Here is a 63,022-nt window from a genome sequence, read left to right as displayed (position 1 = left end):
TTTTTTAAAAATTTGATATCCAAAAAAAGTTTCGATAAAATGATGAAATACATAAAATAACATTTTAAGAATAACTATTCAAACCAAAATTTTATTTAAAACTTTTATGAAAAATTTCTTTGTAAAAATTTTTTACACTAAAATATGTAACACTATAAAAATCATTTTTAAAAAAAGCCAAAACAAACGGGCCATATATTCTCCCTGTCAGAGAATCGATTCTTTTTATTAGAAGAGCCAATCAATGTCTGATCTAATAAAATATAGATATAAATAAAATAATAAAAAAAAATATTAAATTTTAAAATATAATTATTAATAATTTTTTATTGAAATTAGGGTATTTAAAAAATATTTAAATAAGATGCATAGTAAGAATGTAGACTCATCCTCCTTCGGGTTCGGATTGAGTGAGATTGATGACGGATGAAGTTAATAAGAATGACTTAATAATTTGATGTTGTGGTCTTTTAAGAGGTTGTACTGGTGAGTGGTTTTGAGACTTTGCAAAATATTTGGTTTCTTATAGTGCATATATTAATGAATTTTGGAGTGTGTTAGAAGCATTAAGATTAACAAAAAAAAAAGATTGGATTTTGAGTTATTGAGCTTCGTATAAGTTACAAAGTGGTTGTTCAAAACATATTGGATTCTAGACTGATTAAAGTAATTGAAATGTGTTTGGTACAACAAACTTAATAGTTGCTCAAACTAGATAGGGATGTAAGGTTTTTTCAAATTTATTATGAGTTAGATATTTATGCAAATGCACTTGCTGACATATAGGTGTGATCTAGGTCCCAATTTGATATTTTATGAGTGTTTCTTTTGTTAATCAATTGTATTCGAGTCTCTAATATTAGATTCATTGCTATGTAATCTTTTTTATTTAAGCTCCAACCATCTTTCTTTTAAATAGGTGTGTGTGGTATGCCTACAAGGATATGGGCTACTTATAGGCCTTGGTAAATGAGGGTGGTTAGGGTTTGCTCGCGGTTGCGAGAAGTCCTGCTTGGTGATGCTTATAGTGATAAGAGAGGTCATCTCATGTGAGGTGATATGCTCTATATTATATGTATATTGGTTAAGTTATGATCTGTCTTATCACCTGCTAGGGGTGAGGTAGTTATAGAGACTCTCTTAGGCCTGAGTTGTAGAGTTAGTGGGCAGTTATGCCTTAACTCTATGACCAAGAAGGTAGTCAAGGGAAAACTTGTCCTTCCTAGAATCATGGAGGAATGAGATCCCCCTTTAACTGGCCCTTTGGATTATGTATCTTAACCTAAGTCCAATATGGGGAGCTTATCCCCTCATTGGGCTACCAGGTGCAAGCCATGGGGGCAACTCCCTCCCTTCGTTGGGTTTCCAAGTGCTAGTCTTAGGGGAGGCTCCCCCTTCTTTGGGTTACCTAATGCTAGCTCCAAAGGGAGGTTCCTGCCCCTTATTTGAGCTACGAGGTGCTAGCCCCAAGGAGGCTCTCATTTCTTCTTTGGGCTACCAGGTGTTATCCCCGGAGGGAGGCTCCCGCCTCTTATTTGGGTTACCAGGTTCTAGCTCTAAGGAGGAGGCTTTCTCCCCCTCTTTGGGATACCGGGTGCAAGCCTTGGGAGCGGTTCTTCTTCTTTGGGTGTTAGCTCAATTTTGGGTACTCTTTATTAGGGCCCAATAAAATATATCAATACACAGTTCCTTAAGTAGGAGGACTTGGTAAATAGCAAAGTAATTAATAAGAATGATCATTTCCTTAAGATTCCCTTGTACGGATCCATACCATGAGGCTTTTTCTTGATGAAGGCTTATAGTAAGTCCCTTAGGCGCGATTTAATAGTTTAGTTCCTCAAGCGAGACGTAATATCATTTCAATTAGGTGAGGCTATCGAGCCCCTCATGCGAGACTTTATGTCGAGCCCCTCTGGCAAGACTTTATGTCGAGTCGCTCAGGCGAGGCTTTATGTCGAGTCGCTCTGAAGAGACTTCATGTCGAGTTCCTCAGGTGAGACTTCATATCGAGTCCCTTAGGCAAGACTTTATATCGATATGCGAGACTTAATGTATAGTCCCTCTAGAATGACTTTATGTCAAGTCGCTCAAGCGAGACTTTATGTTGAGTCGCTCTGGCAAGACTTCATGTCGAGTCCCTCAGTTGAGACTTTATGTTGAGCCCCTCTGGAAAGACTTTATGTCGAGTTCCTCGGGCGAGACTTTATGTCGAGTTCCTCGGGCGAGACTTTATGTCGAGTCCCTCTAGCGAGTATTTAATGTCGTATCCCGCCTGAGAAAACTCTAAGTCCCCTAGGCAGGGAGTTTAGGTAAGCATTTTCGATGGGACTCTAAGTCACGTAGGAAAAGTTGTGTATCCAGCCCGACTGATAAGACTCTAAGTCCCTCAGGCGAGGCGTTTGACCTCTTGGGCAGAACTTCTATTAATCCCTCAGTCAAGACTTTAAATTTAGTCTCTTGGGTTAGACTTCAGTCGCGTTCCTTGGGCGATAATTTACGTTGGATCACACCCGAGGAAATTCCAAGTCCCTCGGGCAAGGAGTTTTGATAAGCATGTTCAATGGAGCGCTAAGTCTCTCAAGTGGAGTTATGTATCAAGACGGACTGATGAAACTCTAAGTCCCTCAAGCGAGGCGTTGGACCTATCGGGCGGGACTTCTATCAAACTCTCGGGCAAGACTTTAAGTTGATTATCTTGGGCTAGACTTCAGTCGCGTCCCTAGGGTGGGGCTTCATGTGAAGCTCTTTCTAGAGATATTCCCTTAAGCATTGCTTGGAGTGAGTTAAATGATATGTACCATGTATGTTATTCATAGCATGTGGCAATGAATGAGTAATTTATTAAGGCATCATTGATTCTTCTACGACGGTTTAGTGATGTATTCGCCTCGTAGGGCGACAAGGATCTTTCAGTAAAGGTCCAACATTTATATTCTCCTTGTAGGGTGGCAAGGATCTTCTGGTGGAAGTACAACATTTGTATTCGCCTCGTATGGCAGAAAGGATATTTTCAGTGGAAGTCCAACATTTTTATTCGTCTCGTAGGGCATAAAGGATATTCTAGTGGAAGTCTAGCATTTGTATTCGCCTCGTAGGACGACAATGATCTTATGGTGGAAGTCCAACATTTGTATTCCCCTTGTAAGGCGACAAGGATATTTCTGTGGAAGTCTAACTTTGTATTTATCTCGTACATCGACAAGGATCTTCCTATGAAAGTGCAACATTTGTATTCGCCTCGTATGACGACAAGGATCTTCTTGTAAAAGTTAAACACTTCGTATGGTGTAACACCCCATTTGAGTTATCTAATTCTATAGAATAATTTAATTATATTATATGTATTTTGAATAATTAAGGTAGTAGGGGAGCCTTGGGTAATGACGTAGTGTCCCTAGAATATTAGAATTTTACGTGAGGGGTGTGATAGTAATTAACGAGAAGTAGGGGGTGTTGAACACTATGAGATTGATAGTATTACTATTAGATTTAATTAAATTAATTTAATAGTAATAATAAATAAGTTAATATTTATTTAAAATAAAAATAATAATATAGAGATAGTATTGCTTTTATTATAATTTTATTGGACAATAATATATATATATTATTTTATATATATATATATATATATATATATATATATATATATATATATATATATATATATATATATATATATATATTTGATTTAATATTATCGTAATGATAATAAGATTTAAAAATAAATTAAAATAAGATATTTAGTTTGTCTACTTATAAGAAGGTGATGAGAGAATTGAGAATTGAGAACGTACGTGAAATAATTGGAAAATTGAGAGTTAGGGCAAGAGGCAATAGTATGAAGAAGAAGAAAACCATAATTATAGAAGAGCTTGGAGCTTAAAATTCTAAGGTGAATGAGAACTATTCCTATAAGGGTGTCTAATCATGAGAGAGTAGTGATGGATCCTTACCCTCTTAGATTGATCTTATGCCATGTTGATTATTGTTGATTTGTGACCATGATTGTGAGGAATGAATTGTAATTATTATGGCTATAACAATTGATATTTTTTGATAATGAATTTTGAATTGTTGCTGAATTTTATGTTTGTTGTATGTTAAGGGTTTGGGATGATGATTATTATGATGGTAGGGTATGAAATTGTGAATTTAGTGATGTGATTATATGAATATAAGTAGTTATTGATATTGATATGTTTATGATTGAGTTTAAAACCATGAAATATTTTTGGTGATGATTTCATGGACCTTTTGGGGTTGGAGAAGATGAAAATTATGTTGGAAATTTCAGAAAAACAACAAGTAGAATGTTGATATTGGTTACAGCCGCCATAGTTTCCCTTCTAACCGTTATACTGTATTGATTGCATATTTGGGAAGTTTCTTGATCCCTTAGATCATGATGATACGTCCATTCGGTAATACATACTTCATGCTCAAGTAGAACATTGACAAGGTGATCCGCTGTCGCACACGGGTCAAAACGAGTAATAATATATAGTAAACGGAAAGCGACACCTCGAGTATCGTATCACAAGGACTCTTAAATGTTATAACCAAACAAATGAAAATAAGGGGGGTTTTAAGGTTCAAAACTTAAATCGATGATTATTAAAGGTAAAATCAAAATTGATAAATAAGCTAATCTATTGTATCGATTTCCGACTTATCATCGATTCTTATAATTTCAATTCCCTAGCGGATTCAATCCCATTCGATTACAATACCCACTGACAAGCGCAAATTGGTATTATATGATGTATGTTCCTAATTTCCGAATTAAGCAAACGGATTTAAGCAGACGCGAATTAAGCAAACGCGACTTAATCAAACACGATAACGAAAAAGCTACGCTAACGTGATTATAGTTAAGGATCATACAAACAATCAAATTTAATCAACTCTATCCTATAAGAAACAATCGAATTAAGCAAACGAAAGTAATCGAATTAAGCAAAAGAGTTTATAGGAAGAATTGAAAAGAAATCGAAATTAAAGTGAAATTATTAAAAACCTCAAAGTGGAATTCGAATACAACAGATAAGCTCTTTGAGAATTAGCTCTTCATGAAATCTTCTAAGCAATAATGTCTCCTCCAAAAAAACCTCCCCTTTCTATAGTAGTAAAAGACCTAATATAATAAAAGGTAAATTCTGGCCCTTATAGGATCCAACCCGAAAATTACAAAAACTAGCCCAATACAACTAACCCAAACAAAATATAAAAATAACGCACCAGCTTCAACGAAATTTCTGGCCCTGCTACAGTCTGATTCAGCTCTCGACTTCTGAACAAAAGTTGTAGATCTTTTTCTTAGCTTTCCATCGACTGGTAGCACGTCTCAATCCGATACTCCTAACTCAAAATATAATTTTTCTCGCGAAAGCTGCTAATGCTGAAAATTAAATACGAAAATTAAATAAGTGCAAAAATAAAATAAATTATGAAAACACATTAAAACATAAAAATAATCAAAGCAAACAGAAAAAATGCTTAAGTACAAATATGGAAGAACGTGCATCAAAATGCACTGATCAAATTCCCCCACACTTGAACTTTTGCACTCCGAGAAAAATGAAAAACAAAACAAAACACAGACACATCAACGGTTACTCATTCTAGGCTACAAGTCATCTTCGGTTAAGTTTGCTTCGATAGGTACTAATCTTGCACACTAAGGACATTGTAAGAACACTAATCCACAGTTATGCAGTCATAAACCTCCTGAATACACAAATCAACTCGAATCATGTTATTATATTAAAGCCTAACTTACTCATCATTCTTTGGCTCTTTTTCATTCAGGCGCAATCACATTAAGCCCGTTATCTCCACACACTCATAGCAAGGCGACCGGTTAGTGACTCTGATCCTTTTCTGCACGGGGTTCTGGTACTTAAGTGGCATAACCCTTTGCTTACTCAATTGTAGTTGCGGGGGGTTCGGACCGTAATACGCCCTACCAAGTTCAGCACCAGAAACCGTTGAACCAACTGACAACGAGTCTTATTTTTAAATTTTTTTTGAAGGTTCTACATCCGTTGGGTTAAGTGACCGGGTGAGGGTTACCAAACTTAGAAGGTGCATTCCCTTTTCTTTCTCTTTTTCTTTTCTTTTTTGGAACACTCACTTATATTCATCGGCTTCCCTACGTAGAGTGTGTGTGAGATGGTGCTGACTACTGAAATAAAATACTCAAGAGCTGTCAGAGAATGAGAATTTAAGGCTAAAACATAATAAGAATTCAAATCAATTTCCATATGCAGGAGACTTACGGTATTAATACGATACCGATCTTGTGAATTTTTCCCAAGTCTCCGCAAACTCGACTCAAAGTAACCTATAGCCTAAAACTTTCAAGAAGATGCATTTTTTTAATGACTAAAAACAAACAAAAACAACGAAAACAAACGAAACAAACGAATAAATGGTTCCCTCCCCCACACTTAAAACATGCATTACCCTCAATGAAAGAGCATAAATATAAAATAAGAGTGAGAGAAAGGAAAGAACACACCCGAGAAGTCAAGGCGGATAAGTGATTGCATAAGCAGCCTTTCCCAAAGAGAGTTCTTCTACAGTCTCTTCTTCTAGAGTCGGGTTCTCATGTAGTAGCTTTGGGTAGTGTCCATTGACCTTGAAATTTTGATTAGTGCATTCGCCTTGTATTCCAGGATCAAAGAAGAATCTTTGATAGGTAAAAGTGTTGAATGGGCGCGTGAAAGTGATTTCCTTTTTCTCAACATCAAGAATCAAAGGATTACGGGGCTGCCTCACTATTTTTATTTCATCTTTAAGTAAGATCCTATGCATATATATGGATGGGCTAAGATCACGAGTGTCAGTCATGGTCCATCCAATTCCCTTCTTATGTTTCTGCTTAAGTTGAAGCTTTGATGAATAATATGAATCTTTGGGAAGTGGTTTAGGCTTTACAGAATGTGGTTGTTCAATGGATGGTATGTTTGGGGCAGCCGGGATGTCAAGAGCATCAACTGCAAAAACAGGTTTATTCGTAACAACTTCACCTGTAGCAAATGTATCAGCCTGCAAGGCAGCATCAATCTCAGCACACACAACACAAACGTTAGTGTCAGTACAATCAGAACATGAATAAATATCATCAAAACCAGAGAGAGATGGAAAATCAAGCGCAAATAGTTCAGAACTAGCGTCATTAACAACTTCAGAAACCAACTCTATTTGAAAAACAGAATGCTCTTCCTCGTCAATCTTCTTATTTTCCAATACTATTTGTGGGAAAAGGATTGGTGATACATACTTTTTTTCAACCTCAACAACAATAGAAGGTTCAGGTTTATTTTCAAGTGTTACACTAACAATGTTTTTATTTTTTTCTGGGGCTGGTTCTGCAACTTTTTCGGATCTCAAGGAAATTTCACTTACATTAGCATTAGAATCCTTTGGATTGACAACTGTTTGGGCTGGAAGCTGGTTCGACCCTTGGGCTTGCATGTTATTTATTTGAGTAGGAAGTTGTCTCATTTGTGTTTGTAAAGTCTGAATACTAGAATCTGTTCGCTGCTGAAATTGGAGACTGTTTACAACCATTTGCTTGACAAGTTCCTCTAGTTAAGGTTCAGGAGGTAAAAAGGTGGTTACCTGTGGAGGGTTATATGATGGTGGTGGTGGAATGGGTAGCATCAATTGTTTCACTAAAGAGGTGAGTTCATCAATTATGGTTTCTAGAGCTTTGTTGGAAGAAGAAACCTGAATCTCATTCACACCTTTTGCTTGGACCAAAAAATTATCTCTTGTTGTGAACTGTTGGAAGTTAAGTGACATATTCTCAATCAAGGATTTCGCAGCAGCAGGAGTCTTATCAATACACAAATCATTCTAATCAACATCAGGGGCAACAAGTTCTCTGAGAGTTCTTTGGTCATCCATGTTAAACTCAATGGAAAAAAAATCAACAAACAATGAGAAAACACAACTAATTCAGCAATGCAGCAACAAATAGGAAAATACCGACAATGTCCCTATTATGTAAAAACAATTGAAATACGAAAAAAAAAACGATTAAAATAAAATTAAAAAAATACAAAAATACGAAAATTAATCTAATAACGTCAATTAAGAATTTTGAGAATTTTTTCAGATTTTTCTGAAACTACCAAAACAAAAAATAAATCATAAAAAATAGAAAAATAGGGAATTTCAATTTTTTAGGGTGTCGTCCACTATTTATTAGTGGCTTTTGCTTACTGATTTTTTCCTAATGAATCGATAAAAAATCGGAATAATCTGAGACAATTTGTTTAAAAACATATATATATATATATATATATATATATATATATATATATATATATATATTTTTAATCCTAAACCGCAAAAAGTCCAAGACACAAGAAGTTTAGAGAAAAAAAATGCTAAAACACAATACCTAAAATTATAATAATGGTTAAGATCTACAAGAGTCCCCGACAACGGCGCCAATTTGATCCGCTGTCGCGCGCGGATCAAAACGAGTAATAATATATAGTAAACGGAAAGCGACACCTCGAGTATCGTATCACAAAGACTCTTAAATGTTATAACCAAACAAATGAAAATAAGGGGGGTTTTAAGGTTCAAAACTTAAATCGATGATTATTAAAGGTAAAATCAAAATGATTAATTATTCCTATTCGATTATAATATCAACTGACAAGCGCAAATTGGTATTATATGATGTATGTTCCTAATTTCCGAATTAAGCAAACGGATTTAAGCAGACGCGAATTAAGCAAACGCGACTTAATCAAACACGATAACGAAAAAGCTACGCTAACGTGATTATAGTTAAGGATCATACAAACAATCAAATTTAATCAACTCTATCCTATAAGAAACAATCGAATTAAGCAAACGAAAGTAATCGAATTAAGCAAACGAGTTTATAGGAAGAATTGAAAAGAAATCGAAATTAAAGTGAAGATATTAAAAACCTCAAAGTGGAATTCGAATACAACAGATAAGCTCTTTGAGAATTAGCTCTCCATGAAATCTTCTAAGCAATAATGTCTCCTCCAAAAAAACCTCCCCTTTCTATAGTAGTAAAAGACCTAATATAATAAAAGGTAAATTCGGGCCCTTATAGGATCCAACCCGAAAATTACAAAAACTAGCCCAATACAACTAACCCAAACAAAATATAAAAATAATGCACCAGCTTCAACGAAATTTCTGGCCCTGCTACAGTCTGGTTCAGCTCTCGACTTCTGAACAAAAGTTGTAGATCTTTTTCTTAGCTTTCCATCGACTGGTAGCACGTCTCAATCCGATACTCCTAACTCAAGATATAATTTTTTTCGCGAAAGCTGCTAATGCTGAAAATTAAATACGAAAATTAAATAAGTGCAAAAATAAAATAAATTATGAAAACACATTAAAACATAAAAATAATCAAAGCAAACCGAAGAAATGCTTAAGTACAAACATGGAAGAATGTGCATCAAAATGCACTGATCAAATTCCCCCACACTTGAACTTTTGCACTCCGAGAAAAATGAAAAACAAAACAAAACACAGACACATCAACGGTTACTCATTCTAGGCTACAAGTCATCTTCGGTTAAGTTTGCTTCGATAGGTACTAATCTTGCACACTAAGGACATTGTAAGAACACTAATCCACAGTTATGCAGACATAAACCTCCTGAATACACAAATCAACTCGAATCATGTTATTATATTAAAGCCTAACTTACTCATCATTCTTTGGCTCTTTTTCATTCAGGCGCAATCACATTAAGCCCGTTATCTCCACACACTCATAGCAAGGCGACCGGTTAGTGACTCTGATCCTTTTCTGCACGGGGTTCTGGTACTTAAGTGGCATAACCCTTTGCTTACTCAATTGTAGTTGCGGGGGGTTCGGACCGTAATACGCCCTACCAAGTTCAGCACCAGAAACCGCTGAACCAACTGACAACGAGTCTTATTTTTAAATTTTTTTTAAAGGTTCTACATCCGTTGGGTTAAGTGACCGGGTGAGGGTTACCAAACTTAGAAGGTGCATTCCCTTTTCTTTCTTTTTCTTTTTCTTTTTCGGAACACTCACTTATATTCATCGGCTTCCCTGCGTAGAGTGTGTGTGAGATGGTGCTGACTACTGAAATAAAATACTCAAGAGCTGTCAGAGAATGAGAATTTAAGGCTAAAACATAATAAGAATTCGAATCAATTTCCATATGCAGGAGACTTACGGTATTAATACGATACCGATCTTGTGAATTTTTCCCAAGTCTCCGCAAACTCGACTCAAAGTAACCTATAGCCTAAAACTTTCAAGAAGATGCATTTTTTTAATGACTAAAAACAAACAAAAACAACGAAAACAAACGAAACAAACGAATAAATGGTTCCCTCCCCCACACTTAAAACATGCATTGCCCTCAATGAAAGAGCATAAATATAAAATAAGAGTGAGAGAAAGGAAAGAACACACCCGAGAAGTCAAGGCGGATAAGTGATTGCATAAGCAGCCTTTCCCAAAGAGAGTTCTTCTACAGTCTCTTCTTCTAGAGTCGGGTTCTCATGTAGTAGCTTTGGGTAGTGTCCATTGACCTTGAAATTTTGATTAGTGCATTCGCCTTGTATTCCAGGATCAAAGAAGAATCTTTGATAGGTAAAAGTGTTGAATAGGCGCGTGAAAGTGATTTCCTTTTTCTCAACATCAAGAATCAAAGGATTACGGGGCTGCCTCACTACTTTTATTTCATCTTTAAGTAAGATCCTATGCATATATATGGATGGGCTAAGATCACGAGTGTCAGCCATGGTCCATCCAATTCCCTTCTTATGTTTCTGCTTAAGTTAAAGCTTTGATGAATAATATGAATCTTTGGGAAGTGGTTTAGGCTTTACAGAATGTGGTTGTTCAATGGATGGTATGTTTGGGGCAGCCGGGATGTCAAGAGCATCAACTGCAAAAACAGGTTTATTCGTAACAACTTCACCTGTAGCAAATGTATCAGCCTGCAAGGCAGCATCAATCTCAGCACAGACAACACAAACGTTAGTGTCAGTACAATCAGAACATGAATAAATATCATCAAAACCAGAGAGAGATGGAAAATCAAGCGCAAATAGTTCAGAACTAGCGTCATTAACAACTTCAGAAACCAACTCTATTTGAAAAACAGAATGCTCTTCCTCGTCAATCTTCTTATTTTCCAATACTCTTTGTGGGAAAAGGATTGGTGATACATACTTTTTTTCAACCTCAACAACAATAGAAGGTTCAGGTTTATTTTCAAGTGTTACACTAACAATGTTTTTATTTTTTTCTGGGGCTGGTTCTGCAACTTTTTCGGATCTCAAGGAAATTTCACTTACATTAGCATTAGAATCCTTTGGATTGACAACTGTTTGGGCTGGAAGCTGGTTCGACCCTTAGGCTTGCATGTTATTTATTTGAGTAGCAAGTTGTCCCATTTGCGTTTGTAAAGTCTGAATACTAGAATCTGTTCGCTGCTGAAATTGGAGACTGTTTACAACCATTTGCTTGACAAGTTCCTCTAGTGAAGGTTCAGAAGGTAAAAAGGTGGTTACCTGTGGAGGGTTATATGATGGTGGTGGTGGAATGGGTAGCATCAATTGTTTCACTAAAGAGGTGAGTTCATCAATTATGGTTTCTAGAGCTTTGTTGGAAGAAGAAACCTGAATCTCATTCACACCTTTTGCTTGGACCAAAAAATTATCTCTTGTTGTGAACTGTTGGAAGTTAAGTGACATATTCTCAATCAAGGATTTCGCAGCAGCTGGAGTCTTATCAATACACAAATCATTCTAATCAACATCAGGGGCAACAAGTTCTCTGAGAGTTCTTTGGTCATCCATGTTAAACTCAATGGAAAAAAAATCAACAAACAATGAGAAAACACAACTAATTCAGCAATGCAGCAACAAATAGGAAAATACCGACAATGTCCCTATTATGTAAAAACAATTGAAATACGAAAAAAACGATTAAAATAAAATTAAAAAAATACAAAAATACGAAAATTAATCTAATAACGTCAATTAAGAATTTTGAGAATTTTTTTCAGATTTTTCTGAAACTACCAAAACAAAAAATAAATCATAAAAAATAGAAAAATAGGGAATTTCGATTTTTTAGGGTGTCGTCCACTATTTATTAGTGGCTTTTGCTTACTGATTTTTTCCTAATGAATCGATAAAAAATCGGAATAATCTGAGACAATTTGTTTAAAAACATATATATATATATATATATATATATATATATATATATATATATTTAATCCTAAACCGCAAAAAGTCCAAGACACAAGAAGTTTAGAGAAAAAAAATGCTAAAACACAATACCTAAAATTATAACAACGGCGCCAATTTGATTCGCTGTCGCGCGCGGATCAAAACGAGTAATAATATATAGTAAACGGAAAGCGACACCTCGAGTATCGTATCACAAGGACTCTTAAATGTTATAACCAAACAAATGAAAATAAGGGGGGTTTTAAGGTTCAAAACTTAAATCGATGATTATTAAAGGTAAAATCAAAATGATTAATTATTCCTATTCGATTATAATATCAACTGACAAGCGCAAATTGGTATTATATGATGTATGTTCCTAATTTCCGAATTAAGCAAACGGATTTAAGCAGACGCGAATTAAGCAAACGCGACTTAATCAAACACGATAACGAAAAAGCTACGCTAACGTGATTATAGTTAAGGATCATACAAACAATCAAATTTAATCAACTCTATCCTATAAGAAACAATCGAATTAAGCAAACGAGTTTATAGGAAGAATTGAAAAGAAATCGAAATTAAAGTGAAATTATTAAAAACCTCAAAGTGGAATTCGAATACAACAGATAAGCTCTTTGAGAATTAGCTCTCCATGAAATCTTCTAAGTAATAATGTCTCCTCCAAAAAAATCTCCCCTTTCTATAGTAGTAAAAGACCTAATATAATAAAAGGTAAATTCGGGCCCTTATAGGATCCAACCCGAAAATTACAAAAACTAGCCCAATACAACTAACCCAAACAAAATATAAAAATAATGCACCAGCTTCAACGAAATTTCTGGCCCTGCTACAGTTTGATTCAACTCTCGACTTCTGAATAAAAGTTGTAGATCTTTTTCTTAGCTTTTCATCGACTGGTAGCACGTCTCAATCCGATACTCCTAACTCAAGATATAATTTTTCTCGCGAAAGCTGCTAATGCTGAAAATTAAATAAGTGCAAAAATAAAATAAATTATGAAAACACATTAAAACATAAAAATAATCAAAGCAAACCGAAGAAATGCTTAAGTACAAACATGGAAGAACATGCATCAAAATGCACTGATCACAAGGCACCCCCAAGAGGTTGAAGGCAGGTCACATAATGATTATATTGTACGATGATAGGCCATTTACAATGAGATATTTGACTTTAATCATTTTTGCATTCTCCAATAAGTTAGAACATCATCTTGAGAGTTATGTAGCATTTTACTTGGACATGTTCTTTAGAGAAGCCTACCAAAAAGTCTCTGAAAGGGTGAAGCTCCTTTGGGTCCAGTTTTAGTCTATCAAAGGTGTCCCAGTACAAGATATCATATGAACTTCTTGGATATATAATACTCGCTTTATCTTCCAATAATTGCATTTCACTTTTATGACCATGGAGTGTGGGGAGAGAACGAGGGAGGATTCCTACGACTCTTTTCGAGAGAAAAAGATTTTAGGATTTTGATTATATTTCGCGTTCTCCTTAGTCTTAGTGGGTGATTTTTCTACCGCTATAACTTGGCGGGAATATCTCCTACCAGAGTAGCTAGATTCTCCTTCCCTAGTGAATAATCTAACTATAATATTTGGGGTATGGAAGACCGTTATGTCCTCATCCGTTCTTTCGGGTTCCTTGCCTTTCTTAGACCCGGGGTTTTTGGGCTGGCATCGCCCCTTGAGTCATGGAACTGTCTCCAAACTTATGAGAACCTCCTTTGAGGTATTTCGTCAGATGGCTCTCTTGGATGAGTCACTCGATCTCCCTTTTAAGTTGGTAGTAGTCATTAGTGTGATAACCTTTTACCTTGTGGTACTTGCATCATTTGTCGAGTTCGGACCCCATCGTATCTAACTTAGGGGTTGGCTGGCTAAGGCAGAATATCATGAGTGTGCAACACTTCACGCGATACTTTCTCAATGTGGGTGTTGAGATTGGTGAATTTAAATGTGGGCCTTCCACTTTGCTTGAAAGTTGTCATGTCTCTAACAAGCGAGGTGTAGTGGCTTCTGCGCTGCTGTTGTGGCGAGCCATATACATAAGAGACACATTTCTAAGCTTCTTTGGAAACTTTCTCAACTTTTCTCTCTCCATCCTTGAATTAACATTCAACCCGTGACATGATTTCATTCATGGAGGCAATGACATTTTAGGCGAGAGATTCGTTGAAATGCTCGACTCTCAAATTATTCTGACGTTTCCTAGTTTTGATGAATTACCTTTATGGTTGCCTCGTTGAAGCGAAAAAGGTATTCTCTCGGCGATTCGCAATATCCTTGGTGAACATAAAAAATTAATGGTAGACATTTTTTGATGTTTACTCATCAAAAATTGGTGGATCTATTTCCTAGAAAGGTTCTTATAACTGGTTACCGAAAGGCATGATAGGTTCATGAATCACCTTAGGGCCGTCTCCTGAAAAGTGATGGACAAAAGCTTACAGTTTAATGAATATAATTCCTCTATGATCGCCATATGAATGTTTATGGCAAAAATGTAATCCTTGGGGTCACTCTTCCTATCAATTTTAACCACTGATGGTGGTTTGAAGTTCTCTAGAATTGGAGCACTCCAAATCTTTCTTTAGAGAGGTTGGGAGTCAAGCATCTCATTTTCTAACTCGACGTCTTCATGTTTCCGCTCTTGGAGGGTTAAGACATTCGCCTCCAAAGCCTAGTTGGAGCGCCGTAGCTCATTTATACTAGTATGCATATTTGCTAGGGTTTCCTAGTCCCTGTTGATAGTTGTGGTAACACCTTGTCTTGTCGCCATGTTGAAGAGGGTGGTTGATGCTGTTGAAAATTAGATGCGAGTGTGGTAACACCTTGTCTTGTCACCATGTTGAAGAGGGTGGTTGATGTAGTTGAAAAAAAAAAAGAAAAACAATTTTAATGGTGTAAGTAATGAAAAAGGGACTTTATCAAAAACATGTTGGGTAGATAAAAGATAAATTCAAAAGTATTTGATTTAATTGGAAAAATAAATTTTTTAGTTTCAGTTATTTAACAAAGTGATTAGAAAGAGACTATGTAATTTTATAATAATATATTTGTAATATTTTAAATATTATATACTTTTGAAGTTACCTGCAATTGACAACGTACTAAATAATTTTGTTCAAAACAAAACAGACATCGAATCAATCAGACCACGGAATATGAGATTATTGAAAGACTAAGCCGATGCCATATTCTATCATTGAGTTAACATTGTATCTTTCTCTGTATCAATGTGTAACTAACTATAATTGGAGTCTGAATGTTCAAATATCAGGAAGCTCTATTGTGTTTGTGAGGAGTTGCATAGACCTCATGCTCTGGAAAGTTGAATGAGAATCACCCTCTAACAGTTAAAAATAAACATAGATTTCTCTTGGTTTCATAAAAACCAGACATTAGCAAAATCAGAATAAATCTAAAGATAACATACATACAATGAGTGGTGCACTGTATTCCACTCAGAAATAAATGGTAAAATTAATAAACGTTTAAAAATAGAGAAATGTAAATGAAATTTTGATGGATTAAAAGGAACATGTATATTAGCTAAGAGTGTGCTGAGCATCAATAGAGCACCAGGGCATAGACCTTGGCACGTTAAAAAAAAGTATACCTATCCATCACTCAATCAAGATGATTCTCACATATTACTGTGTTTCATATGCCTCCATTGTACACATACAAAATCAGTTAGCAAATTTTCATAGCCCGACTAACCTCAATTTACCCTCGTCTGACTATGCAGAAAACACTCTGATCTTCTCTTTTTCTTCACAGAAAACACATACTCCTCAGCTTGATCACATGCTACTTTAAACAATTCCCACTTTTGCTTAAAGTTTTGAAGGGCTGTCTCTGTTGCTGCGTTTTTAAGGGCACCGGATGTTTCTTTGGCTTCAAGAAAAGTTGTTGCTGCAGCAACAAAATCTTCATAGGCACTACTTAGAGAATCAACCATACTGTCCATTGAGCTTGTTTATTTATGTTAAAGAGAGTTGAGATTCTTGTAAAGTAGATACCTGTGAAGCACAAACAAAGAAATTAAAATACATGACAATGACCCTGACTCTTTGACACCAGTAATAAATTGAAAAAATAAAAATAATTAGACGTAATTATATGTTCCAAACACGGAACAGAACACATTTTCAATTTCAATCTGTAGTATTTTTCCTACATAGATAAGTCCTGTGAAATTAAGGCTGAAGAACACTAAAAACCATCACCCTATAGTATGAACACCATAAATGATCAATTCCAAAACAAATTACAAAGAACAATATCTAGTCTTATATTTCAACGTAAAGGGAGCTCATACAGAATCAACACAGACAAAATATCAAAAAAACAAAAACTATCGAAATTTCTAATTGTTTCTGACGGTTGATGACCAACTCTGTTAAAGAACTTCTGGATCCATAAGTACCAGGCAGATTTTAAACCAGAAGTACTTTTGAAATCCTTTTTCAATTAACCATCTTCTAATCTAATTTCAAGAGAATCTCAAGACTTTTTTTGGGACAAAAGTGAATCCCAAGTTAATCTCGAAAGCTAAACCTTCAAATTTAAAAAAATAATTTCATCAAGTGTTTAGAATTAAAGACATAGCTTCAAATGAACAAATTCTAAACTTCCATTTCACAATCCACCCTCAAATTAAATTCCTGCAACATTAGAAACTTAAACATATTCATAATACACATCACATAGATTATTTCATCTTGGATGATATTCAAGTTCGAATTTCAATTTATCTAAACATTCTTTGTAACAAAATAAATGGCGACATTACACTTTTCTAAAGAAGAGCATTTTAGGTTTTCACATATAGATTAAATAGAAAGTTGAGTAAAGAATTTCATGAACACACCTTAATATCATAAACAATCCTCAATCATAGAATTCAATCTTTATTTTTCAATTGTTTTGCATGATAAAAAAAGAAAAGAAGAATCGAAAGAACAAGCAAAAAAAAAATCACACAAGCAGAAGCAGAATTAATCCACACAGAAAATCGTATAACAATGTGTGATATGAGAAATTAAGAATATAAAAATTAGGGTTGGGAAATTTGTTACTGTACAGAAATGTTAGTGCGCAGATCAGAGAGTGATGCACGGCGGCGATCGGAGAGATACGACGAGCAAGATTGAGAGATGTTTATGGAGCGAGAACGAGTGAATGAATGAGCGAAGGAACGAGTTTAGGGTTTCTGAGAGAAGAGGTTAGGGAGAGAACGAGTTTGAGCAGTCAAATAAACGAGTCTTGGTGATTTATGAGTATGGTTGAGGAAAGAGATGAATGGAAAAAGAGAAAATGGCCTATTTTGGGGAGTTTCTGTGGGAATAGAACGGAAAGAACTAGCACGTGAGTTCATTCAGTTATAGGAGGAAAGAACTAGCACGTGAGTTCGTTCAGATCTTTTTACTCTCAAATAATTTTTTTTGGATTTTAAATGCACTTTTAATTCTTTATTATTATTATTATTATTTTTACTTTTTGTTACTTATTTTAGAATTAATTTCTTATTTTCTTTAACTTTTTAAAGTTTTAAAATAGCAATTCTTTTTTTAAAATATACGTATTTAATATATTTGAAATTAAAATAATTTTTTTTTTAGAATATTATTTTTAGGAATTGTTTTTATTCAATAGAAAGTGAAACAATCACAGAAAGACGATTATTAAAAAAGCATTATAATTATTTTGTTGTTTAAGGTTTGAATAAGTTGAAATTACAATGTTATCACTTGATTTTGGATAATCGGCTGAAAATTATCATAGACTTGAATGAGTTTAAATTTTAACGTTTTGTTTGCAAGTGTTCATTACAGAAAACAAATGGGTAAACAAGAACATAAGCAAGGAGCTTGTGAAAAAAATTCTTTATCACCAAAGGTAAGGTTATGAGAAAAAGAATAAATTAGAGCATGATTTAATGGTGAAAAGTATCGAGCATTACACTTTTTTCAAAAATTTACTTTATACCCCTACATTTATCCATAGAGTCCTACATTTTATAAAAAGTACCAATTTTACTCTTATATATTTTTAACTAATTTATTATTTTATTTTTAAATATTTTTTAAATTTTATTTTACGTATTGGAAGAATTTGCAAAAGAGTTTCAATAGTATTTTTTAACTTTTTTTGTGTGTACCGAAAGACTTTGCAAAAGAGTTTCGGTAGTCATTTTTCAAACATTTTTTTAAATATTTTTTTTTTACCGGAAAACTTTACAAAAGAGGTCCGAAAGTCAATTTGTTTGTATCGGAAGACTTTGCAAAAGAGTTCCGGTAGTCATTTTTCAAACATTTTTTTAATATTTTTTTTGTGTACCGGAAGACTTTGGAAAAAAGTTCTGGTAGTCAATTTTTGTGTATCGGAAGACTTTGCAAAAGAGTTCAGGTACTCAGTTATCAAGTATTTTTTTTAATTTTTTTTTGTATACCGGTAGTCATTTTTCAAACATTTTTTTTTGTATACCGGAACTCTTTTGTAAATTCTTCCTGTAAAAAAAAATATTTTAAAAAATATTTGAAAAATGACTACCGGAACTCTTTTGCAAAGTCGTCCGGTACACAAAAATTGACTACGGGAACTCTTTTACAAAGTCTTCCGGTATACAAAAAAAAATATTAAAAAAATGTTTGAAAAATGACTACCGGAACTCTTTTGTAAAATCTTTCGATACACAATTTTTTTTTAAAAATAAAAATAAAATAATAAATTAGTTTAAAATATATAAGAATAAAATTGATATTTTTATGAAATGCAAGGGTATATAGATAAATGTAGGGGTATGAGGTAAAATTTTGTTGAATGATGTTTAACACATCCAATAGTATATATATTACACAAGTGAGGGACTTAACTTCTCCCTCACCTTAGATGCCATGGGAATGATGTGTCGATGACACTTGTTGTTCTAACTAAATAATATTTAATATGTTATTTAATTATAATTAAAAATAATATTAGATACATTTAATAATAAAAAAATATATTTATACAATTATATTAATTAAAAATAATTTTTATAATTTAAAAAAATAATTTTTATAGTCAATTTTTGAGTACGGGAAGGCTACTCAAACGAGTTTTTGTAGTCATTTTTTAAATACTTTTTAAATATTTTTTTTGTGTATCGGAACATTTTACAAAAGAGTTTCGGTAGTTAATTTTTGTGTATTTGAAGACTTTACAAAAAAGTTTCGGTAGTCAATTTTTATGTATTAGAAGACTTTGCAAAAGAGTTCCGATACTCATTTTTAAAATTTTTTTTAAACTTTTTTTTATATACCGGAAGACTTTACAAAAGAGTTTCGGTAATCATACTCTCTCCGTCTCATAAGAAGTGACTCATTTGGAATAAAATAGTGTTCTAAAATGAATGATTTATTTCAATTTTCAATACACTATTTCAATTTTACCCTCTAATTAATATCACTTCTATCATTTTCAATAGTTAACATGAACATTTTAGTAAAAATATCATTTTCTCTTCTATTTTTTTTATCTATGTGAAATAATCAAATAATTCATTCATTGTGAAACAGAGGAATATCTCAATGAAGATATAAATAAACTCAGTTATGAATTTCCTATAAATATCTATTTGAATGACTTCCGCCACATATAGATTTGATTTTATACAATTTTAATTCATGTAGGTTTATTCTCTTATAAATTATCTCTTTTAAAAAAATTCTCCAAAACTAAGTATTGATAAGTGTTCATCTTTATTGACTGAAAATAGTACAAAATTTGTTGTCTCCTCCTTTATTGAAAAACTTCAAATTCATATATATATATATATATATATATTATATATATATATATATATATATATATATATATATATATATATATATATTTCAAGATTAAGATTCATGCTCTTAATTCTCCTAGAATCAAGAAAGTCTTCTAACATCCTCTTAAAGCTTATTGAGTTTTTTTAATTCTCCCAGAATCAAGAAAGTCTTCAAGCATCCTCTTAAAACTTATTGAATTTAATGTAACATTGATGTATCTATCCTTTGTAGCCCGGGCCCTGCTTATAGAGATATAGAGATATTTTTGCTACTACTTTTGATATTTACTCCCAACTAGCCAATATAACTTTCAATTACATTGTTCATTAAAGTTTAAGAAACAAATGAAAGAATTTTAGTTGACTTCACATATATGCCTTTTATTATGTTTCACATGTATAAAAAATGAAACAATTATGCTGACATGTTACATAATCTTAAGTTATCTTTGACATTCACTAAAAAAAAGGATTTTGCCCTTCTTCCCAAAATTATACTTTTATTTTTATGTTTTAATAAATATTAGAAATGTATGACTAAGTGATAAATTTAGTGTCAACCTAATTTCGACGTGACAATTTATCTTATCACTTTTTATTGACACGAGTTATCTTATCAATTTTTTTGACACAACTTATCTTCCTTATCATATAGTGTAATACTCCAGTCTTATTTAAAAAGTAAAAAAAGACATTTATGTTAATAAGGTACATTTAATTTTCTTGATTTCACGTAAAAAAAAAATATATAACACAATTATTAATATATCCTTAATTAAATTTCCACCAATAAAGTAATTAATACATGGATAATTTTGAGATAAAAACATCAAATACAATTAAATTTATTAACATTTAATTATATTTAAGACCAACAGTTTTTTAAAACTTTTGCTTGCCGGAGGTAGGGAGTACTCCCTTTTCTTGACAAAAAGAAATGCGATAATATACGTTGTATAGACTTAAAAAGCTGCAGCAATACACTTAACAACAATATAATCATTTCTAGTGTCAACCTAATTTCGATGTGATAACTTAATTTCGATGTGATAACTTATCTTCCTTATCACTTTTTGTTTGACACAACTTATCTTCCTTATCATATACTCCCTTTTCTTGGCAAAAAGAAACGCGGTAATATATGCTATAGACTTAAAAAGCTGCAGCGACCACTTATCTTCCTTATCACTTTTTTTTACACAACTTATCTTCCTTATCATATACTCCCTTTTCTTGACAAAAAGAAATGTAGTAATATATGCGGTATAGACTTAAAAAGCTGCAGCAATACACTTAACAACAATATAATCATCTTAGTATATCACACATAATTAACCCCGGAAAATTTTTGGACACGGGAGGAGGTAAAAGCCCAAAATAACACAGCCAGTAGAATGCATAGATGTCCCTGGGATGTGTCAATTTGTTAGCAAACACTTAGCAACTTAAATATTTACTTACGCCCGCAAGAGCACCCCGGGAACTCAGCACGTATCATCAAATGAGGTGACAAACATCCTTTGCATTTTATTTCCTAACCTGCAACATATATATGAGACATCAGTATCTACAATTACAATTAAATGATGGAAGAACACATAATAATGACTCTGTGAACCTGAAGCACCACAGAAGGCCAGGACCCAATAACAAGTTAATTTAAAACCTCCAAAAGGAACTAAGCAAGTGCAGTTGAGTAGATTGCACACTTGTTACTGTTCTTATAGCATTTTTAGTTTTCGCCATTAAATTCCTTCTAATCCATCGTCTATAAATGCAGAATTCAGAAGGGCATAACTTTAGATGGTAAAGCACCTCCCCATTTACACACCACTGCCAGACTACTGGCACTGCACTATACTCATTTGCCATTTTTCATAGTGTTTTTAGTCGTGCTCTCCCTGACATTGGTTAGTTAAGAAAAGCGAGTGGAGGTCCCTACTGCAGCAGCATAGCTCCCAAGAGCTTCTTGAAACATCAGTTTCAACCAATAAAAGTAATGAATCATGATCAAACCTAGGACTCCTAAGACAGATAGTAAAGTTATAGCTTTGATGCTTGGAAAACGGGTTTGTTTGTTTAGACCATTAGAAGTTATCTCCTCCAGCATTGCAATAAGCGGTTTGGTAATTAGTTGCTGCCATCAAGAATACAAGCAAAGGAATTTCATAGCCCTTGTCTCTCCCAATTTGTACTTTTTAAAAACCCTGTTTCCTTCTTTGTCCTCTCATATACATTCACTATCTATTGCTTCAACTACCTACAGCTGATACCTCCTATTAAGTTGGCTATTAACTTCCCGGCCCCGTTTGCCGATTTATTCTCCACTCTTCCTAAAATATACCCTCTTCACAACAGAATGCTTATCGAAGTACAATAGACAGCACTTCAACTGAAAAATATCTACATCCCAGAGTAGTGATTTTAAACTTTTACCTTGGTATCAAAACAGAAAATAAAATTTAACAAATACAACATATGATAATCCATACCTTCAAACGTGGAGACTTGCGAACAGATGAAGCAGAATCAGGAGATAAAAGTGCTAAACTTTTCCTTCTGCGATTGTTTTTTTTCTTTAATTGTGCACTACCATCAGAGAGTTCCACTTGATGCTCATTTTCTGTGATTGTATAATCACTTCTAATGGATGTATCAGGAGCAGGAGCAGATGAAGAGATAAAGGCAGATTCTCCAGGTTCAACTGTTGTTAGAACTAAGCTCTCTGTTTAATAGCAATTAAAGAAACTTACATTCATTATAAGCATCGTATTTATCCATTTTCCAAAAGCAAACTAGGTTATCCATTCTAGAACCATGATTGAATAATTCATACCTTGCACCAAGGTTTCTTGAAATTTTTTCCGCATTGCTTTTACAAACTTAAACAGACCATTTGTCTTGTTTAATTCATCGACCAACTCTTCAATACCATCGAGGGGAGGTTCACAACTTAACACTGAAAGATAAAAGAAATCGTTAGATTTCAAGACGTGTATCCGCAAACTATGAAAATTGCATATAAAATGACATATGTTTGATGCTTACATGTGTAAGTATTTTTATCATGGGAGACGATAAAAGTGTACTCTTCGTTTGGATTCTTTACATTTATATACTTGAACATGAACTTTACCCCTGAAGAAAAGAACTAATAAGGATATCAATTATGAAAAAGAACAAAAAGAAACTTTAAGCAAAAAATTTATTTGTGAATTACCATGTCCCCCTTTGACATGAAAACCAAGCACTCTATTATACCAAGAGATGGCTTCCCGTGTTTCATTTGTATGCTCAATGTTCTCATTTAGCTTCCTCTCAGATGCTGCCAAAGCTTAATATGAATGAAAAGAGAAGAGATGGAAGGTGAGAGGATAAGTTATAATAGTACATAACATTTTTCCTAATGCAGCAACTTAAAGTTTAGTAAGTAGAACAAATCGAATAGAACATATAATAGGGAAAAGACAAAAAAAAAATAGTGCCAATTCATGTTCTGTAAAAAGCAATTAATGTTTTTACAGGTCAACTGTAAAAAGCAATTCATGTTCTGTAGAAACCCATTGTTAGAAAACATCCTTCAAAATTTATTTTATAACAGGTCAACTTAAAATCTTCAAACTTTATTTTATAACAGATAAACTTAAAATATTGACAAATGATTTAACAGTTTGCATGATAATGCCTATCTTAACGGTTCTTTGCTTCCAGGAAAAATAAAAAACACCAATTTATAGCTATTATAAATAATGTTAGCAATCTAGACATGAAAATTACAGATTATATGTAATCTCAATGCTTATGCAAGATGTCAGTATTTTATCATATATTGTGTGCACAATTTCTAATAGATCAAGCAGTCATCAAATATATGCTCTGTAAACAAATAAACATATAGACCTGAAAAAAACACAAGCCACAATCTTTTCCAATTGTAATGACGACAGCTAGGTAAAGATAACTAAGTCTTTCACCTTTCCACATACAACAACACCTATCCACATTCAGTAATTAAATAGTTCTACAAATGTATATAAGCACCAAGCATGTGTGTGAGTCCTGATTAACATAACATAATCAAATAGCTAGAAATATCCACCCACATTTGAAGAAAAAGAGGTGAATTACCAAGAGATTGTTCAGATAGAAACGCACTATACTCTTGTTTCCTAGCACGAACCTCTTGAATACTTGTGTTGAGGTTTCCAACTCTGGCCTTGGCAGATGCAATAGCATTCATCAAAGCCATTTTCTTCGCCACTTTGCGTGCCTTCTCTACACATCAAAAAACAAAAGCACACAAATTTTCCATCATTTGAAACACATGAAAGCTAAAACGAAAAAACCCTAATACAAAAACAGTAAAGTTGAAGTAACCTGCAAGTACTTCAACCAATTCATCCTCCACTTCCTTCAGTTTGCATTTAACATCGTGTAGTTGAACTGAGAGACAAAACGAGAGAGTAAACACCCTAAACAATGTGAGTGAATCGAATAGAAGTAGAGAATAAGAACCTTGATTTTGAGAAGTTTGTTGCGATTTGGACTTGAGGGATTGGAAGGATTCAGATAGAGAAGCAGTGCCAACATCGATTATCTGCATATTGTGAGTGATGTGAGCGTCGAAGTTTGAAGTTGAGGTATCCATCTTTCTTGGCGAGAATACGAGCCAAGAGTTTTGGGTATCCGAGAGCACAGATTTGGGAGAGAGCGGGTTAGCTGTAAGAAAACACAAGGAATAAAATGCTTTTGGTTTGGGAAAGAGCGCTTAACTTATTTTTATTTTCAAAAAATCAATTCAAATTGTTTTTATGCATACATATAGGTTATCTGAAAATATTTATAAACAAAAATTTACTAGTATAAAATAAAAAAAAATCTCAAATATTATTGCAAAATTTATATTTAAATAAGATCTTTACCATGTCATGGGGTCGGATATGTTTTGAGTGCCTATAAATAACTCCTTAAATTAAAATTAATTTTTAATTTTTTTTCACTATCTAGACCTATCCATTATTATCAATCCTTTTGGAACAAGCAACCACAAGATTGATGAAACAAAGATGGAGTAATTTGAGAGAGAGATTATGATTTCATTAACTTGGGTGAGAGGGCACCCTAAATACTTATATATGAGATGCAAAACAATTGAGACTTCAAATGACCAAGTACAATAGCAGAAAATACAAAAACTCATGCATGTAACCAGTTACAGCAAAACATGTAACCAGTTACACCTGATACTGAATAAAATATAAATTAGTTCAACTTCAGTGGTAATCGGTTACACCTTCGAAAATCAGAAATTTCTGCTACTGGAATGCATATCAGACGCTGCTGTAAAAGGTTACACGTTTGTGGTAACCGGTTACAGCACTTGAATTACTCTTCAAACTTCAACACACCATCTTAATTCAAGTGCTGCAAGTCTACCATATTCATGCTCATCTTCAACCTCTTGAATACATCATTTGTGACCCCCTTAGTCAACAAATCAGTAATTTGGTCCTCACTTCTGCAATATCCCAATTGTAACCTTCCTCCACTAACAAGTTCCCTCAAATAGTGAACTCAATGCCAAGAAAATAAGTCATGAGACCAAGGTCTGTCATCTCAAATTCTTCCATAAGTTCATTCTTGAACTTTGAAATGCACTCACTGTTGCTGCCCGTGATCAATAAATCATCCACATATAGACAAAGGAAGATTATCCCTTCACTCACATCCGTCTTCACATATACTCCATGCTCCGATACACATTTCTTGAAGACAGTATCCTTTAGGAAACCATCAATTCTTTTATTCTACGCTCTTGGAGATTGCTTCAAACCATATATCATTTTCCATAACTTGTAGAATTTCAGCTCTTGGTCTTTCACAAAAAAAAAACAGGGGGTTGTCCTACATATACCTCCTCTTCAAGTTGTCCATTCAAAAACACGGATTTGACATCCATTTGATAGATAGGTCAATTGTGGTTATTTGCAATACCAACAACAAGCCTAATAGTTTTGATCCTAGCAACCAGTGCAAATACTTCCTCAAATTTTATGTCTTCTCTTTGCAAATATCCTTTAGCCACCAATCGAGCCTTATGCTTGATTTTCTCACCCTTGGGATTTGCCTTCACTTTGAACACCTTTTTCACACCAATTGGCTTCTTCCCTTTTGGTAGATCAACTAACTCCCAAGTACTATTTTTCTCAATGGATTTCAGCTCCTCTTTTATAGCACAAACCCATTTTGGATCAATTAAGGCCTCTTATGTATTAATGGATTCATATTCATCCATAAGTGCAAAGTGGACGAAATCACCATCATCATTGACCTCATTGCATAGAACAACTCACAATCTTGGAATCTCTAAGGCAACCCCCTTTTCCTTGTTGACCTTCTGACATTTCCTTCATTTCGGGCTTCGACGACATGTTGTTCTATCCTTCCTCCTTCCTCATAATATGGAATTTCGAACCAGTAATCAGTTACAACATTCTGGTAACCGATTGCAGCCTGCATGTAACCGGTTATAGTCTACTGGTAACCAGTTACGCCCTGTTGCATCTGCTTCATTTCATTGATTACTACATCCTGACTAATTACGACACTATGACAAATAGCACTTTTTATGACAAAACTTTCACCTCGAACATGCCAAAAATCGAGCGTATAAGTCTTGGGAGCGACATGTTTGATTTTTTTTTATAAAAAAAAAACCTTTTCCCGAGGTAATATAACTATAAGTGAGCATCAAATTTTCTCCATAAAAAGATAATAAACTTATTACCTCAGTGTTTTTGAAAATCGAGGGAATATAGCTATATAGGAATACACTTCGAATCCATATAATTGCATTTTAGGTTTTTTCAATGATTTCTCACTTTGCGCCTTCCAATCTTCCCTTTTTTTCTTAGTTAATTTTTTTTTCATTTTTTTTTCTTGTTAATTAGTAATTCTCATTTTTTATCAATACAAACGAATAGACAACAATATGAAAGGAAATATTTCATTAATTAAAAACATGATAACAAATGATTATTCCATATATTCAAAATTCTGACTTCACTCAACTTCAATAGTATCACTATTAACTATCTCTAACTGAGAAAAAAGTTCAGAAAGAACTCTTTCATATGGTATGAGAAAATTCATTTTCTCTCTAGAGATGATTATCATTTCCTTTAAGAAGTTAAAGATGGTAAGGGGAAGATTAACTCTGATGTTCTTGGTAAGGAATAACAAGAGAAGCTTGGCATCCCAAGTGTTTCTAGTTGTTTCTCTCTTGGACGGAGATTTGACACTAAAAGTTGATACAAAACTTTTCCAATTGGTAGTAGAGTAGCAGAATTATGTGCCATGATTTAATTTTTTAGAAATAGAAACCACATATTACCTCAGTTTTTAACAAAATCGATGGGGCAATCAACTTATTATCTCGGTTATTCAAAAAATATGAGGGGAAAAACAATTCAGGAACTTTTTTTTTTATTATTATAAATTTTTTTATAAACTAAATGACATATGTCATGGGTTTCCTTAATAACTGATAGATAAGATAATCATATTTTATTATAAAAGCACTTGTTAAATAAATTTTAGTCTAATCTTAACTTATATGTAATCGCTTCAAACTCGAACGCATCATTATTTTGGGATCCATCTCACAAAATGGTGTTGATGTTTTTGTTGTTGTTGTTGTTGTTGTTGTATTTAGAAGCTTGAAAAAGTTCTCTATGATGGATTGCAAGTGCAGAAAAATATTTTTCAATGTTGAAACAAATAATTCCTTTAGAAGTTGGATGCACTCAATGGTTGGAATAAACAACTCCTAAAATTGGATGCGTACAATATTTGGAACACATAAATTCTTACACCAAAATTCTTCCTTTTTTTTGTATTATTGTTTTTCATTATTCTGTGTAAACAATGTAATTTTTATAAATAAAAAATCATGTTCAGCTCGGTTTTTAACAAAACCGAGGAGACAACTTAGTGTGATAACTTTAGATATTGATCATCGTCCTTAAACACATTGTCATCGTCCATTCCATTATAAAGACCTTATGATATCTATAATTGATAAAGAACGTCATGAAACTATCTACATCCTCCACTTTAACTTTTATCATTAAGAGTTCTCTATGGTGGATTGCAAGTGCAGAAAATTAATTGGGTTCAAAATTTGTGTTTTTAAATATTCATTTGAGCAGAAAATCATTTATTTTACTAACCTTTTTTTTGTTTAATATCAGAAACAAATAACTGCAAAGTGAAACATTTGATCTTTCCCAAATATCAAGGAGTCAAAGATCCAACATATGATTTTCAGGGATAAATTAATTTTTATTTTAATATTTTGTATAAACAATGTAATATTTTGGGTAAACATTGTAGTTTGTAAACAACTTTTTTAAATAAAAAATCATGTGTAAACAATATAATGAATTTCAATTAAAAAAATAATCGATCTTACCCCTCAGTTTTATTGTAAACTGAGATGTATGAGACGTTAGTTTTGTAAATAATAAAAATGCATATGCTCGGGTTCGAACCCATGTGCAAATTTATTTACCTCTCGGTGTTTAAAAACCCGAGATGATAAGTCATTACTTTTCATGACGCCCTTTGTTACCTTGGTACTACAACCGAGGTAAAATGCATTTCGCGTATGATGTTTAAAGCACTTTTTGTAGTAGTGTGATCCTCCTGTTTACAACATCAAACAATTTGTAAACATCGGTAGAATGATACCCAACAAGTATTATTACCTCTCCCTTATCATCAAACTTCTTTCTAAGTTGACCTGGAATATGTCAGTATGCAATGAAACCAAAGACTCTCAAATGGTTCAGATTTGGCTTGAAACTCGACCATGCTTCCTCCGAAGTTACATTTTTCAGCTTCTTTGTAGGGCACCTACTCAACAAATAGGTCGTTATGGATACCATTTCTCCCGATAGATCTTTTAGCAAGTTCTTCCCCTTTAACATGTTTCTCACCGTATTCATGATTGATCGATACTTTCTTTCTGACACACAATTTTATTGTGGTGTATAGGATGCTACTACCTCATGTATAATCCCTTCTTGATCACAAAACATCCCAAAGTCATTTGAGACATATTCGCCTCCATCATCTGATTTGAGTACTTTGAACTTGTGACCACTTTGCCTATCAACCATTGATCAGTCACCGTTTGTGATATAATTATAATCATGTTAACAGGTGAAAGCAGGTGAGTTAGTTGCGTTTTTAATACAGTTTAAGTGGTTTTTACACCTTCTTTTACCATTAATATCATTTAATCTTTTCACTAAGTTTCATCACTTTGTTTCCATTTTCCACATTTTATGCTTGAGTTGTGTGTTATTATTGTTGTTCATGTTCAAATAAATATTCAAGTACAACCAGATGCAAAATCCAAAGAGAATCGCAAATAATCTGAGAAGTTTTCCCACGCTTCAGTAGGCCTACTACGGCCACCCGTAGCACCTCCTACGGGCCGTAATAGAGATGTCTGAACAAAGAAAAAATCCATCCAAAACAAGGGTCCACTACGGCCACCCGTAGCACCTGCTACGAGCCATAGTGGAAGGTCTGGAACAAAGTCCAAATTTCACAAAGACAGTGGCCTGCTACGGATCGTAGTAGGGGGCCTGGACGAGAGCATCAATGACAGTGGCCTGCTACGGCCACCCGTGGCACCAGCTACGAGTCGTAGCATGCATGCATGCAAAAACCATATATTTCCTTTGTTTTGTTAATTTTAAGTGAATGGCGTTTTGGTCCATTTAAGACCTGATTTCATTGACTATTGTGGATCTTTTTAAGGAGATAGAAAGAAAGAGGAGGACTTTTATATTTAAGGGAGTTTTTCAGACAACACGAAGATGGACTTTGGGGGGAAGCAAAAATCACACGATTCAGAATTGGAGAAAACAAGGTTTTGGGGGAGACGAGATTTTCATGAGCAGAAGCAAATGAAGATCAAATTTCACCTAAATAATTGTAATTCCTACATTTTATCTTTTGATTTCCTTGAATACTATGAGTAGTTAAACCCCCCAATGCTAGGGGGTGTCCCTGATTTAAATCTGTAATGACTTTGAGTTTATATTTGCAATAACAGTGTTGTTTTTCATAATTAATTTATTTTCGTGATGTTCTTAATGATTTCTCTTTCAGAACAATTGAAATTGTTATATGATTATCAATTAGGTTAGATCGCAATTGGTAATGCTTTCATGAGATTATTCTATAGTAGATATTACCTAGGACTAGGGATACCCTGTAGAAGCCAATTTGTTCTTGATATAATAATGCTTAATTTCACCAGTTAATTTCTATGTACATAGAGATTAGGGATGAACGATTAAATGTTTTCTCACTGAGGCATTAGGAGAAAACACCCTTAAAAACTTATATTAATTAATTGATATTTGTTGTTGTAATAGTGACTCAGAGTTATTACAGGAAGAAATCACAAACGATAACATGTTACTCATATCTATCAAAAACCGTTTCCTACACTCTTTATTTTATTTGCAATTATTTTTATATATTCACATAAAAAATTCCTAACATTAGTTTTTGTTTAATTGAACAACAATTAGAACTCAATATTTACAAGCAGTCCTTGAGATCGACATTCGAGGAACTTTCCTCATTATTACTACAAAGGGAAAATAGTACACTTGATATTTTACAAATCAAGTTTTTGGCGCCGTTGCCGGGGACTGCCAAAATATAGAGTTCAATTTAGTCTAGTTAAAATTTTCTTTCTCTGCAACTAAAATTTAATTTATATCATTTCATTTATTTTGATCTTTATCTATTAATCTGTTTCTAATATTTTTATGCGAGGTAAGGCCTCAGCTGATTTTCCTTTTAACGCAGAAATCGAAAGAACTTTACGTACAAGACTCAAACAAGCTTGACAAGCTAGACTAGCAAGACTGGAATCAGACAAAGAGCAACCCCCTATTCATTCAAGCTCAGATTCAGAGTCAGAAAGATAGGTCGAAGCGATGGGTGAAAATTCACCACCACCAGAAATATTATTAGGGGACTATGGGATGACAAATGCACGGGGTGGTAGGCTAACAATTATGAACCAACCAGTGGATGTGCCAAACTTTCAGCTGCATCCCAACACTATTAATCAACTTGAGAGGAGACCTTTTTCGGGAAAAATCAACGAAGATGCAAATAAGCATTTACAAAGGTTTCTGACTATGAGCATCACTCTAAAGATAGAGGGGTACACTGAAGAGGCAAAAAAGCTCTGAATGTTTCCTTTTATCCTATCTGAAGATACAAAAGAATGGTTCTTCTCATTACTTGCTGGAAGTATTACACCTGGGAACAAATGGAAACCACTTTTCTGAATGAGTATTTTCCAGCTTCAGTTTTCCTCAGGAAAATATACATCATCATGAACTTCAAACAAAAAGAATGTGAATCACTTGGCGATTCATACAAGAGATTCAAGAGGTTACTTATTGCTTGCCTGACACACAACTTGCATCAGACAAAGCAAATGCAGATGTTTGTCAATGGTCTTCGATTAAAAATAAAACAATTGATTGATACAACAGCTGATGGCTCATCAAACTTCTCAACAACCACAAGTATTAAAAAGATCATTGAGGCAATAGTTGCAAATGAGCATTTGAAGTTATATGATAAATGTTTAAGCAAATCTGAAAGAGTTATTGATCTGAAGCTTGAAACAAATAAAATAAGGATAGAAGACACAATTGTTATAGAAGTTGAAAAGAAACTTAAAGCAATGAATATTGGTATGCAACAGGTAGCTCAAATTCAGCCGGTCTAAAATGTTAGTTGTGAAATTTGTGGCGGACCTCATTTGATTGTATACTGTGTTGCAACCGTGCAATAAATGGAAGAGATAAAATTTCTGAAGCAGAACAACCTGTATTCTAACACTTATAATCCAGGGTGGAAGAATCATCCAAAATTTTCCTAGAAAGATCAACAAGGGAATGTTCAAAATCAGGGTCACATTCAATATCAGAACCAACACAACAATATCAGCAACAAACACCCAAGAAGGCTGATTTGGAACTTGCCATTGAAAAGATGGCAGCTCAAAATTCCCAATTTCAAGAAGAAACAAGAAACAGTCAAAGGAACACTACTGCTTCTATCAAAAATCTTGAAGTTCAGATGGGTCAGATAGCACAACAAATAGCAGGTTCTCGAGCACAAGGTTCCCTCCCAAGTGAAACAGTACAAAATCCTAGAAATAATAAGAATGTTAATGTTGTCACGATAAGAATTTAAAAAGTTTCTAAAGATGAAGAAGAGAGGGTAACAAAGGATGAACATGTCATAGAGGTATATCTGAAGTGATAAAGCCAACTGAAGAGAAAAAAAGAGGCTAAATTAGTGATTAAGCTACCTTACCCTCAGAGAGTGACAAAGAAGGATCCAAAAGAGAAAGACTTTGAGAAATTCATCACAGTGTTAAAAAAGTTAGAGGTCAATATGCCTTCCTTTGAAGCACTTGAGAAAATGCCCATGTACCAAAAATTCATGAAAAAAGTAATCTCTAGAAAGAGACCAATAGGAGATGGATCGATAACCGTTAATGAAAAATGTAGTGATATATCGCCGAGTAGGAGAATCCCAATCAAGCAAAAGGATCCTGGATCTATCACAGTCCCATGCACTATGAAAGACATAACTTTCAAGAAGGTACTAATTGATTCTGGAGCCAGTGTGAGTCTGATGCCATTATCAATCTACCAAAGGCTTGGTATTGGAAATGTCAGTGATACAAGGACAAATATGAAATTTATAGATCACTCCATAAATAATGCATATGAGATAGCGGAAGACGTACTAGTGACAATAGAGAAAATTTAGTTTTCTTGTTGATTTTGTGATCATAGACATACGTGAGGATGAAGAGACACCTATCATTCTTGGTCGACCATTCATGCAGATAAGTCGATGCAATTTCGACATAGACCACGGTACACTAACTTTAAAAGTTTATGATGATGAAATAACCTTGAAGGTTCTTGAAAATAGGAAGCTAGATGTGGAAAAATAATATCACTATCAAGTAGGCATGATCAGGACAGATGTGAAAGGCCAAAGTGACATGCCAACATCAGAAAAGTTCTCAAGAAGACCATCTCAACTGGTCTCACCTCCATTAGCAACCCCAAGTGGAAAAACTCCTATTTCCATTCCAAAAGCTATAAGAAAGAAGAGAAAGCGAAACCAAGGTAAGGAGATGAAAGTTGGAAATGACTTATGGCACAAAGGAATCCATACCTCTGAAAAAGACGGTTTCCTATTTTTGGAAAAGAAGTGTAACAAGGTGTGAAAGCTGAAGTACCCCCCATAACAGAGGGAATGAGGCATCAAGCTAATGACGATAAAGGAGCGTTGCTTGGGAGGCAACACAAAGAAAGTATTCATAATTTTATTTTATAGTTTTAATTTTATATTAATTTCTGAGTTTTGTTTGCTTTAAGTTGTTTATTTTCTGGTTGTTTATTTTCATCTAATAATATGATAATTGTAGCCTTAGTGGTTGTGTGAAAAATACCCAAACTAAAGCCATGTGTGTCCTCTATTCATGTTCACTCGCCAAAGTATTTCTTTATAGACTTAAATGATCTGATTGGTTTAATTAAGTTGGACTAAAAGTTAAGCAGGTTTACCACAACTGATTGAGAAGCCACATCGAGCAAGAGGTACCGTGGAGGTTGTCAGCTCTACCTAACATGGTGAGAGCAGAAAAAGCCAAAAACAATGTACATCATAAGAGAGAATTCAAGTATGTCTTTATCATTCAGAACTTGCGTACGTTCTTTTCTAATTTCGGGTGCATGATTACACACATTGAGGCACTTTTTTTTTACCCCTGAGCCTTTCTAGCCATCCTTTTTATTATTATCCATTATTAACCTCATTTGTGCCTTTACCTATTTGTTTGTTTTAAAGACCACATCATATTAACCCATGGCCCAAACACTTCCCCACCATGTTCAGAGTATTTATGGGAGTTATCATATCCATGTTCGTTCTAAGTTTTGGGTTGATGTTGGGATAACAACCTTTAAGCTTGGGATAACCGTGCAGCTTTAGTGCAACTTTAGTACAAATGAAGGCACCCGATGATTGAAAAAAAAAAGAGAAGAAAAAGAAAAGATGAAAATTTGAAAAATTAAAGTGAAAAGAACCATAGAAAAATAATCACCAAGGCACTTGAAAGAAGGAGAAAACAACGAATATTGAAAATAAAGACAAATCCTAAAGGACGAGTGCAAGAAACAATTCCAACACTAATCCATCAGAATGAGCATAGTGAATATAAAGATCGTATTGACTATGAACCTTAGCCTACTTTTCCAAAATTATCCCACCTTAACCCTAGCTCCGTTACAACCATAAAGACCTCAAATAGTGTGTGTGTCGTGCACATTGATTCAAAAGAGAATTTATTCAAGCCTATGGTATGGTATTGCGTACTATGAATTTTGAGTGTAAAACACATTAACACCCAAGTGATTTGGTGAGAGTGTGAATTGAGCTGATAGGTGAAGCAATAATTTTAAGTGAAGGTATGGTCAATCAATCGATTATGATTATCCAACAAAAACCAAAGGTATGAACAAATGAGGGTCATGGAAGATCTTAGAAGTGAAAAGTTTTCTTTCATTTGGGAGTGACATGAGTTCTTTGTACTTAAAGTTGCTTGAGGAAAAACAACAAGCTAAGTTTGAGGTTGTGATCAGACATCATTTATGCTATAATTATAATCATGTTAACAGGTGAACGTAGGCGAGTTAGTTGCATTTTCATACAGTTTAAGTGGTTTTTACACATTCTTTTAACGTTAATATCATTTAATCTTTTCACTGTGTTTCATCAATTTGTTTCCTTTTTTCGCATTTTATGCTTGGGCTGTGTGTTATTACTGTTGTTCAGGTTCAAATAGATATTCAAGTACAATCAGATGCAGAATCCAAGGAGAATCGCAAAGAATTAGAGAAGTTTTCCCACGCTTCAGTATGCCTGCATTTTTCATACAATTTAAGTGGTTTTTACACCTTCTTTTAACGTTAATATCATTTAATCTTTTCAATGTGTTTAATCAGTGCATTTTGATGCACATTCTTCTATAATTATACTTAGATATTTATATAATTTATTTTGCTTATTTTACTATTTTATTATATTTTTATATTTAAGTTCATGATTGCCTTTAATCTATTTTCGTTTGCTATTTTCAATTTTAGCGGTTATTTGATATCTGTTCACTGTTCGGACCATAACTTGAGCTAAGGGATTTCGTTTTGCATGTTCTTACATGCATTGGAAAGCTAAGAGAAAGAGCTACAACCTTTGTGTAGAAACAAAAAGCTGATTCGGAGTGAAGAAGTCTCAAATAATTCGTTGAAGTTTCATATTTTAGGAAATAATTTCTTTTGGGCCATTTGTTGGGCCGAATTTAGGTTTTTCGGCCCAGTTTGAATCATAAGTGCAACCCTTATTCTGTTTAAAAGGAGAAGTCGTTGCATTGTAGCATGTGACACATTATTCACGATAACTTTTTGCTTTTGTGCGATCATGAAGAGGAACTAATCTTCTAGAGTCAATCTGCTGTAATCGAGTTTCCAAGGCTTTGAGGTTTTTATTTTATCAATTTAATTTCGTTCTCTTTCAATTCTATTATATGAAATTTCATTTGATTAATCTGTATTTTATGGAATCGTTTTGATTAAATTCGTATGATTGCATTCCTAACTATTAATCGCTGTTTTCGTCGCTTTGTCGTTAAATTGCGCTTGTAAATCGTGTTTGCTTAATTCACGATTGTATTTATCCGTTTGCTTAATTCGGAATATAGGAATATAAATCTGTCATGTATCTATTGCGCTTGTCAATCGAATTTGAATCGAATAAAGATCGAAGTCGCTTAGGAAATTGGTAGGTAAAAACCAGTGATTAGCCGGAAACCGAAAACAGTAGATTGACTTATTTTATAATCACTTATTTTAATCACTTTTTTTGTTTTGTTTTCTAAATCGACCACTAAAACATAAACCCCCCCTTAAATCGATTTCATTAGGTTAACAATAATATAAGAATCCTTGCGATACGATACTCGAGTTGTCGCTTCCGCTAAACTACAATATTCTAATTACTCGTTTTGACCTGTGTGCGACAGCGGATCAAATTGGCGTCGTTGCCGGAGATTCTTGTAGATTTTAACCATTATTATAGTCTAACTATTATTATATCCATAGGTGTTGTGTTTTAACATTTTTTTTGCCCTAACTTTCTTATGTTATGGTGTTTTTGCGTTTTAGGATTAAAAAAATCTGTTTTTTAAGAAAATCGTCTCAAATTATTCCGATTCTTTGTCGATTAATTAGGAAAAAATCAAGGATCAAAAGCCTCTATTTAGGGACTATATAATGAAAGTCATCCTAAAAACCCGAAATTCCTTATTTTTCCTATTTTTTATGATTTTTTTTTCTGTTTTGATAGTTTCATAAAATTCCGAAAAAAATTCTCAAAAATTTTAATTGACGTTATTAGATTAATTTTTGTTTTTTTTTGTATTTTTTTCCTTTTACTTTAATAGTTTTTTTACGTATTTCAATTGTTTGTTCTTAATAAGGATATTGTCGGTATTTTTCTATTTGTTGCTGCATTGCTGAATTAGTTGTGTGTTCTCATTGTTTGTTGATTTTTTTTCTTTTCGATTGAGTTTAACATGGCTGACCAAAGAACCCTCAGAGAACTTGTTGCTCCTGATATTAATTATAATGCTTTATGTATTGAATTTCCTGTTGGTGTTGTACCTTTCGAATTGAAATCTGGTTTAATACACTTGGCTTTAATGGTTTTGCAGGTGAGGATCCGCATAGGCATCTAAAAGAAATTTAGATTGTGTGTTCTACATCATTGAGGCCTCAAGGAATTACTGAAGATCATGTTAATCTTAGAGCATTTCCATTCTCACTACAAGCTGCTGCAAAAGATTGGTTATATTATCTTAAGCCAAATTCTATTACAAGTTGGAATAATATGAAGAAAATCTTCTTAGAAAGATTTTCCCTACTTCAAGAGCTTCTTCAATCAGAAAAGAAATATGTGGTATTAGACAGGTTGACATGGAATCATTGGCTAAATATTTGGAGAGATTCAAGCAGTTAGTGTCGAGTTGTCCTCACCACCAGATTTCTGAACAATTGCTAATACAATACTTTTATGAGGGATTGCTACCAATGGAAAGAAACATTTTAGATGCTGCTAGTGGTGGAGCACTTGTTGATAAGACTCCAGCTGCTGCCAAATCCTTGATTGAGAAGATGTCACTTAACTTCCAATAGTTCACAACAAGGGATAATTTTATGGTCCAAGCTAAAGATGTGAATGAGATTCATGTTTCTTCTTCCAACAAAGCTCTAGAAACCAGAATTGATGAACTTACCTCTTTAGTGAAAAAATTGATGCTACCCATTCCACCACCACCACCACCATATAACCCTCCACAAGTAACCACCTCTTCACCTTCTGAACCTTCACTAGATGAACTTGTCAAGCAAATGGTTGTAAATAGTCTCCAATTTCAGCAGCGAACAGATTATAGTATTCAGACTTTGCAAACACAAATTGGACAACTTGCCACTTCAATGAATGTCAGGCAACAAGCTCAAGGATCAAACCAACTACATGCCCAAACAATAGTTAATCCAAAAGGCTCTAATGTGAGTGCAATTTCCTTGAGATCCAAAAAAGTTACAGAACCAGAACATCCTATTGTTGTTGAGGTCGGAAAAAAGTATGTATCATCAATCCCTTTCCCATAAAGAGTACTGGAAAATAAGACGATTGACGAGGAAGAGCATTCTATTTTTCAAATAGAGTTGCTTTCTGAAGTTATTGATGAAGCTTATTCTGATTTATTTTCAGCCGATTTTCCAACTTTATCTGGTTTTGATGATATTTACTCATGTGATGATTGCACTAACACTAACCTTTGTGCTATTTGTGTTGAGATTGATGTTGCCTTGCAGGGTGATATTGTAAATGAAGTTGTTTATGTAGCTGAAGCTCTTGACATTCCGGCTGCCCCAAACATACCATCCATTGAGCAACCACATTCTTTAGAGCCTAAACCACTTCCTGAGGATTTATGTTATTCATCAAAGCTTCAACTTAAGCAGAAACATAAGAAGAGAATTAAATGGACCTTGGCTGACACTCGTGATATTAGCCCATCCATATGTATGTATAAGATCTCACTTAAAGATGAAACAAAAGTAGTGAGGCAACCCCGTAATCCTTTGATTCTTGATGTTGTGAAAAAGGAGATCACTTTCACGTGCCCACTCAACACTTTTACTTATCGAAGATTCTTCTTTGATCCTGGAATACAAGGCGAATGCACTAATCAAACTTTCAAGGTCAATGGACACTACCCAAATCTACTCCATGAGAACCCGACTTTGGAAGAAGAGACGGTAGAAGAGATTTCTTTGGAAAATGCTGCTTATGCAATCACTTATCCGCCTTGACTCCTCGGGTGTGTTCTTTCCTTTCTCTCACTCTTATTTTATATTTATGCTCTTTCATTGAGGACAATGTATGTTTTAAGTGTGGGAGAGGGAACCATTTATTTGTTTTGTTTTCTTTGTTTTATTTTCAATTTTTCTCTGTTTTGGTTTTTGTTTGCTTTCTTAAAAAAATAAATTGCATGCTTTTTCCTTTGGTTTTTGAGTTACAATTATGAGTATTTTTCTTAGTTCTCTTGACTAAAGTCTTGTGCTGTGATATGAAAAATTTATTGTGCATTTTTAGTATGATAGGTAAGACTAAACTCCAAATTGTACATCATTTATGGTAGATCAATTAACCTTGTGAGATTTTGAGCCTTATATGGATAACATACAAAAATCCATCTCTTTCTTTCTTGTGTGATTCACTCATGTTTGTTAGTCTCTAGAACTTGAATTGATTCTTGTTGATGCTATTATTTACTTGTTCACACTGATATGATAAAGACAATTTTGTTTTTTGTTTTTTTAGCCAGTTAGCCAAAAAGCCAATCCTGAAATAATATCATCCCTTGTTTGAAACCCCCTTAAGCCTATTATCTTTTTTGTTTGTTTAAAACTCACTACAAACCGATAAATGAAAAACAATGTTATCACCCTATTCAAAGGGTTGGAAGAGTCTTGTTTGAAGTTGTGTGGGGTTGAATAAATATATTTGTAATAATTCAAAAGTTGGCAGAAAAAGAAAAGAAAAATAGAAAAAGAAAAAAAATGAATGAAAAAAATAGAAGGATGTCAACATACTCCTTATGAAAAAGAATAAAAAAAGAATAAAAAAAGAAAGGAGAAGAGAAAATAATTGCTATATAGTTGTTGAAGTGAATGAAATCTTTTGTAAATTCAACTCCCGCAGTTTCTTTCAAGTTTCTTTTATCTCTTTGAATTTTAGCCTAGTCCCTTAGGATTTATCTCACCCTTACCTTGGCCACGTTACAACCAAATAAAAGTCCTTTTGATCTTTGTGCGCATATATTTCAATTGTGGGTATTAGAGTCTTTTCAAGCTTATGGTAGTACTAACTTTCATGTTGTGCTTTGAGTATAAACAATTAATCTAAACACTTGAGAGTTGAGTGAATTATATCCTGTGAGGATCTTACTGCTGTTGATGTACTCTTTGGTAATCTGTTTTCCTATCTGCTTTAAATGTCACAAAAAATTGCTTACTAACACCATATTTTTGAAGGTTCGACTTAGAATTCTGCTTGTACCTTGTATCTTGAAAACCTTTGGAAGTGCATGCTCCGTTTTCTTTCCTTTTGTTTTGAAATTGTAATTTTGCTCGGAGTGCAAAAGTTCAAGTGTGGGGGAATTTGATTAGTGCATTTTGATGCACATTCTTCTATAATTATACTTAGACATTTATATAATTTATTTTGCTTATTTTAATATTTTATTATGTTTTTATATTTAAGTTCATGATTGCCTTTAATCTATTTTTGTTTGCTATTTTCAGTTTTAGCGGTTATTTGATATCTGTTCACTGTTTGGATCATAACTTAAGCTAAGGGATTCCGTTTTGCGCGTTCTTACATGCGTTGGAAAACTAAGAGAAAGAGCTACAACTTTTGTGTTGAAGCCAAAAGCTGGTTCGGAGCGCAGAAGTCTCAAATAATTCGTTGAAGTTTTATACTTTAGGAAATAATTTCTTTTGGGCCATTTGTTGGGCCGAATTTAGGTTTTCCGGCCCAGTTTGAATCATAAGTGCAACCCTTATTTTGTTTAAAAGGAGCAGCCGTTGCACTGTACATTTGACACATTATTCAGGATAATTTTTTGCTTTTGTGTGATCATGAAGAGGAACTAATCTTCTAGAGTCAATCTGTTGTAACCGAGTTTCCAAGGCTTTGAGGTTTTTATTCTATCAATTTAATTTCGCTCTCTTTCAATTCTATTCTATGAAATTTCATTTGTTTAATCTGTATTTTATGGAATGGTTTTGATTAAATTCATATGATTGCATTCCTAACTATTAATCGTTGTTTTCGGCGCTTTGTCGTTAAATTGCGTTTGTAAATCGTGTTTGCTTAATTCACGATTGTATTTATCCGTTTGCTTAATTTGGAATATAGGAATATAAATCTGTCATATATCTATTGTGCTTGTCAATCGAATTTGAATCAAATAGAGATCGAAGCCGCTTAGAGAATTGGTAGGTAAAAACCAATGATTAGCCGGAAACTGAAAACAATAGATTGACTTATTTTATAATCACTTATTTTAATCACTTTTTTTGCTTTGTTTTCTAAATAGACCACTAAAACATAAACCCCCTTAAATCGATTTCATTAGGTTAACAATAATACAAGAATCCTTGCGATATGATACTCGAGTTGTCGCTTTCCCTAAACTACAGTTTTCTAATTACTCGTTTTGACCAGTGTGCGACAGCGGATAAGTGTTTCATCAATTTGTTCCCTTTTCCCGCATTTTATGCTTGAGTTGTGTGTTATTACTGTTGTTCAGGTTTAAATAGATATTCAAGTATAATCGGATGCTGAAGCCAAGGAGAATTGCAACGAATCAGAGAAGTTTTCCCATGCTTCAGTAGGCCTGCTACGGTCACCCGTAGCACCTGCTACGAGCCGTAGCAGAGAGGTCTGAACAAAGCAAAAATCCATCCAAAACAGGGCCCCACTACGGCCACCTATAGAACCTGCTACGGTCCGTAGTGGAAGGTCTGGAACAAATCCCAAATTTCACAGAGACAATGGCCTGCTACGGCCACCCGTAGCAGGGGGGCCTGGACGAGAGCTTCAAAGACAATGGTCTGCTATGGCCACCCTTAGCACCAGCTACGGGCCATAGCAGGCATGCGTGAGAAAACCAAATATCTCCGTTGTTTTGTTAATTTTAAGTGAAGGGAGTTTTGGTCCATCAAATACCTGATTTCATTGACTATTGTGGATCTGTTTGAGGAGAGAGAAAGGAAGAGGAAGGATTTTCTATTTAAAGGAGTTTTTCAAACAACACCAGGACAAACTTTTTGGGGAAGAAAAAATCACACGATTCAGAATTGGAGAAAATAAGGTTTTGGGGGAGACGAGATTTTCATGAGCGGAAGCAATTGAAGATCAAATTTCACCTGAATAATTATAATGTATACATTTTATCTTTTGATTTCCTTGAATACTATAAGTAGCTAAACCCCCCAATGCTAGGGGATGTCCCTAATTTGAATCTGTAATGACTTTGAGTTTATATTTGCAATAACAATATTGTTTTTCATAATTAATTTATTCTCGTGATATTCTTAATGCTTTCTCTTTCGGAACAATTGAGATTGTTATATGATTATCAATTAGGTTGGACCTCCATTGGTAATGCTTTCATGAGATTATTCTATAGTAGATATTACCTAGGACTAGGGACACCCTATAGAAACTAATTTGTTATTGATATAATAATGCTTAATTTCATCGGTTAATTTCTATGGACATAGAGATTAGGTATGTCTATGGACATAGAGATTAGGTACGAATGATTAAAGGTTTTGTCACTAAAGCATTAGGAGAAAACATCCTTAAGAACCAATATTAATTAATTGATATTTGTTATTGAAATAGTGACTCAGAGTTGTTACAGGAAGAAATCACACACATTCCCTAGCATATTACTCATATCTGTCAAAAACCGTTCCCTGCACTCTTTATTTTATTTGCAATTATTTTTATATATTCGCATCAAAAATTCCCAATATTAGTTTTTGTTTAATTGAACAATAATTAGAACTCAATATTTACAAGCAGTCCTTGAGATCGACATTCGAGGAAATTTCCTCATATTACTACAAAGGCAAAATAGTACACTTGATATTTTACAGATCAACCATGGACTTAAACTTATTAAACACTTTGAATACCCCATCTTTTCTATTGATTAGGTATGTCCATTGTCTTCTATTATGATCATCAATGAATATGACAAAGTATTTGTTATCGCCAATAGAATCTACTTGCATCGGTCCACACACATCCGAATACACCACCTCAAGGTAATTCTTGGTGTTCCGATATGCATTATTGCTGAATTTGTCTTTATGTTGCTTAGGTTGCACACATTCTTCACAAATTTCAGCTGGTATGTTGATCGATGGCAACTCCGTTACCATTCTGTTCCTTTGCAAATCTTTGAGATTTCTAAAATTTAGATGCCCAAGATGATAGTGCCACATCCACTCTTCACGACTTGCTGCAGTAACAGGACATCTGTGCTCCATAACCTTCAACTCAACCTTGAAGATTCTATTGGAAGCCATAGGCACTTTTAAGATCAAAATTCCCTTGTTTTCCATGTGAATCTTTTGTAACCCTTCTCAAATAATTAACCAATACTTAGAAGGTTACATTTGATTCCCAGAATATACAAGATATCTTTGATCAAGGAATGTCCACCATCCCTCCTCATGATCAACACAACACCGATACCATCGATCATTAGAGTGGTGTCATCCGCGAACTTTACTTTGTTCTTCCCGTCATATGAGTTGAACAACCCGAGTCCAAATACCACTTCTCACTGCATTGAACTCCTTTCATACTCATCATGGCATCTTCCTCTTCATGCAACCGGTCAATCGTATCATTCAACCGACCACAACTCAATTTTTCAGCATTCTTTGAGCAGTTGCAGTTGCTGTATCGCAACTATTTGCTGCTACAATCTGCTTCCGTGATCATTACCAATAATGTATTCTCTTCATCAAACTCTTGTCTTGCAACCTTGGCTTCATCCTATTGAGATTCCTTCTTGTTCACATTGCATTCTTTTGCAAAATGACCGAACCGTTGACACTTGTAGCATTGCTCCTTGCTCTTGTCAAACCTCTTCCTGTCACCTCTAAAGTTGCCTTGACCACCATGCTTATTGTAACTGCTCTCACCCCTTCGACAAGTCGAATTCTTTGAATTTTGAGACTCTTTTCCACCAAAATCATGAAAATTTCCTTTGTTATTCATGGGTCATTTTCCTTTCGATCTCTTGTCCTTCTCATTGAAACGAGCTTGCAAAGTAATCTCCGTCTTTGCCTTATCGTTATTCCTCTCCTCCGTCCTTTATCATGAGCCTCAATAGAACTTTGCAACTCCTCTTTGCTCATTGTCGCAAGATCATTCGACTCCTTAATCGTCATAACTATATTGTCGAATCTTGGCGTTAAAGAACGTAAGATTTTAGCGACAACATATTGTTGCGTAATGGTTTATCCACATGCCTTCACTTGATTCACCAACCGAGTGATTCTCATTATGAAATCGTTGATTGTCTCATTTTTCTCCATTTGAATCAATTCAAGCTGATTTTTATGAGTTTGTAACCTCACTACCTTCGCCTTGTCAGCCCCTACATAAGTTTTCTCTAAAATCTCTCATGCTTGCTTCAACGATTGACACCAACTTTCTCAAAGTTGTTGCCATCAACACATTGATGAATTAAGAACAATGCTTTTTAATTCTTCTTCTTCTCTTCTTTATGCGTTGTTTGTCGCGCTTCAATTGCATTTTGAACGAGAGGAATAATACAATTCTTGATCACCTCAAGAACACTTGGTAGCCAAACAACATCTTTATTTGCTTGCACAATTTGTCGTAGTTCTTCGCATCAAGAATAGGTAAATTTGTAGGGATTCTTTCATTGGAAACAAAATTCATGTTGTACACCAGGTGTTTATGGATCTGAACTAGACTCTTGATGCCAAATGTTGGAATAAGCAACCATAAGATTGATGAAACAAAGGTGGAGTAATTTTGGATGTGGAGAGAGAGAGAGAGAGAGAGAGAGAGAGAGAGAGAGAGAGAGAGAGAGAGAGAGAGAGAGAGAGAGAGAGAGAGAGAGAGAGAGAGAGAGAGAGAGAGAGAGGTTATGATTTCATTAACTTGGATGAGAGTACACCCTAAACACTTATATATGAGATACAAAACAATTGAGATTTCAAATGACCAAGTACAATAGTAGAAAATACAAAAACTCGTGCCTGTAACCAGTTACAGCAAAACGTGTAGCTGGTTACACCTGACACTGAATAAAACAAAAATTAATTTAGTATCAATGTAATCGGTTACACCATTTTGGATAATCGGTTACACGTTCGAAAATCAGACTTTTCTTGTATTGGAATGCATATGAGACGCTGGTGTAATCGGTTACACAACAGTTGAATTACTCTTCAAATTTAACAAATCCTATTCGTCCCTCAGTGGTTGCAGCTCGCTTCGAAGGGATGTAACTTCACTAGCAAATGCGTTCTTCTTTTTTGTAGCCTCTTAGGAAGCCTAAAGAAAACATACTAATTAAAACACGGTTTTCTGAAAAATCGTAATATATATTCACCATAGACAAAGTAAGTTGGCCTTTCAACATGGTAAGTAAATCATGGGAAAAGAGAAAAGTTTGTACCTTTGGAAACTTTGAAAGAGTTGAAGGTGTGAATGTGAGAGATATTATTATGAGCAAGAAGCTGACAATTCTAGTTGGGCTTTGTTTGCTCACAATTTTTCTGTTTATGGGACTTATATCTTTAACATATTTTGTCAAATGAATCACATGAATAGTGTGAGTAAGGTGTTTCATCAAATGCTAAAGAGGGATTGCATGTGTTTTGTAAGGATGGGGAGCACTTTCATGTATCCCAAGAAACTTATGTTGCCTACAAGATTTCTATTTACTATGATTTTTAGTTATGAACTATGGAAAAAGTGATGCAATTATACGGAAGAAGCTATAATTATTGGCACATAAACAAAATTGTCTTCATATTTTAAACTATTTATATGATTATTTATATGACTTTTAAACAAGAAAGTAATATATTCCTCCCATGCTACTGTACTGCTGCTTGATTCACAGTATAATGCTTCCTTGGATAAGTTTCGCTTTACAAGACAACTAGAAAAAATTGAAAAAAAGATGGTGCCCAAAAGGAGAGTTATGTACTTTGATGATTAGATGTTTGCTGTGTTCATCTTGTTGTGAGGTGTGATGAGAACATTCACATCATTCTAATTGATGGTCATTATTATTTTTCACCTCGTTTGTTGGATTCCTGGTGCATCTCAGCCATTTCTTGAAGATTTTCAGAACCTGCAGGAACTGGTGGATTATGACTTGTTGAACCTGTAATCTCAATTGAAGCAATAACTCTTTTATACTTAATTGACATACAATAAATCAATTAGGTATCACTCGATTTCCTCTGAAATAAGAAGTTTAGCAGTTCTATATTCAAACAAGAAAAGTAGAAGAGTGTACCAAATAACACTTTGCATAACAACAATTTGTGTCATGAGATTTCTTGACAAATCACCATACATAGCTTTTAAAAGAGGGACTCTCACGATAAGTGAGTTAGAAAGAGTTTAAAGAGAGAAAAGTGTTATAGTCCAATCAAAACTATCTTGTTTCACTCAGACATTTAATCAAACAGCTCCTGAGCATTCTCTTGTAGATTCTTTTGATACACAAAGATGATCTCTAAATTTCATCTAATGTTTAGCTAGCTACCAAGCACCCCATAAATCTCCCACTCATCTCGTATGTCCTCTAATGACAATGATGCATTTTAGTTGTTGTAAGAGTCTGATGTTATGTTGTGGTTTTATTGGATTTGTTTTTGTTTTTTTTTCTTCCAATTATTTTAGGAAGATTTATAACACCCTTAATCTATTGTGTTTTTTTTAGTCCATCAAAATGTTACTTTTATGTGAGGAGGTGACGTGACCGTTATATCAAATAGGTGGTATAAATTAAAATTGAAGACATAAAGTTTTAGGAGAATTATTCCTTAAAGAAATTTTTTATAAAGGCTAAAATTAAATTTTAGATTATTTATAGGACATATTTAATTATAAAAAAAATAATAGTTAAAATTATATATTTGAATAGATCATTTACATTTACAGTGTTGTTTTAATATTTTGAGAGTTAGGATTATAACAAGTGGGTTAATGAAACAAATGTGAAATTTTAAAATATTTCTCAATGTAATTTTTTTCTAAGGTTATTCTACAATTTCTCCTAAAAAAATTATAGATTTCTTCACAAAAGTTAAGAAGCAACTTTGAAATTGAATTTTAATAGAGTTTAAATCTAGTTTTTTCTCATTCAAGACTGATAAATAAGAGAATTCCCACGAGAAAAACACACATTAGATTCAAGCCATTTGCTAATCTTAAGCCTTCAAAATCAATCCAACAGTCTCCTGCAGTCAATACCGCATCTTTCGAGAGTAATTTCAATAGTCCACCATATATAAATTTGGTTCAGTGTCAAAACATAAACAACTTTTTTTCACTTTTGCAAGTTACATCTCTCTAATCTCACTGACTTAAACGTTGGAATGTTAAGCTTACAGATAAGCCCATGCTCTTCCGTACCGAAGACTTACACCATTGTACCAGAGAACTTCTACAACAGTTTTTGTCAACACACCACCAATATTTTGTTTCATACCAGAATAATGGTATTATTTGTAGTGTGGTTCTATGTGTTGTGCATGTAATGTCTTCCAATAATTTTGATGATGACAAATGAACAAGAAAAAATATATTTAAAATCTCATCAATAAAGAAGCAAACACAATATAAAACATCTCAAGTTTCAGTTGAAAGTGGTAGATAATTTAAAATTAAGTACTAGACAAAGTTTAATCAAATAAAAGAACTTGAAATTTTGTTCGTCAGGGGACAAATGTTGAACATGGTGTCTTATACAATTGGTTCGACAAGTTAAACCAAAAACACCATAATAATAAGTACTACCCGATGGAGCAGAAAAGTAGTAAATAAAATGATAGTTGTTTATCCAGTTCGGTGAAACGACACATATGTATAAAGGATTGAGTCCACAAACCAAGAAAGAAAATTAATTATTAGTAATTTAGTACAATTAGTCTTATAAGCAACAACAAATCCTATGTTGTTTAATGCCTCTTCCTAACATTACTCAATGACTTTCTATTTCGGGCTCACCCTAAAAATGAGAACCTACCCACTTTCTTCTCAATCATACAACCCGTGATTGGAGCTTACAACTCAATAATCAATGTTGAATACTACCACTCAACTCTAGACAAACCAACTATGTCAAGTTAGTGAAACATAGTGGTGTACATACAACAATAACAAGGACTCAAAATAAACTCTAGCACTCTAAAATCATCAATGTATTGCTTGGCTTTCAATGTAGATTTTGAGCTTCTTATATAGCATAATAACTCTGAACCTTTCTCCTTGGATAGTAACTTTAATTTCATCCAGAATTAATGCAGAATCTATTGGATATTATCTGTTTCATAAATATCTCCAACAAGATATGGTTTGTTTCAATTTAAATTCAAATTTAAATCTTCATTTAAATCTGAATCGATCTTCGTCCAATTGTCAAAAAAATCACCTAATCATATTGCAAAGCCAATTAGCAATAAAATTTGACCCAATTTTTGACCAGGAATTATTCCTAAACGTATCACCATTGACCTGATGCGCAAGGCCCAAATGTCGTATCTCATGTTATGACATCGTGTCCAATATGTGTCCCTTTCGCACCTCAATACAGCTTAATCAAGCTAGATAATCTTGAACACTTTGAATACTTCTCCATGTTGTTGTTTTGCAAAATGCAGCCAATCCAAAAGGGTTTTTCCAATAGGAACTGCAATCTCCCACTTTGGAAAATTGTGGCAAAACAACTCTTCAAGATATAGAACTTATTTAGACCAGAATAAGTGACTGTCTTCAAATAGTACAATCATCAACAATCTTCCAATGATCAGAGATAAGTTAAACAATAGAAAATCAGTAGCATTCGTCATAAATTCCACACAAAACAATGCTCTAGAATCAATCAGACAGACATGCAATCATTCACAACTTAGTCATGCATGACACTCAGTCAGCTCATAGCTAGTAGCATACAATCCTACTAACTAACAATTATTAGCATGCAATTATTCACATACTTAGTCATTCATAACACAAATAGTTAGTAGTTAATAACATGATATGAAAACGTCTACTAACACAAAAGCTCACAATAAAAGGGCCATACGTTTTACCTGATGCTCCAGCATGTGAGCACAACATTAGCACTTAATAGAGATTGTTAGTACTAAACAAAAACCCGTGTTACCTTAGCACTCAACAACACCAAACTACTCCCTTTTTTTCTCTATAATTTGGAAAATGGCAAGTATCAAATAGAACCTAGATGTCAGTCATGCATAAGTTAGTATGTTAGCACATACACAATTAATACATGACTAAAACAATCAGAACAACATTCTAAGATGCACAAGAATTATATTTGTTTTATTGTACAAACGTTCAAATAGGCTATAAAGCTTTTCCAAATCCAAAAAACGCTCAGATACAAGGGCCATAACAACTAAGGTAGAACTTCTGAACTTATTCTTCAATCCATCATCTTCTGTTCTTGTAAGCAATCTAGTCTTCATCCTCCTCTGAGCCAGAATCATGCTTCTGAACATGTCACTTATTCACAACCTTCATCTTGGTAACATACTCCTTTCCAGTTGTAGATGATCCAACATATGATTCACCAGATGCATCTTCACCATTTGCAACAGAAGAGGAACCAATCTCCTTCTTCGTCATTTCCTTATGAAATATTTTAATAGATTTCATGATGGATATTCCCTTATTAGAGGGCTTCTTCTTTGAATTTACATACTTTTGACTAATTGTGAAAGAGACAAACAGACATGGGAAAGAAGAAATGGCAACAAGAGAAATATATTAGAAGATTGAAATTTTTGCTTGTAATGAAGGTCTATATAAAATGAGGTTTAGAAACAAGTGTATTATGCATTGTTTCATGTGTAGTACAAACCGAGAGAGAGAAACTCCTCTACACACCTCCCTAGCATTGACTGTGATTAATTCTAATAAATTCATACCCCTTTTTCCAAGTGGACTACATCTAATGACTTAGTGAAAATTTTAGAGACACATGTCATGACATCTTGTCTCATATTACACTTCTTCAACATCTGCTTCATCCAAATCCAAAGTAATTGCTTACCACTGCTCCATGCAGTAATGTATTCAGCTTCATCAAAAGACAAGGTTACAAGGATCTCTAACAAGGAAAGGGATACTATAATGCAACGAAAACTCGTCCAAAAATATCACTCTAAAGCCTAATCCGTGTTCAATTTAAGCATTCAAACCATCCACACAGAGATCAATCAAAACCCCCAAATAGAAAACCCTAGATCTAAACCTCAAAATATCAATTCCAAACAGCAGATTCGTGCAATTAAACAAGTTACAAGGATCACTACCAAGGAAAAGGCTTTTATAATGCAACGAAAAACATATCGAGAAGTCCTCGCTAGAGCTCTGTAATTCCGGCGAGAGGAAATTACCTTAGGTATGTTATCTACTCCTTTATCCTTTGTTGTGTTTGCTGCTTTCCTCTTTCTTTCCGCTTTGAATCTTCTACTCCGCATTCTCTCATTGATTTTCTATGGATAATGATTGCTCCGATAAGGTTCAAGTGTGAACTCTAAGTGTCTGAGCTCAACCTCTCGAGGCTTCAATGTGAAGCTTCAGGAGGTCAAGGTAACGAGGTTTGAATGTAGGGGGTCTGAGGGAGTTTTTCTGCAGAGTGAGATTATGATTTCTTTTTGTCCTTGATTGAGTGAGTTTGGAGTCAATTTATAGAAGTTATAGTGGTGCAATTGAGGGGGGAGTTTGGTGATGAGAATGGAATTTTTTGAGGGAGAAAATGGCGAGGATCCGTGTGAAGTTGGGGGATTAAGGGTTGAGATGGATTTAAGATGAAAACTGTTACATTTCAATTGAAGTGTATTTGTTGAAATTTTGCTGAAACTCAAGTGAAATTTGTTTTTTTTAAGATTCAAATGAAATGAAATGGAAATGTGAGTTCCATTTGGTGAGAAACGCTTAATTTCTGTATGTATGTTGGTATGTGTTGATGTATGGATGTTGCATAGCTTTGCTCCAGTGTACCGAGTTTGTGTAAAATGTTAGTTTGCTTGATTTATTTCTTCATTTTTTATTTAAATTAAATTATGATGCATTGACGATGATGGATGAGCTTATTGTTTTGAACATAACTTGATTGTTGATGGTATGATGCATACTTAGTCATGCTTTTTGCATAATGATTAAGGAGAGAAAGTTGATGGTGGATACATGATGATGGTGAATGCATAGGGCGTGTGGTCCCAACAACATGGAGCTCTTTTTTTTTTTGTAATATTTGGATCTAAATGAAAATACTAACTTTATTCTACTTTTTTTTTGTATTTTGTAAAATAAAATGTAAAATGAAAACTCTTTTTGTATTACTCCTTCTTTTGTAAAATATGTAAATAAAAACAATTTTATTCTAATTTTTGTATTATCATTTGGACAAATAATATGCAATAAAAACAACTTAAACTTTGTATGATGTGTATTAAAATGGTACCTCAAAAGCAATAAAAAAATGGTCTAATTTATTCAATCTTACCTAATGACAAAATGCTCTTTTATTCTAATCTTCTGATGACAAATGATTGAGAGATGCTTTAACAAAAGATTATATTAAAAAGTCAAAATAAAAGGAAAGGTTAAAACCAAAATGTAATAAACACCTAAATGAATCAAAGTTAAAAGTCAAATTTTGACTTTGACTTTTTTTTTCAAATGCAAATTAATGCATATGTGCATATGAAAGCTATTAAAACAATGTGAAAAGGATGAGAAAATATTAATCAAGGTCAAAAGGTTAAACCTCTGACCTTTGGCATTATTGGATCTATGCAGATGAATTTTTGAGTGATGAAAAAAGGCATGACCAAATGCAATGGTTATGTTAATGCAAATTAAAAGAGAAAAGACAATGCAATTTAGGTAGGACAAAATTGAGGTATGACATTACCTGTTGGAGTTTCCTTTTGTCATCTTTATATTGTAACATTAGGAGTCTTATTTATGGTGATTTAGTGCTTCAAACACGTTGAAAACAACTTTTTCATTGTTAAACCTCAATATTAACTCCCCCATTACTACATAAATGAGAGCTTTACATGTTTCCAAGAACGACCTTCCGAGAAGTAATGGTGTCTCAGAATCCTCAGGCATGTCTAGAATCACAAAATTTGCAGGGAACCCTAAGTCATCGACTCTCACTAGAACATATTCAAGAATCCCATAAGGGTATATGATCGATTTATCCGCTAATGTTAGCGTCATATGAGTCAGTTTTGGCTCCCCACATTTAAACTTACTCATCATGGACAACATCATTAGATTGATGCTAGCTCTTAAATCACACAAAGCCTTTCTAATAGTCAACGGACCAATAGAAAAAGGAATGGTGAATCTACTTGGATCAGTGAGTTTGGGTGAAAGCTTTCTTTCGATGATGACACTGCACTCTTCCGCTAAAGTGATGTTTTCATCATCTTCCAACTTACGCTTTCCTGATAAGAGCTCTTTTATGAATTTAGCATAAACATGCATTTGTTCAAGAGCTTCATAAGACAAAATGTTGACCTATATTTTCTTTATCATCTCCATGAGCTTTTTGAATTGGTTACCTTTTATCTCCTCCTTAAGTTTCTTCTTTAGAATCGGGTAACGTGGTTTAATAAAGCCAGGTAGCTCCGGATTTGGTTCATTCATGATTTGTTCTTCGGTCCTTCAAAAGGGTGAGTTCTTATAAATGAATTGGTCGAGTGTATATCCTCTAACTTCATTATCACTAATAACCTCAAATTTTTCTCCCTCTAAATCTCTCTCAATCTCCTCTTTAACTACTACCTTTTTTATATTCTTCTTCCCACCTCACTAGACTCTTTCTTTTCCTCATCCACCTTTTGGTTTGAAAGCACCACTCTACTCTTTAGCTCTATGTATTTTCAAATTTGATTATCGGGTTATCTATGGTGTTATTGATAAAGCCCTAGCTTGAACTAGCCTGTGTTGTCATTTGTTGAGACAATTAATTAATTTGCATCTCTACATTTTTTATAGATGCTCTGATGTCCCTATTCATGATGATATGATTTTGTGCCATCTCATGTTGAGTTTTAACCATGTTGTAGTGAGATTTGCTTACGTGCTCAAACCTTGCTTGAGTGGTTTTCATGAAACTGGACAAGGTTACCTCAAGAGGTGATGGTCTGCATTGAGATGCTAGAGGAACCTGTTAAACACCTTGATTAGCATTCAAAGTCTTATTGTTTCTCCACTTGAAATTAGGATGACCCTTCCAACCAAGAATGTAGGTGTTGGAATAAGGATTATTCTTTTGAAAATTTACATACTGAGCTTCAGCACTCTCAAACTTAGTTTGCAGTCTCTCTCCATAAAAATCCCAACAAAACGTTTGAATTTGGATAAAATTTGCTTGGGCTAGTTCTGCTACGACTATTTGCTTAGAAAGTGTTTCTATCTGAGCTGATCCGACTGTGGTTGAATCAACTACATGAATGCCTTTTTTCTTCATCGCTCGTTCATTTTCGTGGTACTCATTCAGACACATATTCTTAATCAATGTTTTTAACTCTTAATCATTATTTTCTCTTAATGTACCTCTAGCTGAGGCATCGAGAAGCATTCTCGTTTGTGTTCTCAACCCGTTGATGAAGTGTGTCACTTGTTCTATAACACTCATGTTATGATTCAAACACTTATGGAGTAGCAACTTGAATCTTTCCCATGCATCAGATAATGACTCAGACTCTTCTAAGACAAAGTTGGAAATTGCTACTTTTCTCTCCATAAACTGAGCAGTTGAATAATATCTCTATAGAAACTTGTCTTCCAATTCCTTCCATGTCTGAATAGTTCCATTTGGGATGCATTTTAACCAATCCTTCACGCGACCTATCAAAGAAAAACCAAACAAACGTATTTTTACTTGATCGTCCGTGATGTCACCTTTTGGCTTGCACATCGAGCATGTCTCGTAGAATTTTATGGAGTAGTATATGTCGACCCCTTTGAAGTCAAAATTTGACCCTACCGGGGCAGATGGCAAAATATTCTCCAATTGCCGGTCAAAATTTCTTCTATTGACATGGTTTACCTCCTCCCGAAAGAAACTTGGGTTTACCTTCGATCCCGTTAGGCTTCCATATCTTAATTCATTGGTCCATGAAAGAATACACACATCTTAATCCATGTATCCATTCCCGACCTACTAGAAAATTATAATTCTCCTTAGTCGGAATCACAACAAACAAGGTAGGTCGAGTGGTGGTTCCTACAACCACGACAATTTGAATAACTCACAATGACTTGCCGGTCTTCCCCTCAAAATTTGATAATACCATGTCATTGGATTTTAAATCTGTATCATATTTTCCAATCTTTCTAAGTAAGGAATGTGACATAACATTGATACATGCTCCATAGTCTATGAAAACCTTATTTATCCCAACACCTTCCACTTTAGCCCTTATATACAAAGGCTTTACATGTTGTTGCATGGATACGTACGATCTATCAAATATGGCTTTGTCTTCATTAACAGAGCCGTCATGCATAACATAGTAACATAAAGGCTTAGGAGTAGCCATTTCTTCAGCTAACCCATCCTCATCTTTAGTTACTTCTGTAATTGTATCATATTTTAATGGCAACACGAATATCATATTTCATGTAATATCCAAATCATCCTCCGACCTTGAGTCTAAGTCATTACTCACCATCTCTTTATCATCACAGACAGAGATCGTCGGTTCTTTTTCCATCACTAGTGGAAGTAGGGGAAACAACCTTTGCTTGACAGGCTTTCTTACCTCATGTCCATCAACCGTAGCTTGAACACTACTATTATCACTTGCACCCCTTGCTTCGAAGGACACTTTTTCATTTCTTTGATGCTCCCTCTATTAGGTTCGAGTCATGGGATTATTCCCCATGTAGTTCTTATAAACATACGAGTATTTTTTGGATATCTGAGAGTTGTCGAGGTACGAGGATCCTGCACCTATTTCTATCAACTTCCACTTTCCTTTGTCAATAGTCGACCTTCGTACATGTCCAACCCACTCCATCGGAAAGATATTGGCAGGAGGACATATGTCTTAGGTCTCTGACTTTTTTGAGGGACTCCCTTCTTATTGAAAAAGAACTCCTTATGTTGGTCTTGTCGACCAACTTTACTCGACTGATAAGGGTTATTTTTTCTAACTCTTTTGCAGCCTTCTTGTAAAAAATAACACTGCAACACGGGTACAACATGACTTCAGAGTCCTTAAGCTTGCACCTATTTAGAAAACCAATGAGCTCTTCCTCAACCTTGGGAAAAACCATCTTCATTTTCTCTTTGTAAATGAGTACAACCTCTTTTGTGTCATCGGTGATATCAACCACTAGCACATCAACATGCTCGACAAAAAGAGCCTCATCGACTTTGGGATTAACTTCTTCATCCAGTCGAGGTTTTTCCTTATCATCAAATTTGAAACTTTCGTCCTTCAATGCATTTTGGACAAGGTATCTAAAAAGAACTCATTGAGAAGTCTTATGACCTAGGAAGTTATGAAATTTACAAAAATACTTTTTTTTCTCTGTTCTAATGGCGGTGTCTTAAGCTCTTAAAGATTATGATTTGACCATCAGAGACTAGGAGATCAATTTTTTTTTTCATAATTAGTTGCATCAAACGTATAAGTTTTTGTGACAAATTTCTCATTTTTTGGTTCAATAGGATTTTCCCATTTGAAGGTTTTAGTAATTTACATACATAGGGAGGCCACGACTTTAGTTCTACCACATTAACCTCATTTTCCTCGACAAAATCACTGTCTGTGTTGGATAAGTTTTCTATTTCGTCTATTTCGATGTAGGCTACTTTATACTTTTTATGATACTTACTCGACCTGACCTTTTCAGCTTTCAGAAGTTCGACCTATCAAACTCTATTTGTTAATTGGACCATATCTCTTAAACATTGGGTGTCTAACTTTTTCCTGATGGAATGATCAAGACCCCATGCAGCCAATTCAAGTAATTCATGTTCAGGCACCTGAGTGAAAAACCTTGATTTCATTATCCGAAACCTATTTAGGTAATCACCTATGGTTTCTGTTAGACTATGGCACGGATCTAGAAAGGGGGGGGGGGGGGTTGAATAGATCCCAATTAAATACTTGAGTCGGCGCTACCAATTTTAAAATTGGTTTTGAAAATTGGTTTTAAGTGCGGAAGCGGCCGAGGAAAATTTTAGTCTAAAACGAACCGTTATTGGAAAACCGGATATGCGTTAAGCTAATGGATTAAAGACAAAGTGAAAATACAAATTATTACACTAATTGCACAATCAATGATATGTTTCACTTACTAGGATTCCTAGTTCCAATGATCCAAATACCAAATCAAACTAGATACAAACTTAAGACAACTTTGGTTTAGGCAAATTATCAAACACTTGGTGTGCATAAACACTCCAAGTGATATTTGTGTTGAGTAAGTAATTCAAATTGATCTAGTACAATATACTATTGTACTTTGGATTCAAAAACAAAGTTTTAATCTCTTACTCAATTTATATCAATGTTTGGTAAAATTGCTTAAACTAAAATCACTTAATTTTTAAGCTGAAAAACAATTATGCAGAAAATTAAAGAAGACAGAGATTTGATGAGGCAGTTCCCCCGCCGTCCTCGCTTCGGGGTACGTCTGCCCTCAATTCTAAACTTAGAATTGAGATGATTTAATTAGATATCACCTGTAGAATTTAACCGTTTATACAAGGATTGCAAAGCAAGTAAACAACAGAACTCTCAAGATGTTGAATGCTGCTTCCTATCCTTGTTCCTTGATTCAAGATGAATCAAGACCTTCGATCGTTGTTGCTAGACCTCCGATTCCAGCCCCTTTGTTGAAGAACCTTCCGTTCTTCAAACCCTCGGCCCGACTGATCTCAACCACAACGAATCGAACCCGAATCCTTCCCTTCAATTTCACCGAATCCGCTACTAGACTGATGAAGACTTCCTCTTCTCAATCACCTTCGCTCAGCTGAATATTGATGAAGCAATTCGTCCAAAAACCCCCAAACACAAACCAGTCTTGGAGGACAAAACCCTAACGGTTTTATTCAAGAAAGAACCTGCCACAAGCTTCAACCCGAACCGGATTCTCCAATCTCAGCTTCGAACCTTATCACCTTTAACCGATCACGAAGCACATCAAAAATGGTTGTGTGTAGTTGATGTGTTGTGAGATGTTGAAGATGAAGATGATGAATCTTGGACACCTATTTCACTCTTTCTTGTTTCCTTGAACACTTGAAATCAATTTGACAAATGTTAGTTGATAAAGTGATTTGACTTCTATTTATAGTAACTAGCTTACCAACCAAGAATAACAGCTTTTCAAACAGTGGAAAATACTCAGAAAACTGAGTTTACGCACGAGCGGTCGATCATAGGTCGGCGTGCGCTGACCCGTGGGAAATGTGCCGACCCCTATGGTCGACTCAAGTATTCTATGAGCTGACCCGTGGGAAATGCGCCGACCCCTATGGTCAACTCAAGTGTTCCACGAGCTAACCCGTGGCCAACTGAACTATGCCATGCGCCGACCTGTGGTCGACTCAAGCAATCATGCGCTGACCAGTCACCAACTGGTCTGTGTTATGCGCTGACCCGTGGCTTATGCGCTGACCCTTGCGGTCGACTCAAAGTCTTCAAATCTGCAAAAATTTGTATTTTGTGATTTTCATGCATTTCGTCATGATCACACTTTGTCCACATATGTTTTAAGAATTATAACAGATTTAGATAAGCATAGGAAATGATATGATAGGTGATGTGTTGCATTTGTTTGTAGACGTGGAATCGACAACGCCGATTCGTCCATGGTGGTCATTTGTCATCATCGAAACTTGTGATTGTATGTTGTCTGACAATTTGCCTTTACATACTCCCCCTTTTTGATGATGACAACCTGTGCAAAACTAACGAGACAAACAACATGCAGTATTGACACATTATGCACACTCCCCCTTTCTTTTGTAACCTAAGGCTATCTGCAAAAAGAATGACTGTTAGTTGTGAACATTTTTGGCTGCCTGCTTTTGTACACTTTCTCCCCCTTTGACAATATCAAAAATAGACAAGGAATGATTAGTCAACGTAACAAAATATTCCACAGGAAATAACACAAACAGATAATAATATCACGTGGAGGACTATTATCTCCATCGGAGTAGTCGTGAGTGTCAACACGTGGAGGACTATTATCTCCATCATGGTGATCAAAGGCTTGCCCGACTTCCTCGTCTTCATTTTCCTCTTCATCTTCTTCGTCTTCACTTTCATCACTGTCATCATCTGCTGCAACAGGCGCAAGAACATTTCCTCTTCGAACAAACTTGTACATTCTCCGCTCATCACACCAAAAATATCCCATCATAGACAGAGTTTTTGGGCTGAACTCTTTGTCAGATGAGATGGAAGTGTACGGAAAGGACGGATGATTAATGTCGGCTGCAGTAAGGACCTCTTGAATGAAAGATCCGTAGGCAAGCGCCGTTCCGCGTCCGGAATCACGTAGACTGAACATCCTACTGGCAATGTAGTAGGGCCAGTTGATTTTCTGCTTATTCTTCAGAATGTACATGAGATGAACCTCAGCCTGTTCAACTCTGGAGAGACCACCTTTCTTTGGTCGCAGGATGCGTGAAATAATCCACTGAAGAATCCGTTCTCCTGTTTTCAGCTTGCCGACAGTGACAGTTCGTGGGAACGCGTCACTGTTGACAATATGATCAGGGTATGATCGTTTTAGCATGTCGTTCAACGCACTCTTAAACTCGTAACCTTCTATTTGGTGAGAGTCAGTTACCTCAGCTAGAGGATTTTCAGCATCATCCAATGACAGATCAAAATATTGGTTCCAAACATTTGACTTAAATAATACCTTTGTCGTGCCGATTCTGGAGTAAAACTTGTGCCCGCGAAACTTATCATGAAGGCCGGCGTAGAACACTCAGACTAAGTCTTCGCTGTATTTAGCATTGCATTCCAAGAAGTTGACAATGCCTTGATGCTGTAGCAGAGCCATGATTTCTACGAGGTGCATGCGTTCGGCGGTAAGTTTGTAGAAAGCATGTTGTCGTACAACTCCTCTTTTGCCGATATCTTTGTTGAAGGATTCGACACGAGCCGGTGGAACAAGTGATGTAGCGGAGATGGGTAGAGATGCGGCGGATGATTCTCGGGATCTCTTGCCGGTAGGTCTGCGTGATGTGGAAGCTATTTGAGCAGGTTTGAAACTTAGTGTGTGTGGGTAGAGAGTGAAGGTTTGTGAGGGTTCTTGAGAGTGATTTTGCTAGACAGAGGTTTTTCCCTATTTGTAGAGGAGAAGTTAGGGTTTTGGGAAGATGAAGGATCAAGGGACAATAGACACTAGGTAGATCCAGGTTACAAGGTAGTGGGTAGTTTGAAAGGTAATGGAATGTAAATGCACACTTAATGATGGTTTTTGAATGTAGATGCATGAAACGGTTTAAATTTTTCTGCAGAAAAACAGAATTTTTGAGCGATGCGTCGACCATACCTCTGTATGCGTCGACGCATACTGTTTGATTTTTGAGAAATCACAAAAAATGTTAAGTGTGCGTCGACCATAGCCCTGTTACGGTCGACTCATACAGACAAAATTTCAGTTTTTCACTATTCTGCACATGCCTTGACCAGTTTGATGCATAATTAAAATGCCATACAACAATAAACATCCAAAGAGATACATCATGCATATATATACAATATCATTATGTGGTATAACTGTGTTAACCATGAAACTTTGCAGATAGAGAGAGAGAGAAGGGAACATTATCACCTCGATGCCGGAGTGACTCGGTGAACAATAAACTTGTGCTTGCAACGACATCAACTTGTTAGAAGTACAAGATTATAGTCTTAAATGGAATAAGGTAAAACAGCAGATTATAGTGCCCGTTCCGAAATATCGAGAATACCAAGTTCTCGGCGGATATGAAAGAAAGGTTCAGTGGCTAGCGGCTTTGTGAAGATGTCCGCTAGTTGATTTTCAGTATTAACATGTTCAAATACAATGTCACCTTTCTCTACATGATCCCGAAGAAAGTGGTGTCGAATTTTGATGTGTTTGGTGCGAGAATGCAGCACATGATTCTTGGTCAGGTTAATGGCACTTGTATTGTCATAAAAAATCGGAATACGTTCAAGTTTGAGGTTAAAATCCAATAGTTGTTGCTTAATCCATAGGATTTGAGCACAACAACTACCGGCGGCAACGTATTCCGCTTCGGCGGTTGACAAAGCAACTGAAACCTGTTTCTTGCTATGCCAACTGACCAAAGAGTTTGAAAATAAGTGACAAGTGTAACACCCCAATTAAAATAAGATAATTATTTAATTTAAATTAATATATTTTTTTATTAATTTAATTGAATAATTGGAATTTGGGATTATTATTACTATTATTTTGGAATAATAATTATTGGGATAATTATTTATTGGAAAATATATATAAGTTGGAATTAAGGAAAAAGTCCCATTTTGGAGTAAAAAGGTTTTTACGTGAAAAACAGAGAAGCGATCGTGAAAGAGGAAAAGGGCAAAGGCAGAGCAAGAGGAAGAAGGTTGGAGAAGAGAAGAGCTTGAAGCTTGAGATTTGCCGGATTAACTCAGGTAAGGGGGGTTTATCATCGGTTAAAGGGTATTATATGATAATATGTACTGGGTAGTGATAACCATTGTTTTATCTCTGATTAGATTGATGTATGATAAAATTGTGAAATAGTGGATGAATGAAATTGGATGATAATTGAAAAGGAATTCGTAGAAATTTAACATCTATGCACATAACAGCCAGTGGATGAATGAAATTTGATGATAATTGAAAGGGAATTCGTAGAAATTTAACATCTATGCACATAACAGCCAAATGACGTTCGCCATTATGCCTTCGGCGTTCGCCGTTTGGGTTTTTTTTTCAGAATAAGAGCGTTTAACGCTAATGGCGTTCGCATTAGCCTAATGGCGTTCGCCATATCAGTTTGACAGACAGTTTTTCCAGAATGAGAGCGTGTAACGCTAATGGCGTTCGCCATTAGCCTAATGGCGTTCGCCATATCAGTTTGAAGGGCAGATTTCGCGTTTTAAACTCCCAGATGTGATATCGTGGTAATGTTGTTGTTGTTTTGTTGGGTCTTGAGTAGTATAGGCATTAGTAGAGTGTGCTAATACTGTTTTTGATTTTGTGGCATGATATGATATGCTTATGTGATAATATACTGATGATGTGTGATGGTATGCATGATGCTGTGAATGTATCAGTTATGTGTGCACTTGTGAATAGACTGTTTTATGGCTTAGAGTGTGAGCATATGTCTATTCTTGAATTGTTGTTGATGATGTAGCATGGCTAGGTGATTAGCATGCATATTGTGGCCTTTATGGTGGTAGCTAATTCCCATTGTGAGGAATTAGTGAGTTAGTCATTATGGATTGTTGTCGATGTTTGCATGCTAGGTGAATTAGCGTGCATAGCATAGCCCTTGAGGGGTGGTAGCTAATTCCCGTGGTGAGGAATTAGTGAGTGAGTCACTAGGTCTCAAATGAGTGGGACTAGTTGGACTTGGTAGCCGTGCCTGGATTTGGACGGTGAGGTGAACTATATGTTCACAAATAGTCGGTACCGCATGCATGGAGTCTCATTGCATAATATGTGTATGGCGTATAATATGAATGGATGTATTCCAATATTATACGTGTGTTTGTATTGATATTGAGTATGAATATGAGTTGTATTGGTATTGAATATGATGTTTGAATTGATACTGCCGTTTGTCGCATCGCGCGAAAAACCGGCGGGAAAGAACAACAGAGCCGCCACCGTGCGTTATTTATCCCAAAAGAGGGAAAGGAAACGCTCAGAGTAAACCTGGGAAAGAACATGGTCTCGCGACCAAAGAGAATGGGTTCGGGAGTCGGTTATGCGAAGGGAAGGTATTAGCACCCCTACGCATCCGTAGTACTCTACGGGATCCACGCACAAAGGGAAGGAATATTGGTTGCTAAAACACTGCTCAAACTCACACATACTGGCTGAAAAAGAGACAAAAGAAACTGACTGAAACTGACTCGGCAGGATATCGTATCCTGGGCCTACTTAGTCTATCAGGCATAGACATCAGAGTCGAAGTAGTTCGGACTGGGGAAACGACACATGCTCGCTAGGATATCGCATCCTATGCATACGTATCTTCTCGGACGAGAGAAGAATCAGAGCATTCGTAGCTCGGCTGACACGCACACAAACAAACACAGGCAAGGGCAAACATGGAGCCTGAATGCCAATCACTGGACTTACATCAGCATCCGAACCAAACACACGCACACTGGAACCCAAATGCCACTCGATGGACTCACATCGGCTTCCAAGCACACAACAGCACAACAAGTTAATAGGGAGTCGGGGACTCAGCCTATAACTGTCAAACACACACAAACAAGACAGACAGCAAATGCTAAGGAGTCAGGGACTCGAGCCTAGCAAAGGTCAGACAACACACACAAAAAAGAAAAAGGGCGCCCGGAGAGATCAGCTCAATCTCCTGCCTACATACTTCATCTGGTATGAAGATCAGGGCGATGTAGTTCCCCTACGCAGGGAAAAGGATGAACAAACAAACTAAAAGGGAGACTAGAGCTCGAGCTTAATAGTTGTCACACCCACAAGAAGAGACGCTGAGACGTCGAAAGGAACACAAAAGGTTGAAAGGATAAACTAAAAGGGAGACCAGAGCTCGAGCCTAATAGTTGCCAAACACGCACAAAAAAAGAAAAAAAGGCGCCCGGAGAGATCAGCTCAATCTCCTGCCTACATACTTCATCTGGTATGAAGATCAGGGCGATGTAGTTCCCCTACGCAGGGATAAGGATCTAGCCTAACCAGATAACAAAGGGAGACACAACTAGGGAGACTACGACTCGAGCCTAGATGTTATCATGCAAGATCATCCCTAAGTTAAGGTTTCTAGCTAAATGGCACAAAGGCCAACCTATCCTGAACAGACACAGGAAAGAGCAAGGTCTCGATTGCAACTAGGGCAAGAGAAAGGGGATATCTCAATCACAACAGGGGTGAGAGAAAATTGTTAGTGTTAGTGGTTAGTCAAACTCGACAAGACATCGCGTCTAGTGCCTACGTATCTCACCTGAACGTGAGAATCAGAGTTGCCGTAGTTCGGCCAAACAACTCTAAACATGGCTCACACAGGAAGTAAGCCACCCAGACTTGACTTTGCACAAGGGCAAGTCAAGCACAACCTATCTTGCACAAGGGCAAGACTAAACTAATC

The 63,022-nt window shown here is 34.9% G+C and overlaps 2 protein-coding genes and 4 long non-coding RNA genes across 7 annotated transcripts; 1 reads left to right on the top strand and 5 right to left on the bottom strand.

Annotated features, from left to right (window-relative positions):
• Positions 1-15,771: 15,771 nt before the first annotated feature.
• Positions 15,772-17,676, bottom strand: LOC127074614 (uncharacterized). The gene is made up of 2 exons (XR_007786071.1): positions 17,350-17,676; positions 15,772-16,285 (listed from the first exon to the last, which is right to left on the bottom strand). It is a non-coding gene; the product is annotated as an uncharacterized LOC127074614 (long non-coding RNA).
• A 3,683-nt stretch (positions 17,677-21,359) lies between these two features.
• On the bottom strand, positions 21,360-24,842 carry LOC127074613 (kinetochore protein SPC25 homolog). Of its 2 annotated transcripts, none has more exons than XM_051015944.1 (8): positions 24,595-24,842; positions 24,457-24,522; positions 24,208-24,354; positions 23,300-23,404; positions 23,128-23,217; positions 22,916-23,038; positions 22,572-22,804; positions 21,360-21,618 (listed from the first exon to the last, which is right to left on the bottom strand). In XM_051015944.1, exons 1-8 carry the CDS (start codon positions 24,725-24,727, stop codon positions 21,607-21,609), a joined length of 909 nt encoding a protein of 302 aa, XP_050871901.1. In that variant the 5' UTR covers positions 24,728-24,842; the 3' UTR covers positions 21,360-21,606. The 2 variants fall into 2 exon arrangements, with proteins under 2 accessions (XP_050871901.1, XP_050871900.1); XM_051015943.1 differs by having other exon boundaries at positions 23,300-23,413; positions 24,595-24,839.
• Positions 24,843-45,430: 20,588 nt separating this feature from the next.
• On the bottom strand, positions 45,431-46,325 carry LOC127135360 (uncharacterized). Its single transcript, XR_007808529.1, has 2 exons — positions 45,935-46,325; positions 45,431-45,766 (listed from the first exon to the last, which is right to left on the bottom strand). It is a non-coding gene; the product is annotated as an uncharacterized LOC127135360 (long non-coding RNA).
• Positions 46,326-48,950: 2,625 nt separating this feature from the next.
• Positions 48,951-50,804, bottom strand: LOC127074611 (uncharacterized). Its single transcript, XR_007786070.1, has 2 exons — positions 50,070-50,804; positions 48,951-49,378 (listed from the first exon to the last, which is right to left on the bottom strand). It is a non-coding gene; the product is annotated as an uncharacterized LOC127074611 (long non-coding RNA).
• LOC127074610 (uncharacterized) lies at positions 49,530-51,118 on the top strand. Its single transcript, XR_007786069.1, has 2 exons — positions 49,530-50,074; positions 50,840-51,118. It is a non-coding gene; the product is annotated as an uncharacterized LOC127074610 (long non-coding RNA).
• A 521-nt stretch (positions 51,119-51,639) lies between these two features.
• Positions 51,640-52,176, bottom strand: LOC127136739 (uncharacterized). Its single transcript, XM_051063266.1, has one exon. The coding sequence runs from the start codon at positions 52,174-52,176 to the stop codon at positions 51,640-51,642; it is 537 nt and encodes a 178-aa protein (XP_050919223.1).
• Between the last annotated feature and the right edge of the window lie 10,846 nt (positions 52,177-63,022).

Source organism: Lathyrus oleraceus, chromosome 4, assembly GCF_024323335.1.
Source record: "Lathyrus oleraceus cultivar Zhongwan6 chromosome 4, CAAS_Psat_ZW6_1.0, whole genome shotgun sequence".
Lineage (NCBI taxonomy): Eukaryota > Viridiplantae > Streptophyta > Magnoliopsida > Fabales > Fabaceae > Lathyrus > Lathyrus oleraceus.
This window is presented reverse-complemented; position numbering and strand designations above follow the sequence as displayed.

Coding starts and splice junctions, on each gene's coding strand:
- LOC127136739 (XM_051063266.1), bottom strand. CDS start 52,176: ATGCATGTTTATGCTAAATTCATAAAAGAGCTCTTATCAGGAAAGCGT.
- LOC127074613 (XM_051015943.1), bottom strand. CDS start 24,727: ATGGATACCTCAACTTCAAACTTCGACGCTCACATCACTCACAATATG. Junction 23,414..24,207: donor TCTATCTGAACAATCTCTTG/GTAATTCACCTC, acceptor ATTCATATTAAG/CTTTGGCAGCATCTGAGAGG. Junction 23,039..23,127: donor TGATAAAAATACTTACACAT/GTAAGCATCAAA, acceptor TTTATCTTTCAG/TGTTAAGTTGTGAACCTCCC.